The sequence below is a fragment of the Scaptodrosophila lebanonensis genome, unplaced genomic scaffold, assembly GCF_003285725.1.
Source record: "Scaptodrosophila lebanonensis strain 11010-0011.00,11010-0021.00 unplaced genomic scaffold, SlebRS2 tig00000234-arrow-arrow-pilon, whole genome shotgun sequence".
NCBI lineage: Eukaryota > Metazoa > Arthropoda > Insecta > Diptera > Drosophilidae > Scaptodrosophila > Scaptodrosophila lebanonensis.
Genome location: NW_022060623.1, coordinates 133,048 through 205,136, shown reverse-complemented (window position 1 = coordinate 205,136; position 72,089 = coordinate 133,048). Strand labels below are relative to the sequence as shown.

Sequence of the window (72,089 nt, the reverse complement as noted above, 5' to 3'; positions counted from 1 at the left end):
ACATTTTTGGTTGAAATAATAACTAGAACAAAAATCAACTAGACATTATTCAAGTGCAAGAAGTAGTGAGTTTTTTTTCTAATTTTATTTGGGCTATTGCATTTGTAAAAAGACAAATAAAACGTGCTATGTATGTACCCTTTCAATTGACCGCCTTTGCTCGGTAGCGATATGCCGAAGCAGCATAATACATCTATTCCAGAACCATAGGTAGTCCACGCAATTTAATATCTACTAAACTTTTTAATACCTGATCAATGAAAAGGGCTCTCACAGTGGCAATCGGCAGGGTATCCAATCTTAGCTGAATACGCATGATTCCAGAAAGTATACGATAGTATTTCAAAAACTCAAAATGCTCAAAATCTAGACAAAATCAAAAAGCAATCGAAAACAAAACGAGCTAAAACTCCGAAGCCGTGTGATAGCGATGTTATTCTATCTGTTTAGGATTTTACAACTCGAATTTGATTAAGTCAATACACAACAAAATAAACGTCGGCAAGGCATCCGATCGCACTCAAATACCAGGTTCCAGTACGTATATTCTGAAGTATTGAAACGTAATCACAACTCTTAAAGAACATTATGTTGTGCCAGGTAACCCATACCAGTCATATCAGTCATAATGAACTCTATATTGCAAAATACAGCTTCGAAAAATTTGGGAGGAGTTACTATACTACTGCGAATAAATGGACTTCACTTCAATTATGTTCTTAATCCATCGTACCCTTATTTATTCACAAGCAGTAGCAGCCACACATGTTGTGATCTAAATGTATATAACTTTTGTTATTCACACGCGCCCACGTTGGGCGCAAAAATTTATGTAATATACCACTATACTCTATACATGCAAGATGTAGAGGGCTATCTGGTTGTATTAGCCTCCTGTTGGCTGCCATAAGTTTATGTAATAAACTACACCTTGATATAAAACTTATCGGGTCGCCTGGGCTCCCCATAGAGCGCCAACGTCATGTAAATCGAATCTACATTGAGGTATCCTGGCTAGATGTAAAAAAAACCAGATAGCGTGAGCCGACGGTGTCACAGCGGAGGTCGGGACCTTTTGATACCCTAGCTCTTTCGGGGTGGGGTGGGTTTGCTGTGTCCTGAAGACTCTAAGTACATAAATTAGAAAAAAATGTAATAGCAATTCATATGACAATGCAAACATAATAGGTATAATTCATTGGAGAAAACTTATTTAGTATGAGAAAAATAAAATTTAAACCAAGTAGCTATTTATATATATACATAATTCAAAGTAAATAGGCTTAATATTTCATAGTGTCAAAAACAAATTGAAAACAAGAGAGAACGCTACAGTCGAGCAAACCCGACAGTAAAATAGCCTGTACTCTCCACAAAAGGGAAAAATTAAAAAAAAATTAAATTATTAAAAAAATGAATGAATTAATTAATTAAAATTAATTAATTAAATTAGAATACATGTTTATGTTCAGTTTTAACAGCATACATTTACATCACGTACCTATGCGTGTTTATATGCGTGTATGTATGCAGCACAAAGTTGAACCAAAGCAGCAACAACAACAACAGCTGCGGGCAGCGCTGCCGACAGAGGCAGCGCATGAGCAGCGATTTTACTTATGTCTATAACTTTCTTCAGAATTGACCTATCATGAAGAAATTTGGCACACGAACACATTAGTACTAAGGATACTCGAATCAGCAGCAGTTCATGTAATGGCAATTCAAGGAAAAAAAAAACTAAACTAAAAGCTTGTTGAAGTTTAGTGATATTTGGCGCTCTCAAAGACATGTTAGTATAAGAGAAATTATTAGTAGTAGCCGAAATTAAATTGACACTGAAGTCGAGCCATAGCAAAAGCGCAATATATACGCTCATGAAAATATGTCAATTTAACCCTGACTTACAAACAAGATATATAAATATAAACTTACATACAGACTCCAGCGATGAAGGGCCCTCCAGCAATGGTGTTGTTGTTGTTGGGAATAAGTGCTAGATGTAGGTGCACGATATACATATATTTATATACATATATACGGATAGTCATATATGTATATGCATTTCGTTTAAAGGCTTAGATCACTTCATTTTATTTTTATTTTATATTCAGCTTTGACTCACTTAAATACATTACTGGAATGTATTTCGTTGGGTTTATATAGTTAATGCTGACTTTGATTCCCTTTACACATGTCTTTGGAGATTTTGGGTTTTGCCATTATCTTCTGGTTTAAATTGTTTTCTTTTCTTTAGATTTAAACGCTGATCTGGGCAGGGGCCATTAAAAAAATATAACAAAAAAATTTGTACATATGTACTTATATATGTACCGTGGGATGCACTCTTCACACACTTTCTGAACTTTTACATTTTCGGATTTATTGTAATGTTGCTCTGGCCCGGGTATACTCGTCGGCCAGAGTCGGTGCAAAATTCTTTTTGGTCCTCCAGAAATAAAGCCCGCAGTTACCACTCAAATATGATGATTTGTCTTTTATTTCTTAAATATCAAATAGGAGGGTGCGCTTCGATGCACGTTCGTTTCCCTCTCCAACAGAACTAACTCCCAAAACTCTCTTCAACTTACAACTACTTACACCTACTTAGAACTACTCATCGGCATCGTGATGACGCGTTGCGTAGCTGGCAGCTGTGCGTCGTTACACCCCCACTTGTAACGTTGCTCTGGCCCGGGTATACTCATCGGCCAGAGTCGCTGCAAAATTCTGGATAGCGCGGCGACCATGAGAGCAAGCTTTGAGAAATGCTATGAATTCTCGCGCTCTCTCTTCAAGCAGGGGGCTCGGCTTGGAGACCTGCTGGATCTCTTCGAAACGGGCGGCACATCAGCAGAATATCATCATGGAAACGGCGTCTTTGGGGAGGGAAATAATAATGTCTCAGCGGCTCTACAACTTCGCTGCACTTTATGCCGAATAGATAGGCCAACTGCTTCGCATCTAGCCTCGGATGCGCACTGATTATGTTCAGCGCGGAACACTCACGTTGCCATTAGAAGGACCAGCCGCAGTAAAGGTTGGTTCCTTGAAAATGTGGATTTTGGCTGCGGACGTGGATACGGCGTGGCTATAGGCCAGAAGTATGTCGAAAAAAGAGGGTGTTTGAAGCACGGGCAGGCCTTTTATAGTCTGGTTTTAGGGAAATACGTAAAGTCGGTTGCGCTTTGTATTCCAACCAAAAGCCAGACTTGTACAACCAAAAGCTTTCGGAGTACTACAGCTGACTGGGGCCTAAAGCTTTGGGACAAATATTAACTCTTTTATCGCAAGTGCCAATTTTGTAGCACCGAACTGCGATAAAAGTAAAAAAATCAATTTTAATACAGGCGATTGTCAATTGAAGAGCAGGAAAAGGTGGACAAGCAGGTTGAGGATTGGCTCAATGAGGGAATAATTCATCAAAGCTTTTCCGAATTCGATCACATTGGTCCAATGGACACAACAAAGAAACAGTATAACCATATATTAGTGGTTGTAGATGCATTTTCCAAGTTTGTTTGGCTATACCCAACAAAAAGTACTGGTGCAGAAGAAGTTGTAGATAAACTGCAAAAGCAATCAGCGGTATTCGGTAATCCAAAGCGAATGATCACAGACAGAGGCACAGCTTTTACTTCAAACGTTTTCAAAGAATATTGTGAGTCAGAAAATATTCAGCATTTATTAATAGCCACAGGTGTACCACGAGGTAATGGACAGGTAGAAAGAATCAATAGAAGTGTCATTACTATGTTGAGTAAGCTATGTGCTGAAAATCCACAAGTCTGGTACAAAAACGTCAATAGAGTCCAGCAGTTTATTAACACATCTCCTCCAAGAAGTACTAAAGTGTCTCCTTTTAAAATATTAACAGGCATAAATATGAGAACAAACAAATAAAAAAGCTGAAGTCGGGTGTCCCGACTTTGAAAAACTCTGTAAATGTGTTTACAATAAATTTAGAAAATAGAAAAAAAAAGAAAAAAAAATTGGATCCATTTTACCTCTCTCGGTATTCGAACTCACGTAAAAGGTGTACAATTGCACATTTACATAGCATTTGCGTCTGTTTGAGTGTATGTATGCCTATTCGCATCTATTCGTGTCAGAGTCCGTCAGTTCGTTACGTTGTCGCTAAAGACCATTTCCGGCAGGCCGCGCTTCCCGATGAACCTTGTAAAGACGTTAAGGACAGTATCAGTGGATAAATTAGCTACCAGTTCGAGGTGAACGGCCTTCGAGGCAAAACAAACGAATATCGCTACGTAATTTGTAACGGGCGGTCTTCCGCGTATGCGATAGCTACCATGGAATGGGCCGCAAAGTTCGAGTCCACAAACCCTGAAAGGTCGACCTTCTCGAAGGCGATCACCTGGCAAATTTCTTATTATTTGCTCAACTAACTTGGGCTTGCATCGAAGGGAGTTATCTGTTCCTTTAGCAGCCCAACTAACATCTTGAATCGCCACAGCTCTTTCCACAGAGTTCTGGCCGCCGTGACGATGGGGCACAAAGGTCCAAGTTGCTCAGACAAACGAGATAATATATTCCGCTTTGTCGGCTTCAACGAATTAAAGCTATCCTCATGCAGATGATAACGAAATACATCATTATGAGGAGCCAGCATGTCGTCAACATAAAAACAATTTTTAATGACATTTAACGCGACATGGTGACATCGAGCATATATATTTGCCAATTCAAAGAACGAGCACACAGCTAAAAATGGCGCTGATGCAGTCCCATATGTGACTGTGTTCAACGTGAACGACTGCAGCTCATGCGAGGCTCTTTCTCGCCAGAGAACGAGCTGACAATTTCTGTCTTTCTCAGACAAGTTTATTTAGCTGTACATCTTGAAGATGTCGGCAGTTATTGCGTTTTTTATTCAAATGTTGAATAACGCACCCTCTGAATAGTCAGCTTAACCATTACGTATTGTTTAATGATAGAGCCGTTGACGTCTCACTAAAAGCGTCAAACACCACACCCAATTTGGTTATGGGACTTTCAGGCCTCAGGACACATTCATTAGGAATATAATAGTGCTGCCCTGGAGGAGGAGATTCAAGGGCTGACATATGCCCAAGATCACTATACTCTCTCATGAAATCGTGGTGCATATCATGGAGAGTTTTATCTTTTGTGAGTTTACGCTCAAGTTGTAGGAACCGCCTTTCAGCAGTTCTGGCACTGTACTGAATTTGTGAAGTGTGCTTCACAGGCCCTTTGTTCAGCTGTATGGCGCACAGCCTTCGACTCATTTGGGCTCCGATCGAGTTCCCAAAAGCGTTGAACTAAGGTGTCGAGAGAACAATCATTAACTTGAGCGTTAACGTTAACGCTGAATTGTTGAGGAGGTATTTGCCCTGTATGTCTTCCAGCAACAACCTATCCTAGCAATGTCTTCTGCAACAATGGAAGACAAGAATTGAGCTCGCTTTGCCCAACGCATAATAACTTGTAAAAAAGTTCAGCGCCTAGGAGAATATCAACCTTGGCTGGCTTATAGAATTCTGGGTCAACCAACTCAAGGTTTACGGGTATTTTCCAATTCGTTGTGGGCACAAAGTTACCAGGCTGACAAGTAGATATGGATTTAAGAACCCAAAAATCAGTGCCAAAGCTGTGAGAATTCAAACGAGATTGAATATTAGCGCACACCTTGTGCCTACTACCAGTAGTGGTTCCACCTGCCATTACAATACTCACAGCTGTGTCTTTACGCTTTAATCGAAGGAGCTGCGTAAGGTTCTCAGTCATGAGGTTCAGCCGCCATCAAGTAACACAAGAGCAGGATGGTAATGGCCGAATCTATCTTTAATTTTTATACCCTGTACCCAAAGGGTACAAGGGTATATTAGTTTTGTGCGAGTGCACATGGAACACACAGAAGGAGGCTTGGTAGACCCCACAAAGTATATATATTCTTGATCAGCATGACAAGCTGAGTCGATATAGCCATGTCCGTCTGTCCGTCTGTCTGTCTGTATGAACGCAATGATCTCCGAAAGTATAAGAGCTAGATTAACTTGGATTAACTTGGCTAGACAAACTTGGTATACAGATTCTCCTGAGCCCGAGAAAGGACAAGTTTGTTCATTTTTTCAGATCCACCCCACCACTCCCCCCTATTACCGATTTTCTATAACTCCCGTAATTCTTGCAATTTTAAACAATTAAAATTTGGTAGTCACATTAGGTTAGTAATTATATATCCGTATACCAAGTTTAATTATGATAGAATGATCGGAAAGAAAGTTATAGCCATATAACCAGGCCCAATGCACACATACATACATATGTACAAGTACACAAACACGCATAAGGCACGATTCTGATGGAAATTTAAATGTATGTATGCATGCATGGAATATTTTATATTTAATTAGTTAATATTTAGTTAATTAATTAAATTAATTTAGTTAATTAATTAAATTAAATTTAATAATTAATTTAATTACTTTTTTGTCGGGTGGTACAGGGTATTTAAGAATTGAGCCTGCTCGACTTTAGCATTCCTTTCATGTTACCACTGCTGTGGGAAGAATTCTGGAGGTGCGACTGCGTGTGGATCGGGTGAATTTGGCACAGCTACAGAGTATCTGTGCAACAACGAATGGTGTGGTTTTGAACACCCCCGACACTTGGAAGCTTCGCAGCTGGAAACTATATGACCCACATTCAAACAATTGAGGCACATTTTTTGAGTCTTAGCAAACTCAAATCGCTGCATAACAGATATAGAACCGAAGGAAGGGCAAGAATAAATATTGTGATCCGCAGAACTACAATATGTGCACTTCGAAATCGGTTTTGAAGGCTTTGAAGGACCCTTTTTGCAAGAAAACGAAGCTTTACTATTTCTTGCAGGTTCTATTCGCGGTTTATTTGGAACCCGAGTTGTCACTTCAGCCGCTAAATATTGGTAACGCCTGTTTAACTGCTTAGCGCAGTCATCCCAAGAAGGCAACTTGTCATAGTCGAGCTGTTCCTCAAAACGAGATTTGGTTACATGATCAACTTTGGCCATAACCATATGTATGTCGAAAAATATCAAACATTTGTTGTCGTACAACTGCAGTAACTGCAGTCCGTTAACTGAAACGGTTTCACAACTCCTAGAGCCTCACCTGACAAGAACGACACCAAATGATTAAACTTCTCGACGTTGGTCAACGAAGGATCGTCATGAACTAGGCTTTCAAATAGCCACATAAAATTCTTTAATTCGGCATGCTTTCCACTGAATGTAGGCAGCCGCATTTTGGGTAACTGGGACCGTTGACTGGCCATCATAGAACAGTCATGAGAAGTCTGACTTTCAACTTTTTGTTTCGTTGCCTTCACATACAACGCCTTAGTTGAAATGCACAAATCCTCAAGTGGGCCTCTACTATCGTTACTTGGATTGAGACTATCCAAATCTGCCTGAAGCGCCATTGCTTTCTCTATGTAACCTTCCAACAGCTCGAGACGCACTCGAGTTCTGTTTGTTCAAACGAAATTGTCTTTAACTGAAATGCCGTTTTCATACGAGCAATATCAGCGCTAACCTTATCAAATTTCTGCAAGCATTGTACTAGTTTAGAACTAGAACTACTTGTTGCTTTTCAGATTCCGACATGGTAGAGTATAACCAAAATAAACTCTAAACAAGTTGCAAATCAAAGAAAATGAACACCGATCTTTCCTAACAGCCCAATTGAAATGCACACAGATTACGTACACACGCTCTCCATATAGTATGCACGCAAGCAAAGTAGCAGTCTAAGCGACCGCACAAACAATAACGAAATCTGCAAGCAATCTCAGCTGTACTCAGAAAATAGGCGCCGGGTAGCGGGGGGAAGTTTGTTGGCCCAGCGACAAGTGTAGCCGAAAAAAGGCGCGCACAAAAGAGAGAGCGACAAAATTCTTTTGCTACGCTAGCGGCGTAAGAAACAACAAAGCTATGTTTGTATGTATGCAGCTGATGCAACAAATCTTTACCAAACAAGTAAAAAAGCTAAAGTCGGGTGTCCCGACTTTGAAATACTCTGTACATATGTTTATAATAATTATAGAAAATAAAAAAAATTAAGAAAATAAAAAAAATATTCAATGATCGATTTTACCTTTCTCGGTATTCGAACTCACGTAAAGGGTGTATAATTGCACATTTACATAGCAATTGCGTCTGTGTGAGTGTATGTATGCCTATGCGCATCTATTCGTGTCTGTGTAAGCATTTTCGCAGTCAACCAAACAGCAACATCAACAACAGCCGCGGGCACCGCTTGGGCAGCGCTTGAGCAGCGCTGCAGCAGCAAATATATTTATGGCTATAACTTCTTGGTAAATCAGTCTATAGTGAAACGTGGCATACGGACACATAATTACTAACTGGGGGTATTGCAAAATTTTAGTTCGAAATTCCAAGAATTACGGGAGTTAGAGAAAATCGAATTTGCGTGGGAGAGGGGGGAGGGAGGGAAATTCCAAAATATACATTTTCTGCGTATTCACACAAGGCACCTTGGACTAAAATTTGGTGTTCCTAGGTCTTATGGTCTCCGATATATAGGCGATTATACGAATGGAAAATCGGGAAAACCCCCATAGTGGGGAATGGTGGGGGGGGGGGGGGGGGGGAAATCAAAAAAATAAAACAAACTCGTATAGAATACACACATAAGGCATCTTTGTGCAAAATTTGGTGTCTCTTTCTCTTATAGTCTCTGAGATCCAGGTGTTCATACGGGCGGACAGACGGACAGACAGACAGACAGGGCTAGATCGACTCGTCTCGTCATGCTGATCAAGAATATATATACTTTGTGGGGTCTGCCACGCCTCCTCCTGCCTGTTACATTTTTCAGCTCCCGCAAACCTAATATACTTCCGTACATTTCATGTACAGAGTATAAAAACCAACACAATAGAAACACAATAACTTTAAAATATTTGTTTTTTATGTTAAAAATCAGCTTAGTTGCCCTTTTTTAATTGTTGTGGCTTGTTTTGCCTCGAGGTTTTGTTAGTAGTTATGTATGTTTATGAGGGTGTATAATTTGTTAATTTATGCAAGGTGTGGTGTATGTGCGTATGTATATGTATGTATATAATATTATCATGCAGTGGCGAGTATGTATGTATGATTATGTATTTGTGTGTGTAATGTGGTTGCACAAATAATTTAAGTGCCAAAAATTGAGTCCGCATAAGCATACACGTACTATATATACACACAAGTACTATATGTATGTACGTATGTGAATAGGTTTTGAACACCTTTCGCTTGCAGAAACTTCTTAGAGCTTTATGCTCAATTGTTGGCACAGAATACCTGTAAGCTCTCACAGGAGTCCACTGAAACTTCCCTGGATTCCGAGCGACGATCACCCATTAGCCAAGCCAAACGACAGTACCACAAGTAGGACAGATAGCAGCTCCACAGTCCAAACGAGCAGTTGTAGTTGATGGTATCCAGAACACCAACGCACCAAGCTCCAAATATAAACAATAGAGAACGCTACAGTCGAGCAAGCCCGACAGTGTAATACCCTGTAACCAGGTAAACTTCCGTCACTGAGTTATATGCGCCCATAGCAGCAGCAAAAAGAGGAAGAAGAAGAGCGAACTTGTTCCTGCAGTTTGGTGGGGTTGTACTGTAGAGAATTTGTTTCGCTAGTAACTTTTCTCAGAATTGACCGAATTGGATACAATTTTAAACAACAGTAGTAATTATATATAAATTATGTGTGCAAAGTTTGGTTGAGGTAGCATTTGAAATGTGGACGCTATTGACGAAATTCTGTAGCGGGGGAAGGGGGGGAAAATTAAAAAAAAAAAATAAACTCGTCCTTACTCGGACCTAGGAGATTCTGGATGCCAACTTTGGTTATTCTAGCTTTTATAGTTTCTGAGATCCTCGCGTTCATCCCGACGGACAGACGGACAGACGGACGGACGGACAGACGGACGGACATGTCTAGATCGATTTCTCTCGTCATGCTGATTCAGAATATATATACTTTAAGGGGTCGGAGATGCTTCCTTCTGTATGTTACATACTTTGCACAAACCTAATATACCCTTTTTACCCTACGGGTACAGGGTATAAAAAATGTAGCAGGATGGTAACCAATCGACACCAGCCTCAATCAAACGAGTAGTTATCACACGACCGCGCACAAAAACCAAGCCACAAAGACCGCAAACGAACGAGAAAATAATCTTAAGAAAACCGAGGTCCCTGCTCGGGCGCCAATGAAAAATCGCTAGCTTTTTAGCGATTGCAACAAACAATATTTAAGTAGTTATAGTATTAATTGAAGACACGCGGAAATCTTTCGATTATTAATATGGCTTTAATGGCTTGGAGAATGTACAGACGATGTTAAACGTGCGGGTATTACTTAGCAAATGATTTTGCCTGCTGCCGCTAAAAGTCAGCGGACCAGCATAAGAAAAGGAATGCACAAAGAGAGCGCATAGTTTCATAGTATATATATATATATATATATATATATATATATATATATATATATATATATATATATATATATATATATATATATATATATATTTGCTGCTGCAGCGCTGCTCAAGCGCTGCCCGCTGCTGTTGATGTTGCTGTTTGGTTGACTGCGCACATGTTTACACAGACACGAATAGATGCGTAGTTTTTATACATCTGCTTAAATATTTATACACTTGCACACTACACATTATCCATATAGTTGTACATATATATTCCGAATCTACCAATAACCATAGTTCCACACATGCTTACATACAAATATACATATTAAAAATAAATTAAAAATCGGTGGCATTTGTTTCCTTTGGAGTCACATTGCATATTTCAGCGGCTCCAGCTGTCTCGTCATAGGGTTAAGTGCATATATATTTTGTGGCTGCGCTTTCCCTTCAACTTTAGTCAAACGAAGATTGGATTCTTTATTTTTCTCTGGCTGGCTTCTGGCTTCTGGCTTTCATCGCAATATTTCAGCGCATCCTGAGGAGTTATTAACAATTTAATAAGGATTTATTCTATTGAACTGCCGCCGTCTAATTGTCGCCGTTGCTGCCATTATTATTATTGCTGTTACCTCGTAATTGTTCAGCGTATCCAGCTGTATTATCGGAATTTACTAAGAGCCAAACCATACTTCCAGGTGCTTTTTGTTACGAGCCATTCGGTTCGTAAGCCACATTGGGACACACAGCGAAGCCGAACTACATATATAGATTCTGCCGCCTCCTCCTCTTTTCTTTGGTCATGTCCTGTTTTATATTGCCAACAAGCAAGGCGCAGTCCTAAACGCCACTTGTTGCTTTCGGCGCGCATCCGTCCGTGTCCATCCGAAACGCCTATAGCGCGCCCACTTCTACTTCTTGCTTGTCAGGCCTGTGTGGAAACTCAAAATGCCGAGCGACAATGAGAAGGACTCATTGGAAGTTCCCGTTGTAACGAGAACTAGTCCAGCTACACGTTCAGCTGTTCATATCGCGGCTCAGAAAATCCAAATGGCATTAGAGAACTTTATTTCCGTTAGCGATAGCCTGTGCCAATTCGAGGCGCTTTAAGCCTCCTCACCCGCCTCAAATCCGCTTGTCATGCTAAAGACTCGTTTAGACCAAGTCAAGGTACTTTGGGAAAGGGTTGAGCAAGAACAGCGGTTGTGTTCCAGGGCTCTAACCCAGTTAGAGGCCGGTGTTCCTGACAAGCAGGCGATGCAATCTATATACGAAAATTGCTATCACGTCTACGAGCGGTGTGTTTGTCTGGCGCCAATGGCTGTCCTGGCTGGAGCGCATTCAAGGTAGGACACGCTGGCGTCGATTGGGGAACTCCAAAAGGCTTTTGAAGCTGCCGGTTTTCCGCTACGGAAATGGACAGCGAACGAGAAGGGGCTTTTGCGGAGTCTCCCGGCAGAGCACCTGTTACGGGCCGACTTTTTGGACCTGGAAGAAACCAGCTTGACAAAAACACTGAACATTCGCTGGAAGGCCACCACCGACGATTTCCTCTTCGTAGTGAATGGCATGGAGAAGGAGGTCCTTTTTACGAAGCGCAAAGTCCTGTCGCAAATTTCAAAATCTTACAGTCAAAAATATTCATGCAGGAGATTTGGTTAAGCGGAATCGGATGGGACGATCCGCTCCCCTCTGAACTCCTGCAACGGTGGTACGAGTTTCTACAGAGCTACCCAGAGCTTGACCAGATCCGGATTCCGAGATGGGTAGATTTCCGGGTAGATTACGCGGGCCCGTTTGAAATTAAAAATTATACGGGCCGCGCCTGCCTCATCACGAAGGGCTACGTGTGTTTCAGCACGAAGACTATCCACTTAGAAGCAACTTCCGACTTGACCACCGAGAAGTTTCTGGCGGCTTTCGCGCGCTTCGTCGCCCGGCGGCGGTGTCCCCAACAAATTCATTCTGACAATGGGACAACATTCGTTGGAGCAGCAAAAGCGTTGGAGCGCTATTTTCTGGAAGCAACCCGGGCGCGGATAGTCGGATCCTACGGCCACCAAATAGTGTCATGGCGTTTTATCCCGCCAGGCGCACCCCATATGGGCGGTTTATTGGAAGCTGGCGTCAAAAGTTTCAAGGCGCTTTTTTACAAGGCCGCCTCAAACTTCAAGTACACATTTGAAGAGCTCTCCACGCTCCTGTGCAATCGCGCCCATGTCAGAAGATGCCACAGACATCCAGGCGCTAACGCCAGGCCACTTTCTCACCGGCGGGCCTCTTCTCTCCATTGCTGAGCCGGAAATAACGTAGAGTGCGCCATCCATTATTAATCGATGGCAGCGCCTTAAAGCGCTCAATCAGCAGCTGTGCCTCCGCTGGAAGGAGGAGTACCTGAAGGAATTGCAGAAGCGCCACAAATGGCAGCAGCCACAGGAGGACCTCAAACCGGGCGCCATGGTCATCGTCAAGGAGGACAATATCCCTGCAAATGAATGGCGCCTTGGTAGGATTCAAGGGGCGCACCCAGGTCCGGATTGCAAGGTCCGGGTTGTCGACGTCCGAACTGCGCGCGGCGTCATCCAACGACCCGTCGCCAAACTCGTCCTACTCCCTATGCTCTCCTAAATCCCACTAACACACTGCTTGCCACTTTCCTTCCCGTTTCTGACAAAGCACTCACAAGTTCTTTATTTCCATAGGATCTCAACATGCCATCTCATCGCCTAGTCCGTTCCTCTGCCACTCGTTAGCCACGGGGACTGAACTCCTACCGGTGCAGGATGTGTCGTGGTGTGCACGCCCTAAAGAAGTGCCCGCGGTTCCTGAACCTGCCTCCCGTCAAACGTGAGCGTGCAGTAGGCATTAACCAGTACTGCTCGAACTGCCTCGCCCACGAGCACGCGGGGCCGCGCACCACACTTTGCTGCACATTGGCTCGTCGCCGCGCCAACCTCCGAGCCGCAATGCAGCACCTCCTCCAGCGTCACCATACACCAGCTCGCCGTCGCCTCCACGTGCTTTGACTTACTCCAGCTCGCCGTCGCCTCCCCGCGCTTTGGCTTACTCTAGCTCGCCATCACCTCTACGCGCTTTGGCTTACTCCATCTCGCCGTCGCCTCCACGCGCCCAACCTTATGGGGCACCAGTGTCCTGCCCACCGCCACGGTTTTTACGACGAGCAGGAGTAATCGATTGGAAGTGAAGGCTCTGCTCAACGCCTGCTCCCCGACCAGCACCATCTGCCGATCACTCATACGGGCACTCGGCTGGACGTCATTCTCCTCGGACGGGACCGAGGTGTGCCGTGCTGAGATCGAATCCAGAGCATCCAGCTAGCGTCATGACGTAGCGCTAGCAGCCGTGACGGACCTTGCACATCGCACTCCCCAGCGGCGCATCACAGAGCCAGTGGATGGCCAATACGGCAATGTGCGCCTGGCGGACGAACGCTGGCACACCCCAAGCACGGTATCCATCGTGCTCGGGGCAGAGATCTACCAATAGATCCTCTTGCCGGGCGTTCTGCCGGCAAGCCGCGGAGTCCCCGCAGCTTTCCAGACCCAGCTGGGCTGGGTCCTCGGTGTCGCTCTACCCTAGGAGGCACTAATTTGCATCCTGCAGGGGGGGGGGGGGGGGGGAGGATGTTGACCTGGCAGCACTGCTAGTAGCCTGCATGTCAGGCTGGCAACGTTTGCTAGCAACATTCGCTAGCAACATCTGCTAGCACAGCGCGGCTGACGTCAGCGCCCTCTCTCTCCCACACGCTAGTTAAGGACCAGAGCACTGTAACTAGGTTAAGTCAGTCGAAATTGTCTTTATATGAAGCGAATACATACGTGCAGAAGAGCACTTTGACAAGTGAAAATCCCGCCATTTTTGTTCTTTTTCTGGAGTTTGGATTATTTTATCCCCGACGCCCCCCGACTTTTACATGGTCCTTCGAGCCAGATACTGCTGACGCACCTCCATCCATACTCATCGTCGGTTTGTGCCAGCCATCCGTTCGCCCCAGCTTGTTCCTGGCGTTGGACTCCTATAAGGGAAAACAGCTAAGTAAAAAGTTACTTTTGGCTCGGTACTTACGCCATATTGGTTTTTTCTGTCGGTCTGTCCGCCGACTTCCAAAAACGGAATCCGCATCCCGCTTTCCGTCCCTGATCCAAGGGCCCCATTCGTATACGGCTGATACCGCGCCGGTCAGCTCAACCAAAAATACATAAAGTGCAGGAATTAGCAGTATATACAAAATCTGTCCGTTCGCGATTGCATACCGGCATACTTGGACCGTGTTCATTCATATGTGCAACAAGTGTCCAGTGAAAAACACAACTGGACTTGCCGCCCTAACACACTATCACTGCACAATCACCGTCACTTACAACAAACGTATTTCTTAATGCTTGCATATTCCACCTTCGACAAACGTATTTGTTTTGATGCTTGCATATTCCACGAACATACATATTTCCTAAAGCTTGCAGATTCCACAAACATACATATTTGTTAATGCTTGCATGTCCCACAAACCACAAATATATTTTCTAAGCGCTTGCATGTTTCCGCGCACAATAAATATACGTTTTTATACATCTGCTTAAATATTTATACACTTGCACACTACACATTATCCATATACTTGTACATATATATTCCGAATCTACCCAATAACCATAGTTCCACACATGCTTACATACAAATATACATATTAAATCCATATTAAACATACATTTACAATCATATGTTCATATTTACAATTACACATTTTTACTAACACAATTCCTGTAACACGACACGGTCGGTCCGCGACTCCCACCAACTTACCCGTATTACGGTTAGCACTCCGTTCCACTCGTGCCATATCCAGCGCCAGCGCCAGCGTGCGCTTACCGGCGAATATTCTATCGTTTAGCATAAAATTCTTATTTGCACAATTCGTCAACAAGTGATGCGCACTTGTTGGGAACCGTTTATCGGAATATCGAAAATTTGGAGTGTGACCGAATATTAGTCACGGTCACGAATAACAAATAATTTACATTAATTTCGATAATTAAGGGAAAACCGATTGCTACTGGCAGCAGTGATTTTGTCACAACAAAGATTTAATAAAATTAAAAATAAATTAAATATCGGTGGCGTTTGTTTCCTTTGGAGTCACATTGCATATTTCAGCGGCTCCACCTGTCTCGTCATAGGGTTAAGTGCATATATATTTTGTGGCTGCGCTTTCCCTTCAACTTTAAACTAGTGGAGAAGCGAAGGCTATCGTTTCGAGGTCGCCACTAACTAATAGCGGTTTCGCTACTGCGTGAAAGGACCTGACTGACCGTTTTGAAAACAAACGGCTCCTCGTCAATAGTCAATTAAAGGTCCTTGCCAACATACAACCAATTTCGTCAGAGTGTGGCGCCTCCATTAAGGAATTTCAGATCACCATTCAAGGTTGCTTAACAGCTGTGGAAAACGCGAAGATAAGTACCGAAAATTGGGTGACAACATGTTTAGCGAACAAATTCTGAGTAATTACCATAGCCAAACACCGTTAAGCAAATACAATGATATGAGTGACATCGTCATAGTAAACGAAAAAGACACAAACAAAAATGATCAAAGCAACGATAGTAAGACCAGGGATGACAAAGAAAATAAGTTTTCCAACACAGAAACACCGAAACGAGATAATACGGAAACTACAACAAGCAACAACAAAAATAACATTGAAAAAGCGAAATCTGAAAAAGAGGATTTAATGCTAAGGGAGATAGAGGTATTGAAACGAGAACTACAAGCCACAATGCGCGAAAACGAAATATTACAATTATTGATCAACAACAGTGCAGTTCCAGCATCCTGCAAAAGCATTCCAAACTACAATCTACGTACTCAAGCCCGTATGCAACGTTTTAAAAATACAACGGAACTACTTGATGTTTTCAAAAGCATACAATTGAAACCAGATTATACACACAAGATGGATAACAAGCAGAATATCGAGCCTTCAGCCAACGCAAATAGTCGTCAAATGGTCGTCAAATGCTTCAACTGTAACTCCAAAGGACATATAGCCCCTGAATGTCGCAAGCCCAAAAGAACACCTGGAGCGTGTTTCGTTTGCAACAAAATGGGCCATATTTCAATAAACTGTAGCAAACGCAACGACTTGGAACTACGAGAAGTATGTAAAACTTATAGAGTACTTATTTATTAACAATACTAATGACATCATGAAACACCCTTTAGAAACACTAATTGACACTGGAAGCCCTGTCAGTTTAATATGTGAGGAGAATGTACCCAAGAAACTTATTGAAGACTATTCTTTTGTTCAAAATTATTACGGAATAAATAAAAGTAAACTTATAATCATTGGAGTAATAAAATGTAAAATCAAATTTGAAGATTTAGAATATAATATAGAACTCTTTGTAGTTCCCAATGAAACAATGCAATATTCAGCTATATTGGGAACTGATTTTCTAGAAAAAGAAGGATTTGTGTTGGAGCACCCTACTTAGCTTCTAAGCCTTTTCTTTGCGCTCTCTATCGCGCCCTTTACTGCGCTCTCTGTGGCGCTCTCTTTGGGCATTCCTTTGCTTATGCCGGCCCGCTGACTTGTAGCGGCAGCAGGCAAATCACTTGTCTTGCAATATCGGCACTGTGAACCTCGCTTGTACAATTTTCCAAGCCATTAAAACCAATATTACTAATCGAAAGATTTCCGCGTGTCTTCAATTAATACTATAACTACTTAAATATTGTTTGTTGCAATCGCTAAAAAGCTAGCGATTTTTCATTTGAACCCGAGCAGGGACATCGGTTTTCTTAAGATTATTTTCTCGTTTGTTTGCGGGCTTAGTGGCTTGGTTTTTGTGCGCGGTCGTGTGAAAACTTTTCGTTTGTTTGAGGCTGGTGTCGATTGGATACCATCCTGCTACATTTATTTGGATTTGGAGCTTGGTACCTTGGTGTTCTGGATAAAATCAACTACAGCTGCTCGTTTGGATTGTGGAGCTGCTGTCTGCCCTACTTGTGGTACCATCGTTTGGCTTGGCTAATGGGTGATCGTCGCTCGGAATCCAGGGAAGTTTCAGTGGACTCCTGTGAGAGCTTACAGGTATTCTGTGCCAACAATTGAGCATAAAGCTCTAAGAAGTTTAATTGCTGCAAATTTGTGCAAGCGAAAGGTGTTTAAAACCTATTCACATACGTACATACATATGTATATATAGTACGTGTATGCTCATGCGGACTCAATTTTTAACACTTAAATTATTTTGTGCAACCACTTTACATGCACAAATACATAATCATACATACATATGCATGTACATACATACTCGCCAATAACCACATATTATATGCATACATACGTCATACCTTGCACAATTTAACACATTATACACCTTCATAAACATAATTATTAACAAAACCTCGAGGCAAAACAAACAACAGTAATTAAAAAAGGGCTATTAAGCTGATTTTTAACATAAAAAACAAATATTTTGAAGTTATTTTGGTTCTATTGTGTTGGTTTTTTGGTAAAGATTTGTTGCATCAGCTGCATACATACAAACATAGCTTTTGTTGTTGCTTGCGCCTTTTTTGTCGCTCTCTCCTTTGTGCGCACCCTTTTTCGGCTACACTTGTCGCTGGGCCAACGAACTTCCCCCCGCTACCCGTTTGGATTAGCGTTGCCTACAAGCGTGCTTGCGGTAATCGACGCCTATTTTCTGAGTACAGCTGAGACTGCTTGCAGATTTCGTTGTTGTTTGTGCGGTCGCTTGGACTGCTACTTTGCTTGCGTGCATACTGTATTGAGTGCGTGTGTACGTAATCTGCGTGCATTTCAGTTTGTCCCTTGCTGTTTTAGCGCGTTGTTATTTGCGAGGGCTGTTAGGAAAGTTCGGCTTTCATTTTCTTTGATTCGCAACTTGTTTAGAGTTTATTTTGGTTATACTCTACCATGTCGGAATCTGAAAAGCAACAAGTAGTAGCTAAATCTAGTTCTAAACTAGTACAATGCTTGCAGAAATTTGATAAGGTTAGCGCTGATATTGCTCGTATGAAAACGGCATTTCAGTTAAAGACAATTTCGTTTGAACAAACAGAACTCGAGTGCCGTCTCGAGCTGTTGGAAGGTTACATAGAGAAAGCAATGGCGCTTCAGGCAGATTTGGATAGTCTCAATCCAAGTAACGAAAGTAGAGGGCCACTTGAGGATTTGTGCATTTCAACGAAACAAAATGCGGCTGCCTACATTCAGTGGAAAGCATGCCGAATTTAAGAATTTTATGTGGCTATTTGAAAGCCTAGTTCATGACGATCCTTCGTTGACCAACGTCGAGAAGTTTAATCATTTGGTGTCGTGCTTGTCAGGTGAGGCTCTAGGAGTTGTGAAACCGTTTCAGTTAACGGACTGCAATTACTCGAAAGCCATTGCTAGCCTCAAGTCTGTGTACGACAACAAATGTTTGATATTCTTCGACACTATCTCGCAATTGTTTGACATCTCAAGTATGACCAAACCTAATGCGTCTAGTTTGCGGTCCATCATTGACACTGTTTCTGCCATTTATGCGTCTTTAGCTTCGTTGGGAAGTGAAAACGACATTTCGAATGCAATGATCATACATATGGTTATGGCCAAAGTTGATCATGTAACCAAATCTCGTTTTGAGGAACAGCTCGACTATGACAAGTTGCCTTCTTGGGATGACTGCGCTAAGCAGTTAAACAGGCGTTACCAATATTTAGCGGCTGAAGTGACAACTCGGGTTCCAAATAAACCGCGAATAGAACCTGCAAGAAATAGTAAAGCTTCGTTTTCTTGCAAAAAGGGTCCTTCAAAGCCTTCAAAATCGATTTCGAAGTGCACATATTGTAGTTCTGCGGATCACAATATTTATTCTTGCCCTTCCTTCGGTTCTATATCTGTTATTCACGAATTTGAGTTTGCTAAGACTCAAAAAATGTGCCTCAATTGTTTGAATGTGGGTCATATAGTTTCCAGCTGCGAAGCTTCCAAGTCGGGTGTGTTCAAAACCACACCATTCGTTGTTGCACAGATACTCTGTAGCTGTGCCAAATTCACCCGATCCACACGCAGTCGCACCTCCAGAAGCGTACTTAGGTCACGTTTTAAGTGCCGATCAAGTAATTCTTGCCACAGCAGTCGTAAAAATTAAAGATAGATTCGGCCATTACCATCCTGCTCGTGTGTTACTTGATGGCGGCTCACAGTTGAACCTCATGACTGAGAACCTTGCGCAGCGCCTTCGATTAAAGCGTAAAGACACAGCTGTGAGTATTGTAATGGCAGGTGGAACCACTACTGGTAGTAGGCACAAGGTGTGCGCTGATATTCAATCTCGTTTGAATTCTCACAGCTTTGGCACTGATTTTTGGGTTCTTAAATCCATATCTACTTGTCAGCCTGGTAACTTTGTGCCCACATCGAATTGTAAAATACCCGCAAACCTTGAGTTGGCTGACCCAGAATTCCATAAGCCAGCCAAGGTTGATATTCTCCTAGGCGCTGAACTTTTTTACAAGTTATTACGCGTTGGGCAAATTGAGCTCAATTCTTGTCTTCCATTGTTGCAGAAGACATTGCTGGGATGGGTTGTTGCTGGTAGATATACAGGGCAAATACCTCCTCCACAACTCAGCGTTAACGTTGTCGCTCAAGTTAGTGATTGTTCTCTCGACACCTTAGTTCAACGCTTTTGGGAACTCGATCGGAGCCCAAATGAGTCGAAGGCTGTGCGCCAGACAGCTGAACAAAGGGCCCGTGAAGCTCACTTCACCAAATCAGTACAGCGCCTGTCTACAGAACGTTTTCAATTCGAACTTCCGTTCAAATCCGATCCCGCTGTACTAGGGCTTTCCTTTCAAACTGCTGAAAGACGATTTTTGCAACTTGAGCGCAAACTCGCAAGAGACAAAACTCTCCATGACATGTACCATGACTTCATGAGAGTGTATCGTGATCTTGGGCATATGTCTGCTCTTGAATCTCCTCCTCCAGGACAGCACTACTATATTCCTAATCAATGTGTCCTGAGGCCTGAAAGTCCCATAACCAAATTGGGTGTGGTGTTTGACGCTTCTAGTAAAACGTCAACGGCCCTATCATTAAATGACACTTTAATGGCTGGGCTGACTATTCAGAGGGTGCGTTGTTCAACATTTGTAAATTTTCGGTTGAATAAATACGCAATTACTGCTGACGTCTCCAAGATATACAGGCAAATAAACGTGTCTGAAAAAGACAAAAATTACCAGCTTATTCTCTGGCGAGGAAGCGCCTCTCATGAGCTGCAGTCCTTTAAGATGAACACTGTAACATACGGGACTGCATCAGCGCCATTTTTAGCTGTGTGCTCGTTGTTTGAATTGGCAAATATTTATGCTCGATGTCACCATGTCGCGTTAAATGTCATTAAAAAGTGTTTTTATGTTGACGACATGCTGGCTCCTCATAATGATGTATTTCGTTATCATCTGCATGAGGATAGCTTTACTTCGTTGAAGCCGACAAAGCGGAATATATTATCTCGTTTGTCTGAGCAACTTGGACCTTTGTGCCCCATCGTCACGGCGGCCAGAACTCTGTGGAAAGAGCTGTGGCGATTCAAGATGTTAGTTGGGCTGCTAAAGGAACAGATAACTCCCTTCGATGCAAGCCCAAGTTAGTTGAGCAAATAATAAGAAATTTGCCAGGTGATCGCCTTCGAGAAGGTCGACCTTTCAGGGTTTGTGGACTCGAACTTTGCGGCCCATTCCATGGTAGCTATCGCATACGCGGAAGACCGCCCGTTACAAATTACGTAGCGATATTCGTTTGTTTTGCCTCGAAGGTCGTTCACCTCGAACTGGTAGCTAATTTATCCACTGATACTGTCCTTAACGTCTTTACAAGGTTCATCGGGAAGCGCGGCCTGCCGGAAATGGTCTTCAGCGACAACGTGACGAACTTCGCGGGAACAAGCGGCTTGCTGAGGGACATGCCGTCGGCTTTCGAGCGGAGAAAGGACGCCCTGACGGACTATGCGGCAGAGCGACGAATCGATTGGTGGTTCATTCTTCCCCGAGGATTGTTGGAGGCAGCGGCGCTGCTAGGCGACCAGTCCACGATGTTGGCGGTGCTCCGTGTGGATTTGAAAGACCGGGAGTCCTTCAAAGGGGCCGGAATGTTGGAGCACCCTACTTAGCTTCTAAGCCTTTTCTTTGCGCTCTCTATCGCGCCCTTTACTGCGCTCTCTGTGGCGCTCTCTATGTTCTAATGTTAAATATTGTTTGTTGCAATCGCTAAAAAGCTAGCGATTTTTCATTGGGATTGCGGCTTAGTCTTTTTCTGCGCCACCAGACTCCCACAGCAGACCCTTTCTTTATGGGAACAGTCCGTTAAAGACAAGACTGAGATTCCTCCCTGGTCCGATATGAACCAATTCCTGTCAGATCGCTATCGAACTCTCAAAGCGATAAGTGATGTGCGATCGAGCACCAGCGTCCGCGTGCCAAAGTCAGCTCAAAAGGAGCCGGCTGCGAGGAGAGTCAACTCGTTTGAGGCAAAGGTCAGAGTAAAGACGCAGACCTGCAACCTCTGTTCCAGAGAAAACCACCCAATTCGTCTGTGCCCGCGTTTCCTCGCAATGACGGTCAAGGAGCGTTCCGGTGTGATTAAGAAGCAAAAGCTGTGCCTGAACTGCTTCGCCAGAGGGCACCGGCTGAAAGACTGCACGAGTCAGTATTCGTGCTCCACGTGTAAGGGACGCCATCACACGTTATTGCACCGCGGTGCCCCAACTCCACTCGTGCCTCCCACATCAGCTCCTCAGTCGTCACTCCACGATATACAGTCCACTCCTCCTAATGTACAGACATACTTTTCCTCGCACACCCAAGGCGTGCTTTTAAGCACAGCCATAGTCAACATTCGTCACGTGGGCACTATTTACACAGCGCGTGCTCTGATTGATTCAGGTTACGCAGCAGGCTCCAGCTGCCTTTCAAGAGAACTCGTGCTCAGGTTTCCGGGCTCAATAGAACGGTCTCAGGCCATACCACCAAAGTATGCGCCTTCAAGTTGGTCTCGCCCACTCAGCCGATGGTCGAGATAGAGACATCGGCTTTTTCGTGCTCGTTCCCTCAAGAGGCACTGAGAAATCTGCCAGATTTGCCATTGGCGGACCCCACGTTCTACATCAGTTCACCGGTAGACATGCTTATAGGGGCTGATATATTTCCGGCTATATTTTTGGCTGGATCCAAGTCCAATATATGTGGCTCCCTATGCGCTCAGGAGATCGTGTTCGGCTGGATCCTGACTGGTCCGGTGGCAGCCGCTGAACAAACTTCCATCTCATCGTTTGCGACCCGTGTGACTGTGGATAATGAGCCAGCGATTGAGCACCAAGTTTTGGGAGGTGGAGGATGTCCCAGCCAGCCGGTCCAAGGCAGAAGATCTGGTGTGCGAACAGCTGTTCCAGAGCACGACCAGGAGACAGGCGGATGGAAGATGCGTAGTCTCGCTTCCTTTCAAGGACCCGCAAAACATCGAATTGGGCCATTCGATGTCGATCGCGTTGGCGCAGCTGTTGAGGAACGAGGCGCGTTTACAGCGGAATGCGCCATTGAAGGCGCAATATGACGCGGTCATTAATGAGTACCTGGATTTGGGCCACATGCACCAAGTCCCTCCGCCCACGAGCCGCTACAATTATTATCTCCCTCACCCCGCAGTCATCAATCCAGACAGCAGCACGACAAAGCTCCGCGTGGTGTTTAATGCTTCCAGTCCCTCATCTAATGGGAAAAGTTTAAACGATGTCCTACATCCTGGACCGGTCCTTCAATCTGACCTGATCCTGCAGGTACTGAAGTGGCGGTTCTTTCGTTATGTGTTCAGTAGCGACATCACCAAAATGTATCGGCAAATACGAGTCGATCCTGAACACACTCCGTTTCAAAGAATCCTGTTTCGCAATCCAGACGGGGATTTGTGCGATTACGAATTAGGCACAGTCACCTTTGGGGTAAACTGTGCGCCTTTCCTGGCCATCCGAGTCCTTTAGCAGCTCGCAGAAGACTCACACTGGGTACTGCGCGAACCCATTAGCCAGCCAAATCGTGAAGGAGTTCATGTACGTGGACGATGTCCTGGCTGGAGGCAGGACACGCTGGCGTCGATTGGGGAACTCCAAAAGGCTTTTGAAGCTGCCGGTTTTCCGCTACGGAAATGGACAGCGAACGAGAAGGGGCTTTTGCGGAGTCTCCCGGCAGAGCACCTGTTACGGGCCGACTTTTTGGACCTGGAAGAAACCAGCTTGACAAAAACACTGAACATTCGCTGGAAGGCCACCACCGACGATTTCCTCTTCGTAGTGAATGGCATGGAGAAGGAGGTCCTTTTTACGAAGCGCAAAGTCCTGTCGCAAATTTCAAAATCTTACAGTCAAAAATATTCATGCAGGAGATTTGGTTAAGCGGAATCGGATGGGACGATCCGCTCCCCTCTGAACTCCTGCAACGGTGGTACGAGTTTCTACAGAGCTACCCAGAGCTTGACCAGATCCGGATTCCGAGATGGGTAGATTTCCGGGTAGATTACGCGGGCCCGTTTGAAATTAAAAATTATACGGGCCGCGCCTGCCTCATCACGAAGGGCTACGTGTGTTTCAGCACGAAGACTATCCACTTAGAAGCAACTTCCGACTTGACCACCGAGAAGTTTCTGGCGGCTTTCGCGCGCTTCGTCGCCCGGCGGCGGTGTCCCCAACAAATTCATTCTGACAATGGGACAACATTCGTTGGAGCAGCAAAAGCGTTGGAGCGCTATTTTCTGGAAGCAACCCGGGCGCGGATAGTCGGATCCTACGGCCACCAAATAGTGTCATGGCGTTTTATCCCGCCAGGCGCACCCCATATGGGCGGTTTATTGGAAGCTGGCGTCAAAAGTTTCAAGGCGCTTTTTTACAAGGCCGCCTCAAACTTCAAGTACACATTTGAAGAGCTCTCCACGCTCCTGTGCAATCGCGCCCATGTCAGAAGATGCCACAGACATCCAGGCGCTAACGCCAGGCCACTTTCTCACCGGCGGGCCTCTTCTCTCCATTGCTGAGCCGGAAATAACGCAGAGTGCGCCATCCATTATTAATCGATGGCAGCGCCTTAAAGCGCTCAATCAGCAGCTGTGCCTCCGCTGGAAGGAGGAGTACCTGAAGGAATTGCAGAAGCGCCACAAATGGCAGCAGCCACAGGAGGACCTCAAACCGGGCGCCATGGTCATCGTCAAGGAGGACAATATCCCTGCAAATGAATGGCGCCTTGGTAGGATTCAAGGGGCGCACCCAGGTCCGGATTGCAAGGTCCGGGTTGTCGACGTCCGAACTGCGCGCGGCGTCATCCAACGACCCGTCGCCAAACTCGTCCTACTCCCTATGCTCTCCTAAATCCCACTAACACACTGCTTGCCACTTTCCTTCCCGTTTCTGACAAAGCACTCACAAGTTCTTTATTTCCATAGGATCTCAACATGCCATCTCATCGCCTAGTCCGTTCCTCTGCCACTCGTTAGCCACGGGGACTGAACTCCTACCGGTGCAGGATGTGTCGTGGTGTGCACGCCCTAAAGAAGTGCCCGCGGTTCCTGAACCTGCCTCCCGTCAAACGTGAGCGTGCAGTAGGCATTAACCAGTACTGCTCGAACTGCCTCGCCCACGAGCACGCGGGGCCGCGCACCACACTTTGCTGCACATTGGCTCGTCGCCGCGCCAACCTCCGAGCCGCAATGCAGCACCTCCTCCAGCGTCACCATACACCAGCTCGCCGTCGCCTCCACGTGCTTTGACTTACTCCAGCTCGCCGTCGCCTCCCCGCGCTTTGGCTTACTCTAGCTCGCCATCACCTCTACGCGCTTTGGCTTACTCCATCTCGCCGTCGCCTCCACGCGCCCAACCTTATGGGGCACCAGTGTCCTGCCCACCGCCACGGTTTTTACGACGAGCAGGAGTAATCGATTGGAAGTGAAGGCTCTGCTCAACGCCTGCTCCCCGACCAGCACCATCTGCCGATCACTCATACGGGCACTCGGCTGGACGTCATTCTCCTCGGACGGGACCGAGGTGTGCCGTGCTGAGATCGAATCCAGAGCATCCAGCTAGCGTCATGACGTAGCGCTAGCAGCCGTGACGGACCTTGCACATCGCACTCCCCAGCGGCGCATCACAGAGCCAGTGGATGGCCAATACGGCAATGTGCGCCTGGCGGACGAACGCTGGCACCCCCCAAGCACGGTATCCATCGTGCTCGGGGCAGAGATCTACCAATAGATCCTCTTGCCGGGCGTTCTGCCGGCAAGCCACGGAGTCCCCGCAGCTTTCCAGACCCAGCTGGGCTGGGTCCTCGGTGTCGCTCTACCCTAGGAGGCACTAATTTGCATCCTGCAGGGGGGGGGGGGAGGATGTTGACCTGGCCGCACTGCTAGTAGCCTGCATGTCAGGCTGGCAACGTTTGCTAGCAACATTCGCTAGCAACATCTGCTAGCACAGCGCGGCTGACGTCAGCGCCCTCTCTCTCCCACACGCTAGTTAAGGACCAGAGCACTGTAACTAGGTTAAGTCAGTCGAAATTGTCTTTATATGAAGCGAATACATACGTGCAGAAAAGCACTTTGACAAGTGAAAATCCCGCCATTTTTGTTCTTTTTCTGGAGTTTGGATTATTTTATCCCCGACGCCCCCCGACTTTTACATGACTATTTAGAATACCGTTAAAGTGGAATACGAGTTTTAAAAGTGTAAGATCAGTTTTATACTCTGTACATGAAATGTACAGAAGTATATTAGATTTGCGGGAGCTGAAAAATGTAACAGGCAGAAGGAGGCGTGGCAGACCCCACAAAGTATATATATTCTTGATCAGCGTGACAAGACGAGTCGATCTAGCCCTGTCTGTCGGTCTGTCCGTCCGTATGAACACCTGGATCTCAGAGACTATAAGAGAAAAAGACACCAAATTTTCCACAAAGATGCCTTATGTGTGTATTCTATACGAGTTTGTTTTATTTTTTTGATTCCCCCCCCCCCCACTTCCCCACTATGGGGGTTTTCCCGATTTTCCATTCGTATAATCGCCCATATATCGGAGACTATAAGACCTAGGAACAGCAAATTTTAGTCCCAGATGTATATTTTGGAATTTCGAACTAAAATTTTGGAAGTACCCCCAGTTGGTTATTATGTGTCCGTATGCCAAGTTTCACTGTGATAGATCGATTTAACGAGAAGTTATAGCTATAAATATATTTGCTGCTGCAGCGCTGCTCAAGCGCTGCCCGCGGCTGTTGTTGATGCTGGTGCTTTGGTTGACTGCATACATGTTTACGCAGACACGAATAGATGCGAATAGGCATACATACACTCACACAGACGCAATTGCTATGTAAATGTGCAGTTATACACCCTTTACGTGAGTTCGAATACCGACAGAGGTAAAATCGATCAAATTTTTTTTTTATTTTCTTAATTTTTTTTATTTTCTATAATTATTGTAAACATATGTACAGAGTATTTCAAATTCGGGACACCCGACTTTAGCTTTTTTACTTGTTAATCATCGAGTATGAGATTTTGTCGTGTCCAGGAGTGAAACCTTTTAATGAGTTTAACGCTGACTGCAATTTAAAAATGATATATTTTATTCAATTTGTAATGCTGATTTTGATGGAGTATGATTAGGGAAAATCTGTTGGGAAACTCACTATACCCGGTTAGCATAGGCTATTGTAAATATATGTGGAGCCCCATCAAATACTAGAATTGAGGGGGCCCTATTATAAACACTTGCAGTTATTTTATTAAAGCTTTTTTACAGGTCAGAACTCTAACTTAGCTCGTAGCTGCGCTGCCAGAAACGCCGCATTATATATTAGCTTATATACTCAGCGCTGTAAGCAGCGAGAGCGCGAGAGGGTATGTTATGAGCACTTGAAGTGGCTGACACTAGTTGCACTGATGCTGCACTTATGTCGCCCAATGCATGCGCGATCATATTACTTGCATCCGAATTATGCTTGGCTTTTTGAATTTATTTATTCACTGCAACAAAGCGTTACAGTGTGTGTTCTTAAGAGAGCACTGCGTACAGTGTTACTCCTTATGTGGGCACACTATACTATATTATATTTAAAAATGCTAATAACGTACCTCAATGTGTAAAAAATTACCTAAAAAATTCCTGAACAGGATGCTGTTAGTTTTGAATAATCCTCGAAACATTGTGTCACTTTAAACATTATTCAGTGTGGTTTACGACATAAATTATCTCGAGGTAAGTACAAGCTGATTATAAGTATACAAAAAGTTTAATGAATAAGTAGTTCTTATAATTATAAGATTAAAAAATTTTTTAACTACATTTTTATTTAGGTAATCCAGTTAAATAGTAATGCAAATAATTTAGTAAAAAGGCAGTTTTTTTTTCATCATGCCCAAATGCTCAAAAGAAAATGATCGCAAATCGTTGAACACCGTGACTTATATCGAAGACACAATCTTTACCCATAGGAATTATTAATTTCACTAAGCCCTTCTGGACTGCAGCCACATGAATTTAAGTTCAAAATAAGAATTCCCACTATGCTATTGAAAAATTAAAACCATGCGATTATGTGCAATGGGATGAGGATGCTTATTTAGGAAGGTCAATTTAATTGTAGCGACCATTATCACCGGTCCAGAAGCTGGTCAACTGGCTCATATACCGAGGATACCGATGATCCCAACTGACATTCACATTGAAACTGCTTCAATTTCCGGCAAAAACATCTTTCGCGTTAACTATTAACAAGTCTCAAAGCCAAACGTTCGAATGTGTTGGAATCGACCTACGAAAGGTATTTTTTACTCATGGTATATGTTTGGTCATCCGGCCAAAAACAGCCAAAACCAGCAGCACATCATAGTTAATAAGTAACGTAAATAACTCAATGCAAAGTGCTCGTTCTCTTGTCACTTGCTTTGCATAGCAAGCCGAGCACTTAACGTTTCCTTTTGTTGCTTGCCATAAATTTGCATAGGCTGCTGCGCAGCCGCCACATATGTACTAGTTATTGTCGCTAACTCTGCAAGTTAAGTTCGTTTTTCGTTATCGCATCTGGTACGGAGAAGCTTAGCTTTCCGTCTACCAGCATAAACTTTGTAAATCTCGGCGATCGCTACCTATGCAAAATAAACATTTGTGCACCTCTTTTAAATTGAACAATTTCGTTTTCGCTTATTTTGCAATTATTTCGCCAACATAATTTCGCATATTTGGAATCATAAAAAAGCTTATGATTATACATTTTGGTGACCCCGACGTGATTAATAATTCCACAAAACCTTGCTTAATCGCGTTACAAAACAAAAGCGTACATAATTGAGTTCATTGTACACAAAAAATATTCAAGTACATAAGTGCAAAAGTATAAGTTCATAGTGCCTACTGTACCGCCAATAAGCAGCCGTGTCAAGCGACGTTTTTGAGGGCAACGAACATCAGCAGATAAAACAGTTATTCGCGCGCGTCATTTATCTCTGCTATTTTCGGTTTTCGGTTCTCTCTCGCGTTCATAATGTCTGAGAGCGACGGTCAAATGCGCGCCTTCCAAGCTGTCGCATCAGCTGCTGCTGACGTAGCTGATGCAGCGACGCAGTGCAGGCTACGAGCAATAGTGTTGAGTTTTATAAGCGCAAGGCGCAATCATTATATGCGTGGGCGCTTTCTATTCAAAATAAAATAAATGATTGTGAAATTGACAATATTTCAGAAAGTGAGCTGCGAAAACGTGTGGAAATGCTGCAAAGTATTCAGGCCTCTTTTAATGTGGTGCATGACAAATTAGAGGAGCTGGACTTTGACGAGATTGGCAGCAGTTTGCGCTGCAACTTTGCTGAGCTGGTGGTCTGCTTGGAGGGCCGCCTGCTAAATGCAATACAAAGGATGCAATCTGGCGCGCCGCCGTGTTCGACGCTTCGGCAAGATGATCAGTCTACCATTGTGATAAATCGGTCTCGTTTGCCTGAGCTTAAGTTGCCTACATTCAGTGGCGGATATACTGAATATGCAGATTTCGCTTCGATGTTCACATCAGTGATCGCCAAGGATCCAGATCTCTCCGATGTGGAAAAGTTGCAGCATTTGAGGTCAAGTTTAAGAGGATCTGCGTTGGACACGATTCGTGCGCTTGAGATAAGTGGTGCAAATTATTCAGTGGCGTTAGACCTACTCGATAAGCGGTTTAACAATAAGCGTCTTATTTTCCAGGCACACATCTCCGAGATTTTGGGCATTAAAAAGGCTGAAACTACAAGCAAGCTGCGAGAGTTGTCCGACAAAGTCAACGCAAATATGCGTGCACTGTTGAGTTTGGGCAATATGCAAGATGTAGCTGGCAGCATCGTCGTTCAGACAATTTTGGGCAAGGTGGATGCTGCGACGCAGGCAAAGTGGGAGGAAGCCGTCCCATTAAACGTTATACCGTCATGGGAGCAATTTGCGACGTTCTTGGATAGCAGGTGCCAAAAATTGGAAAACATCGAGCATGCAATGGCATCATATTCGTCGAATTATCAGGTGGGAAAGAATAAAAACACTAACACCAAACGCTCGTTTGTCGCCACTAACCCATCCGCAAATGGTTGTCTGTTTTGTGACAATAATGCACACGAAATATACAGTTGCCCACTTTTTGGTAATTTGTCGCCTGTACTTCGTTTAAAGGAAGCGAAACGCCTCTCTCTGTGTATAAATTGTCTTAGAAAGGGACACAGAATGAGAACTTGCAATTCTGGATCGTGCAGAACCTGTGGTGCCAAACATCACAGTTTATTGCATTTTAATAATTCAGCTGCCGTAAATTTGATGCCTGAGCAATCGTCCGCTTCTGACTTACACTCGCGGCCGTCTTCATTGTTACTGCCACGTAGCGCTCTCGCAGCTGTTTCGCCATCATCGCTTGCTTCATTGCCTGCCCAAAATCTCGGCTCAGATGTTGTGCTCTTGGCCACTGCTGTCATCAGCATTCAAAATCGCGCCGGGACTTGGGTACCCTGCCGTGCACTGCTCGATTCCGGATCACAGTTGCACATTATAACTTCGCGATTCGCTCACCGGCTCCAACTTCGAAAGACCAAGTCGTCGGCCTCTGTGTCTGGTCTTGGTGACGTCAGTTTCAAGTCTGATGGTTGCACTGTGCACTTATGCTTGCAATCATTGGTCACTGACTATTCCGCAAATATTACTGCTTTGGTCGCTCCTTCCATTACTGAGAACCAACCAAATTTCACGGTTGACATATCTCATTGGGATATACCAAGCAATGTCCGCTTAGCTGATCCGGCGTTCTTCAAGCCACAGCAAATTGATATGCTTATCGGTGCCAATTTATTCTACGAGTTGTTGTGCGTAGGTCAGATTAAACTGGCTGATGGCCTGCCACTTCTGCAAAAGACTCGTTTGGGCTGGATAGTTACTGGAGGTGGCTCGCAGCGTCAGAAATCTGCTTTGGTTGCATCCAAGTCTCCGTCTACACAGGATTGCAATACACGAATCGAGCAGATGGTTCGCTCTTTTTGGGAACTCGAAAGTGGTGTCGATCCGGCTGTAAAACTTACAAAAGAAGAGTTCGACTGCGAGGAGCATTTCAAGGCTAATTACAGGCGCCTGCGTACTGGCGAGTATTCCGTCCGATTGCCTGTAAAGCTCAGCACAGATCTGCTTGGCGATTCCTATACGCAAGCCTATCGTCGGTTCATAAACTTGGAGCGAAAGTTAGAACGCAATCCACTTCTCAAAGCACAGTACTCTGCATTCATTAAGGAGTATTTAGAGTTGGGTCATATGTCGCTTGTATCGCCAGTTTCGCTAAATTTGTGCAAGTATTTCCTTCCGCACCATTGCGTTCTGAAGGAGGACAGCACAACGACAAAGGTGAGAGTCGTGTTTGACGGTTCCGCATCCACATCCTCTGGTCATTCTTTAAATGACATCCTAATGGCTGGTCCTTCCATTCAGTCAAAGCTCGCAAACACGCTTGTTCGATTTCGCACGTTTCCTATCGCTGTAACAGGAGACATCTGCAAGATGTACCGCTGCGTGCGAGTATCAAATCCGGATAGCTATTTTCAATGCATTCTATGGCGTGACTCGCCTCAAAAGCCTATTCAAGTTTTCCGTCTTGATACCGTCACTTACGGTACAAAGGCTGCCTCGTTTCTCTCCGTTCGCACTATGCATCAGCTGGCTGAAGATGAGCATGAGCTATTTCCTATTGGCTCCGATATCTTGCGCCGCGATTTTTATGTTGATGATTTAATCACTGGTGGTGCTTCTACAAACGAAGTCATAGAAATTATGAGACAAACCACAGGGATACTTGCCAAGGCTAATTTCAAGCTAAGGAAGTGGTGCTCCAGCAATCCTGATGTGCTCAAACAAGTTCCGGAAGAAGACAAAGAAACTCTAGTTAAGTTTGATGATGGCAGCGACATAACAAAAACTCTAGGACTGTCGTAGGATCCTGCGACGGATTTATTCATTTTCACGTTTCTGCCAGCATTGACATCTGGTCGAATTTGCAAGCGCACTGTTTTGTCAACTATTGCCAGATTTTATGATCCGCTTGGCCTTATTGGACCAGTAATCGCAAAGGCTAAAATATTCCTGCAGGCGCTTTGGAGAGAAAAGCTTGATTGGGATGAAAGCCTTTCAGCATCTTTGACAACATCTTGGCATAATCTTATTGCAGATTTTGAGCGCACAAAGCAGCTGAAATTTCCAAGGCTTGCACTTTCTGCTGGTGTTTCCATTGAAGTGCATGGTTTTAGTGATGCCAGCATAGATGCCTATGGAGCTTGCGTCTACATCATTTCGACCACGCAAGGCCAATCTCGTGCGGAGCTGCTGTGTTCCAGATCTCGTGTGGCGCCGCTCAAATCGTTGACCGTGCCCCGACTAGAGTTGTGCGGAGCCGTTTTGCTGGCACAACTCATAAACGAAATATCTCGTATGGAGTTATTCGACTGCAAGTTTTATTGTTGGTCTGATTCTGCAGTAGCGCTATCTTGGATTCGCAGCGAGCCATCCAGGTTTCAAATTTTCGTTTCCAATCGCATCGCAACTATTCAAGAGTTGACCTCTGGCATGGAATGGCGATATATTCCAACCGATTTGAATCCTGCGGACATACTTTCACGTGGAGCTTTGCCCAGCGAATTAGTCCAGTCCAACTTGTGGCTACATGGTCCCGCATTTCTGACGAAAGATAAATCTTCTTGGCCAGAGTCTTGCAATTCCGTCTCGTCGCTTCCTGAGCAGCGCTCTAAAGTGTTTGTAAGCACCACACTGTGCGAAGACATTGCACAGCAATGCAAATATGTTAACACATTTGGAAAGCTGCAGCGCGTGTTTGCATATGTATACAAGTTCCTGCACCGTGCACGAATTCCTGGGCTATCGGTGGACTGCATCCGTCATGGTACACTGCTGTTGATGCGCTCAATTCAAATGTCTACGCTTCGGGACGAATACAAGGCCTTGCAGGCCGGACACACTTTGAAATCGTCTAGCTCCTGTCTTTCTTTATCTCCGTTTCTCGACAGCTCGGGATTGATGCGCGTTGGTGGCCGTCTAAGTAACTCTGCGCTCGACTTTGAAGCCCAGCATCCAATTGTACTTCCAAGGCGTCATCCAGTCACGCGTTCAGTCATTATGCACTACCATGTCCGTAATCTGCATTCTGGACCTCGTGCGTTGCTGGCCTCAATTCGGTTGCAGTATTGGCCAATTGGCGGTCGGAAAACAGTGTGCAGCGTAGTCAGCAAATGCACCATTTGTTTTCGAGCCAAGCCTCGTCTTGTGGAGCATGTTATGGCTGACCTGCCAAAGGATCGAGTTGATGCTTCACATACCTTTATGGTCACTGGTGTGGATTTTTGTGGGCCGTTTTTCTACAAAAGCGAGGTCCGCAATAAGGCACCAATAAAATGCTATATTTGCATTTTCATTTGCTTCGCCACCAAAGCTGTGCATTTGGAGTTGGTGAAGGATTTAACCACCGGAGCATTCTTAAATGCACTTAAACGCTTTATTTTGACGCGCTGTCGACCTACGAGGATCTGGTCTGACAACGCTACAAATTTCGTTGGCGCACGGAACGAGATGGCTGAGCTAAAGCGTCTTTTTGAATCCAGCGAGCACCTGCAGGCTGTGCAAGAATTTTGCCTTGCTGACTGTATTGATTGGCGTTTCATTCCGCCGCGCTCGCCTCACTTTGGTGGTCTATGGGAAGCGGCTGTAAAGACTGCCAAGCAGCATTTCTACAGATCCGTTGGACTATCGCTGCTCGAATTTGATGAACTGCGCACGCTTGTATGCCATATCGGGGCAATTATTAATTCTCGCCCATTGTTATCCCTTTCAGAACATCCAGCAGATCTCGATGTCTTGACTCCAGCTCATTTTCTTGGTGCTGCTGCTCCGCTGTCAACGTACGTTGAGCCTGATCTGACGAAGCTCAATTTCAATCGGCTGGATCGATGGCAGCGCGTGACGTACTACCAGCAGATATTTTGGGCTCGCTGGCGTGAAGAATACTTGACGCTTCTTCAACAGCGCTCAAAATGGCGAGTGTCGCAGCCTGGACTCTCCATTGATGATGTCGTTCTGGTCAAGGACGAGAATTTGCCGCCCCTCAAATGGCCATTAGCAAGGGTGGTCAGCCTCATCAGCGGCGCAGATGGCGTGTCGAGAGTTGCAGAATTAAGGACTTCCACTGGAACCATTCGGCGAGCCGTTCGCAAATTATGCCCGCTGCCGAAACAAGATGTTGTTGAAGACCCTGGTTCTTCAACAGGGGGAGTATGTTTGGTCATCCGGCCAAAAACAGCCAAAACCAGCAGCACATCATAGTTAATAAGTAACGTAAATAACTCAATGCAAAGTGCTCGTTCTCTTGTCACTTGCTTTGCATAGCAAGCCGAGCACTTAACGTTTCCTTTTGTTGCTTGCCATAAATTTGCATAGGCTGCTGCGCAGCCGCCACATATGTACTAGTTATTGTCGCTAACTCTGCAAGTTAAGTTCGTTTTTCGTTATCGCATCTGGTACGGAGAAGCTTAGCTTTCCGTCTACCAGCATAAACTTTGTAAATCTCGGCGATCGCTACCTATGCAAAATAAACATTTGTGCACCTCTTTTAAATTGAACAATTTCGTTTTCGCTTATTTTGCAATTATTTCGCCAACATAATTTCGCATATTTGGAATCATAAAAAAGCTTATGATTATACAGTATATTTTTTCATTGAATATTTATAGATCTAAGACTCCATATTTTGTTATTTTCTTATTATTCTAATATTGCACATTGTTATGTTACGCTAAGACTAAACAGGAACACATGAAGTTAAATATTTAGTTATAATTAGTATATTGCAAGAAAAATGCAAGAAAAACGAGGTTAGAAGGGCGAGCAAAAATGTAAGCTCGCTCTCTTCTCCAGTGACCACAGCAGCGAATAGACGTGTGAGTATCAGCCGCAAAGCCTTACACGATCAAATAAAATCCATGTAAGTCCCCCATTTCCATTAAGGCCATTAACAGGCAGATATAACGCTAAGGTGTTATAAATCACGAAATCGGCAGAGCCAGATTGGTGACGTCTTGTAATTGCAGTGTCGTTAACCACAATTGCAAGACGGCGGCAGTTTGGTAGATGCGTCGAACTTTCGTTCATCGGGCATCAACCAGTGAACGCAAATTCTACGTGTCGCTGCCAATAGTCCCCTACAGCGTGCATCGAGCCCTTTTGGTCGCAAGGTCCCGCAACTTACAAATTTTCTTGTAAGGGATCCTGGACAGCTGAGCATTACCTCAGCTGGAAAAATAACTTCTTTACAATTTAATGATAAATATACGCGTTTTCTAGTGTATTTTCAACCCATTGATATTTTTCCAACATGATTTTCATAGTCAAATGGGGTAGAAATGTCAGCCAATCTACGAGTACTCAGTGTCCTCATCGTCGTCTTCCTCCACGCGCCTTACCATCTTCCGACTCTTCACAGCTTGGTTAATCCAATCGCGGATGGCATCTGTAGTCTGCAGACCCTCCATGCGGTTAAGCACCTTTCCATTTTGCATGACCAGCAGGGATGGAACCGCACCTACTTTGTAGTACAAGGCCAGTTCGCTGTGCTCATCGATATCCACTTTGGCCAAACAGATCTCGCCGCCCTTCTCTCCCACAATATTTTCGAGCCGTGGGGCTAGCAGTTTGCAGGGCGCGCACCACCTAAAACAAATAGTGACCAAAAATGAATCGATTAACATCATCGGAATTGTCCACTTACCCGGCATGGAAGTCCACAATAACGGGCTTCTCGCTGTGCTTCACACGCATTTCAAAATCTTGGGCTGTGTCTACGTCAAAGATGGCACACATATTAACTGAGCGAACGTAGTGACGTACTCCCATTATAGAACGCATTGGCTTGATAAAACAAAACAATTTGGAACAATCGCGCAGTAGAGACATGTTGTTGCAAAAAGAACAAGATAGAACGCTACAGTCGAGCAAGCCCGACAGTAAAATAGCCTGTACTCTCCACAAAAAAAGAAAAATTAAAAAAAAAAAAATTAAATTATTAAAAAAAATTAATGAATTAATTAATTAAATTAAATTAGAATATATGTTTATGTTTAGTTTTAACAGCATACATTTACATCACGTACCTATGCGTGTTTATATGCGTGTATGTATGCAGCACAAAGTTGAACCAAAGCAGCAACAACAACAACAGCTGCGGGCAGCGATGCCGACAGAGGCAGCGCATGAGCAGCGATTTTACTTATGGCTATAACTTTCTTCAGAATTGACCTATCATGATGAAATTTGGCACACGGACACATTAGTACTAACTGGATGTACCTACCAAAATTGATTTCAAAATTCCGAGAATTACGGAAGTTATAAGAAAAAACACGAATTGCGGGGGAGTGGGGGGGTGCATCGAAAAAAAACTCAAACTCGTACTTTCTCGGTCTTAGGAGAATATGGAAACCAAGTTTGGTTATTCTAGCTCTTATACTTTCTGAGATCCTTGCGTTCATACGGACAGACGGACAGACGGACAGACGGACAGACAGACGGACAGACGGACGGACGGACAAGGCTATATCGACTCGGCTTCTCATCCTGATCAAGAATATATATACTTTGTGGGGTCTGCCACGCCTCCTTCTGTGTGTTACATACATGCGCACAAAACTAGTATAGCCTTTCACCCTTTGGGTACAGGCTATAAAAATGTGGAAAATTTTGTATGTACATCCAAAAAAGGTAAAAATATGTTTTGTGTTTTAATTTGTGTAACACAGTTGTGTTTCCTGAAAACTAACGAAAGTTACTGAAGTAATAAGAATCTTTTAAAATTGAAGCATAAAATTCAGGACATGCTCCGTTACAGCATCTGTTCACAAAAGTGAACAAGAGCTCAGAAATGAGCATAGGGTACAAGAGCAGCAGGTAGGCTTACAAAAACTCGGCCTAACAAGAGAGAATGCAGTACAGTACAGTCAAGTACCCAGTACCCAGGTAAACTTCCGACACTGAGGTATATGCGCCTCTAGCAGAAGCAAAAGGAAGAAGAAGAGCGAACTTGATGCTGCAGCTTGTGGGTGTAGAACCGTTCATACAGACGGACTGACGGACATGTCCAGATCGAAGTCTCTCGTCATCCTAATATACCCTTTTTACTCTACAGGTACAGGGTATACGTTTTCTTAGAATTGACCGATGAAGATGAAATTTAAAACAACAATATAATTTTATATAGATTATGCGTGAAAAGTTTGGTTAATTTAGCTTTCGGAATGTAGATATTATTGACAAAATAAACTTGTCCTTACAATTTTAACGTCAGGAAATTTGGATTGTTGCAGAGTGAACTTTTCTTTCAATTTCTTATAATCTGATAAATAATGCCTTAGATTCCAATTCAATTATAGGAACTACTGTTAATTCTGCTAATGCATCATCACACATTCCAGGCAGTGCACCTAAACTTTTCAATGGATAAAATAACAGCTAGACATTCTCGTTCTGTAACGCTATAATTGCGTTGTGTACGACTTTTTTTGATTTTTTTGACATAAATGCAGTTGCACAGCGCCTATTCCGAAGTTACTAGCATCACAGTGAAGATAAAAATTCTTGCCGAAATCTAGATTTTGCAACACAGGAGCCGTAAAGTCAAAATGGTTTTCACGTATTTCATGACAAACTTCTTATTTGACAACATTTCAGTGATGGGGCATGTCAAGTCTGCATAATTTGCTTGTTATTTCGAAGTGGTGGCCAATTTAAAATACACTCAATGCCACCGCTGCCAATAACGTAACCTAAGTATTTAACAATATTCACACAAAATTGACTTTTTTCAATATTTAGTGTTAAATTTGCATTACGCAATTGTTCTGCAAGACGAAGCAACACTGAAAGCTGGGAAGAAAAGTCTTCAGAAATAATACAAACGTTATCTAAGTAACCAAAAAACACAATGGAGAAGATCAGGGGGAATGATATCATCCATTAGACGACACATTGCAGACGGCGCATTGCAAAGGCCATATGGCATCACTTTGAATTGGTATAAAGGCCTACCAGAAACAGTGAATTCTATTAATGGCCTTAAATCGTCAGTTTATTTTTTCATCATGCCTAAATGCCCAAAGGAAAATGATCGCAACTTTCTCGAAATAGTTCTCAGGCGAGGGATTCAAAAAGATGTCATAATGGAGAATCTTCTACAAAAAGATTATCTTCTTGCAAGCCAGAGAGAATCGCAATCGCGTTCAAGAGTGTCGATTATCGACTCGCAGCGCTTGCTGAACAAAATTTAAGAACCTAGAGTATGGAACGTTTGTAGATACTTGAAGATCAAAATATTAGGAGTTTACAAGCTCGCGCTAAAGAGAAACGAAACAGAATTCAACGGCTAGAATTCGTAATCCCAAATCGTTGAACACCGTGACTTATATCGAGGACACAATATTTACCCATAGGAATTATTAATTTCACTAAGCCCTTCTGGACTGCAGCCACATGAATTTAAGTTCAAAATAAGAATTCCAACAATGCTATTGAAAAATTAAAACCATGCGATTATGTGCAATGGGATGAGGCTGCTTATTTAGGAAGGACAATTTAATTGTAGCGACCATTATCATCGGTCCAGAAGCTGGTCAACTGGCTCATATACCGAGGATACCGATGATCCCAACTGACAATCACATTGAAACTGCTTCAATTTCCGGCAAAAACATCTTTCGCGTTAACTATTAACAAGTCTCAAAGCCAAACGTTCGAATTTGTTGGAATCGACCTACGAAAGGTATTTTTTACTCATGGCCAACTCTATGTTGGCTTATCGCGGGTCGATGATCCTGAAAATCAATTTATTTTGCTGCCATAAAATAATATTACATCAAATATCATATATAGGGAAGCTCTAACTAATGATAAACAAAAAAAAATCAATAATATACTAATATTCAAACTATGTTTATGATTTTATTATTTTTTAGTACTCATATCACCAATAAGGGTGTATGTTATATGCAATGGCTTTAGGCCAATCTCAATTCTACCATTTCTTACGAAAGCACTTGAACACCTGATGTCGAAACAAATTAATAAATGTTGGAAAAATCACTCTTGAGCTACAAACAATCGGGCTTTGGAAATGATAGACATTGTGTTAAATCATAAATTAAATTCACTGAAGATATTCGAAAGGAAACGGACCACAGTATGGTAACTTTCTTATCAAAAAAATAAAACTAACTTTTACAGCGTACTCACATAAGGCACATTTGTACAAAATTTGGTGTCTCTAGCTCTTATAGCCTTTGAGATCCAGGTGTTCTTACGCACGGTCGGACGGACGGACAGACAGACAGACAGCCAGACAGCCAGATAGAAGTAGATCGACTCGTCTTGTCATGCTGATCAAGTCTATATTTACTTTGTGAGGTCTGTCACGCCTTCTTCTGCCCGTAACATTTTTCAGCTCGCGCAAATCTAATATACTTATGGACACTCCAAAGTGCAAATAGTGAAAGCCGCGGTTGCGATTTTCATATATACATGTTTTAATTAACAAACAAGGCCTGACATTAAACGTCCACTCCTGAACGCCTCCAGACTCCGACTAACCTAAAACTAAACCCAAACCACGTTTCTTACTTACAGTACTATAGAATTCAGTACATATCAACAACAACTACATGCACGCCTTATGGGTCTACAGCCATCCCGCATGTAATGACGCCCTGCGTGTCGCAGCATTTGTCTGTATGAAGAAGAAATTCCGATAGTATGTTTTTGATAGAAAAACAGCATATGCAAAACAGCATATGCAAACATTGTGATGTAAATTAAATCCACAAGACCATTACACAGCAGACCATTACAATTGCCAGTGTTTCTATTACTTTGCAGTCATTGGCATAATTCACATATCAAATTTGTTATTCTGGGAACACAAACACATAAACCAAAGTTTAGACTTAATCACACATATTTGTGTAGAAATTTCTGTATGCTCCGTATTACTGTTTGTTTTTGTTTACTTTTTCATTTGTCCACGATCTTTCAACAAAGGCCACGACCAGCTTTTGTTTTCTATTAGCAACAACCTCATCTAATCATTGTTACTAGCCTAAGTTTCTATTATAATGCACAGATGAATATTGCACATTGTATTACTAGCCTAAGTTTCTATTGCACACTTGAATATTGCACATTGTTTTACTAGCCTTAAGTTTTCATTGAATATTTATAGATCTAAGACTCCATATTTTGTTATTTTCTTATTATTCTAATATTGCACATTGTTATATTACGCTAAGACTAAACAGGAACACATGAAGTTAAATATTTAGTTATAATTAGTATATTGCAAGAAAAACGAGGTTAGAAGGGCGAGCAAAAATGTAAGCTAGCTCTCTTCTCCAGTGACCACAGCAGCGAATAGACGTGTGAGTATCAGCCGCAAAGCCTTACACGATCAAATAAAATCCATGTAAGTCCATGCAGATATAACGCTAAGGTGTTATAAACGTGACGTCTTGTAATTGCAGTGTCGTTAACCACAATTGCAAGACGGCGGCAGTTTGGTAGATGCGTCGAACTTTCGTTCATCGGGCATCAACCAGTGAACGCAAATTCTACGTGTCGCTGCCAATAGTCCCCTACAGCGTGCATCGAGCCCTTTTGGTCGCAAGGTCTCGCAACTTACAAATTTTCTTGTAAGGGATCCTGGACAGCTGAGCATTACCTCAGCTGGAAAAATAACTTCTTTACAATTTAATGATAAATATACGCGTTTTCTAGTGTATTTTCAACCCATTGATATTTTTCCAACATGATTTTCATAGTCAAATGTGGTAGAAATGTCAGCCAATCTACGAGTACTCAGTGTCCTCATCGTCGTCTTCCTCCACGCGCCTTATCTTCTTCCGACTCTTCACAGCTTGGTTAATCCAATCGCGGATGGCATCTGTAGTCTGCAGACCCTCCATGCGGTTAAGCACCTTTCCATTTTGCATGACCAGCAGGGATGGAACCGCACCTACTTTGTAGTACAAGGCCAGTTCGCTGTGCTCATCGATATCCACTTTGGCCAAACAGATCTCGCCGCCCTTCTCTCCCACAATATTTTCGAGCCGTGGGGCTAGCAGTTTGCAGGGCGCGCACCACCTAAAACAAATAGTGACCAAAAATGAATCGATTAACATCATCGGAATTGGGCACTTACCCGGCATGGAAGTCCACAATAACGGGCTTCTCGCTGCGCTTCACACGCATTTCAAAATCTTGGGCTGTGTCTACGTCAAAGATGGCACACATATTAACTGAGCGAACGTAGTGACGTACTCCCATTATAGAACGCATCGGCTTGATAAAACAAAACAATTTGGAACAATCGCGCAGTAGAGACATGTGGTTGCAAAAAGAAAAATGTGGAAAATTTTGTATGTACATCCAAAAAAGGTAAAAATATGTTTTGTGTTTTAATTTGTGTAATACAGTTGTTACAGCATCTGTTCACAAAAGTGAACAAGAGCTCAGAAATGAGCATAGGGTACAAGAGCAGCAGGTAGGCTTACAAAAACTCGGCCTAACAAGAGAGAATGCAGTACAGTACAGTCAAGGTAAACTTCCGACACTGTGGTATATGCGCCTCTAGCAGAAGCAAAAGGAAGAAGAAGAGCGAACTTGATGCTGCAGCTTGTGGGTGTAGTACCGTTCATACAGACGGACTGACGGACATGTCCAGATCGAAGTCTCTCGTCATCCTAATATACCCTTTTTACTCTACAGGTACAGGGTATACGTTTTCTTAGAATTGACCGATGAAGATGAAATTTAAAACAACAATATAATTTTATATAGATTATGCGTGAAAAGTTGGTTAATTTAGCTTTCGGAAATGTAGATATTATTGACAAAATAAACTTGTCCTTACAATTTTAACGTCAGGAAATTTGGATTGTTGCAGAGTGAACTTTTCTTTCAATTTCTTATAATCTGATAAATAATGCCTTAGATTCCAATTCAATTATAGGAACTACTGTTAATTCTGCTAATGCATCATCACACATTCCAGGCAGTGCACCTAAACTTTTCAATGGATAAAATAACAGCTAGACATTCTCGTTCTGTAACGCTATAATTGCGTTGTGTACGACTTTTTTTGATTTTTTTGACATAAATGCAGTTGCACAGCGCCTATTCCGAAGTTACTAGCATCACAGTGAAGATAAAAATTCTTGCCGAAATCTAGATTTTGCAACACAGGAGCCGTAAAGTCAAAATGGTTTTCACGTATTTCATGACAAACTTCTTATTTGACAACATTTCAGTGATGGGGCATGTCAAGTCTGCATAATTTGCTTGTTATTTCGAAGTGGTGGCCAATTTAAAATACACTCAATGCCACCGCTGCCAATAACGTAACCTAAGTATTTAACAATATTCACACAAAATTGACTTTTTTCAATATTTAGTGTTAAATTTGCATTACGCAATTGTTCTGCAAGACGAAGCAACACTGAAAGCTGGGAAGAAAAGTCTTCAGAAATAATACAAACGTTATCTAAGTAACCAAAAAACACAATGGAGAAGATCAGGGGGAATGATATCATCCATTAGACGACACATTGCAGACGGCGCATTGCAAAGGCCATATGGCATCACTTTGAATTGGTATAAAGGCCTACCAGAAACAGTGAATTCTATTAATGGCCTTAAATCGTCAGTTTATTTTTTCATCATGCCTAAATGCCCAAAGGAAAATGATCGCAACTTTCTCGAAATAGTTCTCAGGCGAGGGATTCAAAAAGATGTCATAATGGAGAATCTTCTACAAAAAGATTATCTTCTTGCAAGCCAGAGAGAATCGCAATCGCGTTCAAGAGTGTCGATTATCGACTCGCAGCGCTTGCTGAACAAAATTTAAGAACCTAGAGTATGGAACGTTTGTAGATACTTGAAGATCAAAATATTAGGAGTTTACAAGCTCGCGCTAAAGAGAAACGAAACAGAATTCAACGGCTAGAATTCGTAATCCCAAATCGTTGAACACCGTGACTTATATCGAGGACACAATATTTACCCATAGGAATTATTAATTTCACTAAGCCCTTCTGGACTGCAGCCACATGAATTTAAGTTCAAAATAAGAATTCCAACAATGCTATTGAAAAATTAAAACCATGCGATTATGTGCAATGGGATGAGGCTGCTTATTTAGGAAGGACAATTTAATTGTAGCGACCATTATCATCGGTCCAGAAGCTGGTCAACTGGCTCATATACCGAGGATACCGATGATCCCAACTGACAATCACATTGAAACTGCTTCAATTTCCGGCAAAAACATCTTTCGCGTTAACTATTAACAAGTCTCAAAGCCAAACGTTCGAATTTGTTGGAATCGACCTACGAAAGGTATTTTTTACTCATGGCCAACTCTATGTTGGCTTATCGCGGGTTGATGATCCTGAAAATCAATTTATTTTGCTGCCATAAAATAATATTACATCAAATATCATATATAGGGAAGCTCTAACTAATGATGAACAAAAAAAAATCAATAATATACTAATATTCAAACTATGTTTATGATTTTATTATTTTTTAGTAACTCATATCACCAATAAGGGTGTATGTTATATGCAATGGCTTTAGGCCAATCTCAATTCTACCATTTCTTACGAAAGCACTTGAACACCTGATGTCGAAACAAATTAATAAATGTTGGAAAAATCACTCTTGAGCTACAAACAATCGGGCTTTAGAAATGATAGACATTGTGTTAAATCATAAATTAAATTCACTGAAGATATTCGAAAGGAAACGGACCACAGTATGGTAACTTTCTTATCAAAAAAATAAAACTAACTTTTACAGCGTACTCACATAAGGCACATTTGTACAAAATTTGGTGTCTCTAGCTCTTATAGCCTTTGAGATCCAGGTGTTCTTACGCACGGTCGGACGGACGGACAGACAGACAGACAGCCAGACAGCCAGATAGAAGTAGATCGACTCGTCTTGTCATGCTGATCAAGTCTATATTTACTTTGTGAGGTCTGTCACGCCTTCTTCTGCCCGTAACATTTTTCAGCTCGCGCAAACCTAATATACTTATGGACACTCCAAAGTGCAAATAGTGAAAGCCGCGGTTGCGATTTTCATATATACATGTTTTAATTAACAAACAAGGCCTGACATTAAACGTCCACTCCTGAACGCCTCCAGACTCCGACTAACCTAAAACTAAACCCAAACCACGTTTCTTACTTACAGTACTATAGAATTCAGTACATATCAACAACAACTACATGCACGCCTTATGGGTCTACAGCCATCCCGCATGTAATGACGCCCTGCGTGTCGCAGCATTTGTCTGTATGAAGAAGAAATTCCGATAGTATGTTTTTGATAGAAAAACAGCATATGCAAAACAGCATATGCAAACATTGTGATGTAAATTAAATCCACAAGACCATTACACAGCAGACCATTACAATTGCCAGTGTTTCTATTACTTTGCAGTCATTGGCATAATTCACATATCAAAAATGTTATTCTGGGAACACAAACACATAAACCAAAGTTTAGACTTAATCACACATATTTGTGTAGAAATTTCTGTATGCTCCGTATTACTGTTTGTTTTTGTTTACTTTTTCATTTGTCCACGATCTTTCAACAAAGGCCACGACCAGCTTTTGTTTTCTATTAGCAACAACCTCATCTAATCATTGTTACTAGCCTAAGTTTCTATTATAATGCACAGATGAATATTGCACATTGTATTACTAGCCTAAGTTTCTATTGCACACTTGAATATTGCACATTGTTTTACTAGCCTTAAGTTTTCATTGAATATTTATAGATCTAAGACTCCATATTTTGTTATTTTCTTATTATTCTAATATTACACATTGTTATATTACGCTAAGACTAAACAGGAACACATGAAGTTAAATATTTAGTTATAATTAGTATATTGCAAGAAAAACGAGGTTAGAAGGGCGAGCAAAAATGTAAGCTAGCTCTCTTCTCCAGTGACCACAGCAGCGAATAGACGTGTGAGTATCAGCCGCAAAGCCTTACACGATCAAATAAAATCCATGTAAGTCCCCCATTTCCATTAAGGCCATTAACAGGCAGATATAACGCTAAGGTGTTATAAACCACGAAATCGGCAGAGCCAGATTGGTGACGTCTTGTAATTGCAGTGTCGTTAACCACAATTGCAAGACGGCGGCAGTTTGGTAGATGCGTCGAACTTTCGTTCATCGGGCATCAACCAGTGAACGCAAATTCTACGTGTCGCTGCCAATAGTCCCCTACAGCGTGCATCGAGCCCTTTTGGTCGCAAGGTCTCGCAACTTACAAATGTTCTTGTAAGGGATCCTGGACAGCTGAGCATTACCTCAGCTGGAAAAATAACTTCTTTACAATTTAATGATAAATATACGCGTTTTCTAGTGTATTTTCAACCCATTGATATTTTTCCAACATGATTTTCATAGTCAAATGTGGTAGAAATGTCAGCCAATCTACGAGTACTCAGTGTCCTCATCGTCGTCTTCCTCCACGCGCCTTATCTTCTTCCGACTCTTCACAGCTTGGTTAATCCAATCGCGGATGGCATCTGTAGTCTGCAGACCCTCCATGCGGTTAAGCACCTTTCCATTTTGCATGACCAGCAGGGATGGAACCGCACCTACTTTGTAGTACAAGGCCAGTTCGCTGTGCTCATCGATATCCACTTTGGCCAAACAGATCTCGCCGCCCTTCTCTCCCACAATATTTTCGAGCCGTGGGGCTAGCAGTTTGCAGGGCGCGCACCACCTAAAACAAATAGTGACCAAAAATGAATCGATTAACATCATCGGAATTGGGCACTTACCCGGCATGGAAGTCCACAATAACGGGCTTCTCGCTGCGCTTCACACGCATTTCAAAATCTTGGGCTGTGTCTACGTCAAAGATGGCACACATATTAACTGAGCGAACGTAGTGACGTACTCCCATTATAGAACGCATCGGCTTGATAAAACAAAACAATTTGGAACAATCGCGCAGTAGAGACATGTTGTTGCAAAAAGAAAAATGTGGAAAATTTTGTATGTACATCCAAAAAAGGTAAAAATATGTTTTGTGTTTTAATTTGTGTAACACAGTTGTGTTTCCTGAAAACTAACGAAAGTTTCTGAAGTAATAAGAATCTTTTAAAATTGAAGCATAAAATTCAGGACATGCTCCGTTACAGCATCTGTTCACAAAAGTGAACAAGAGCTCAGAAATGAGCATAGGGTACAAGAGCAGCAGGTAGGCTTACAAAAACTCGGCCTAACAAGAGAGAATGCAGTACAGTACAGTCAAGTACCCAGTACCCAGGTAAACTTCCGACACTGAGGTATATGCGCCTCTAGCAGAAGCAAAAGGAAGAAGAGCGAACTTGATGCTGCAGCTTGTGGGTGTAGTACCGTTCATACAGACGGACTGACGGACATGTCCAGATCGAAGTCTCTCATCATCCTAATATACCCTTTTTACTCTACAGGTACAGGGTATACGTTTTCTTAGAATTGACCGATGAAGATGAAATTTAAAACAACAATATAATTTTATATAGATTATGCGTGGTTAATTTAGCTTTCGAAATGTAGATATTATTGACAAAATAAACTTGTCCTTACAATTTTAACGTCAGGAAATTTGGATTGTTGCAGAGTGAACTTTTCTTTCAATTTCTTATAATCTGATAAATAATGCCTTAGATTCCAATTCAATTATAGGAACTACTGTTAATTCTGCTAATGCATCATCACACATTCCAGGCAGTGCACCTAAACTTTTCAATGGATAAAATAACAGCTAGACATTCTCGTTCTGTAACGCTATAATTGCGTTGTGTACGACTTTTTTTGATTTTTTTGACATAAATGCAGTTGCACAGCGCCTATTCCGAAGTTACTAGCATCACAGTGAAGATAAAAATTCTTGCCGAAATCTAGATTTTGCAACACAGGAGCCGTAAAGTCAAAATGGTTTTCACGTATTTCATGACAAACTTCTTATTTGACAACATTTCAGTGATGGGGCATGTCAAGTCTGCATAATTTGCTTGTTATTTCGAAGTGGTGGCCAATTTAAAATACACTCAATGCCACCGCTGCCAATAACGTAACCTAAGTATTTAACAATATTCACACAAAATTGACTTTTTTCAATATTTAGTGTTAAATTTGCATTACGCAATTGTTCTGCAAGACGAAGCAACACTGAAAGCTGGGAAGAAAAGTCTTCAGAAATAATACAAACGTTATCTAAGTAACCAAAAACACAATGGAGAAGATCAGGGGGAATGATATCATCCATTAGACGACACATTGCAGACGGCGCATTGCAAAGGCCATATGGCATCACTTTGAATTGGTATAAAGGCCTACCAGAAACAGTGAATTCTATTAATGGCCTTAAATCGTCAGTTTATTTTTTCATCATGCCTAAATGCCCAAAGGAAAATGATCGCAACTTTCTCGAAATAGTTCTCAGGCGAGGGATTCAAAAAGATGTCATAATGGAGAATCTTCTACAAAAAGATTATCTTCTTGCAAGCCAGAGAGAATCGCAATCGCGTTCAAGAGTGTCGATTATCGACTCGCAGCGCTTGCTGAACAAAATTTAAGAACCTAGAGTATGGAACGTTTGTAGATACTTGAAGATCAAAATATTAGGAGTTTACAAGCTCGCGCTAAAGAGAAACGAAACAGAATTCAACGGCTAGAATTCGTAATCCCAAATCGTTGAACACCGTGACTTATATCGAGGACACAATATTTACCCATAGGAATTATTAATTTCACTAAGCCCTTCTGGACTGCAGCCACATGAATTTAAGTTCAAAATAAGAATTCCAACAATGCTATTGAAAAATTAAAACCATGCGATTATGTGCAATGGGATGAGGCTGCTTATTTAGGAAGGACAATTTAATTGTAGCGACCATTATCATCGGTCCAGAAGCTGGTCAACTGGCTCATATACCGAGGATACCGATGATCCCAACTGACAATCACATTGAAACTGCTTCAATTTCCGGCAAAAACATCTTTCGCGTTAACTATTAACAAGTCTCAAAGCCAAACGTGTAACGTTGTTACTCTGCCGCGGGTATGCTCGCCGGCCAGAGTATGCTGAAATAAATTAGGCACCCCAAAGTGCCGAGGTGTCCAACAAATAAAAAGAGGGCGGTATGCCAAAACTTTTCCACGTGTCTTTTTTATGACGTTGCTTTAATTCCAAATAATACAGAGCGCTTCAGTGCGCGTTGGGCAGAAGCCAAAAGAGAACTAACTCACTGAACTTAAAATTACTTGCCTTCATGGCTTCTTAATCTTTACAAACATACTCATTATCTTACAACTACTCGTAATGACGCGCGGCTGCCCGCTACGCAACGCGTCATTACACGTCCCCCCTTCCTGAGCGGGGCACGTTCCTCCTTCCTGAGCGGAACACGATCCGGTTGAGGGGGGTGGCTGCCAACGCCACCATCGGAAGCCTTCCTTCTTCGGCCATCCGCCGCAAGCCATGCGCCTCCGCCGGTGAAAACTTCGCCCAAGCAAGGAGCTTTGTGGAGCCGCCGCACCTCTCCTGCAGCTCCTGCAGGCATCTGGCGTATGTCAGACGCGCCTCCACGTCTCGTATGGCCCCTTCCACCCGCTGCTGCTCCTCGCGCCGCTCGCGTTTTCGCTGCTCCCGACGCCGCAGCCTCTCATCGCGCTGCTGCTCCTCCAGCCGCGCCTGTTGTGCCCGTTGGCGTTGCTCTCGCTGCTGCACCTCCAGCCGCGCCTGCTGTATCCGTTGGCGTCGCTCTCTCACTCGACGGCCCCCGCGGTGCCCACGGCGGCGACGTCGGTTGCCTGCCGGCGTCGGTGAGCTTGCTCGGGCGGGCGCCCGGAACTGGCAGTTCCGCGGGTCCCGGTCGAATGCCATCTGTTTTTGCAGTCTGTGCCACTCTTCCAGGTCCTCGTAGCCCCTTTCCGCGTCCATGTTTCGTCGTTTTTTCCCTTTTGAGTTTATATTGTTTTCTTCAATTTTTCCTTTCGACGCGCCGGTCTCCTCGTGTAATCTTGTTGTGACAGCTGTTTAGTTAGCGCTGCCACCTCTCGCGGTTTGCCAGTGCTACCCATGCCCGGCGGTCTATCGTCGGTGTTACCACTCGCAGCGATAGTGGTCGGTTCTGCCACTTATCGCATCTCCACGATAACTCGTTATCGACGGCCACCTGTCGCTCTGGCAACTCGACATCACCGCGCACATGTTTATGTTGTGCTTGGCTTCCGGTCCTGGGCTATTTTTCTGCGTTGTGCCCAACCTCCTTTTCGTCGTGTTTGTCCAGCTGCCCGCCCGGTCCTTGTCCGTCCGCGGTGCCCCTGGCATATTTTGCGCGGTCTGGGTATCTCGACTGGTGTGGTAATGTATGTCGCTTCACCAGGCCTGAAACGTAACAACAAGTTTTGTCTAATTATGTCTTAGGCTTACATGGGTGTCCTCTTCGGCCAGAACGGCCACTTTGCCGCTCCCGCTTGAGTGGACGCCAGTTGCATTGCTGTTGTTGCTGTTGGTGTGGCCAATAGGGCCCTGGCTGCTGTAACTGCTGTCGTGGCTGTCGTGCAGCTGTTGCGACCGCGGCTGCTGTCGTCGTCTTCGTTGACATGGCCGATTTAGTGGCCCGGACTGCCGCTGTGGCTGCGGAGATTGGTGTTGCGGCTGCTGTTGTGGTCGCTGATCAATGGACTGCTGTGGCTGCTGTGAAGCTGTCGGTGGCGTGGTCCTGGTGACCATACTAACGCTGCCTCTGTCGTCGCTGCCTTCGTCGGCTTCGCTGTCTTCTGCATTCACCGCTTTTAGATCCCGCACATGCGCCGGTCTACCTCTGCCGACCGCCACTGGTCGCACACGCACTATGACTGGGGATATAAACGCTCGCACCGTGAATGGTCCATCGAAGCGAGGCGCCAGCTTGGCCGCAAACTGCTCAGCTGCGTTGGACAGGTGATGTTGTCGCACGAGAACCTCGCCGCCCAGTTTGGGTCGCCACTCGCGTCTCCGCAGATTGTACTGGCGTGCCTGATCCTCGCTGGCCACCCCTTGGTTTCTTCTTGCTATGCGGGCAACAAACTGTAGCAGCATCGCGTGTGTTTCTGGGCTACCTGGTGCTGCCTCAGGGGCGTCAGGATCCCTGCCGTACAGTGTGTGTGGATGCCGTGGTTCTCTCCCAAATAGGATGAAAGCCGGTGAGTAGCCCGTTGCATCCGAAATTGCTGTATTAATGGCCAATTGTGCTTCCGGCAGTTGTTCGTCCCACGTGTTGTGCTGCCTGTCCGCCAGCTGAGCAATCAATGTTTTGACCGTTCTATTGGTCCGCTCAGTGGGATTCTCCTGAAATGTGTATGGTGCCGTCAGTTGTTGCTGTATGCCTGCCTCGGCGAGGAACTGCTTCAGCGCGCGGCTCGTAAACTGGGCTCCATTGTCTGTAATGAGCTTTCTTGGTGTGCCAAACCGTACCAGAATCCGCTCTCGCAAGGCCAGCTTCACTGCCGCTGCCGTCGCCTTGCGGATGGGGACCAGTTCTGCCCATTTACTGAACTTATCGACCAGGACCAGTAGATACGCGTTGCCCCCACAAAATCGGCGCAGACGACGTCCCACGCTGCCTCCGCTGGTTTGAAGTGCATCTTGCCTGCCGTCAGCTGTTGCTGGGCTTTATAGCGTTGGCACAACAGACACTGGTGCACATACTTCGCTACGTCGCGATACAGACCAGGCCAGTGGTATCGGTCTGCAACGCGTGCACAGGTTCGGCGTACTCCCATATGGCCCGCCGTTGCGTAGAGGCGCGGCCACGCATAGCCTCCATGGTGACACCTCATCTTCTCCTAGCACGTGAGCGATGCGGCGGTACAGCCTGTCGTTCTGTATGGCGTAATCTGGGTACTTGCTGGGACTCTCCAACACCGCTGCCATCAGCCGCTGTAACCATTTACAAGTTGGTGCTGCCTCTGACTCCACGAGTGCACGGCCGATCACCTCGCGTCGTTATCGTGACAGTGCGTCGGCCTCCACATTCAAGGCTCCTTTTCGGTACTGGACATCGAAGGTGTACTGCTGCAGCTCCAAAGCCTAGCGTGCGATGCGGCCGGTGGGGCTCTCAATCGAGTTGAGCCAACGCAACGCCAAGTGATCGGTCACGATAGTGAAATGGTAGCCTTCCAAATAGTGTCGCAGTTTTCGAAATCCCCAAACAATTGCGAGGCACTCCTTCTCCGTGGCGCTGTAGTTGACCTCCGCTTTCTTCAGCTTCCTACTGGCGTAGGAAATCACGTGTTCGTGGCCGTCTATGTCTTGCGTCGCTGGCGTCCGTCTGTAGGCAGAAGCGTCGAGTGAAATCGGGGCACGCCAATACCAGAGCTTCCATCAGCTGCCTCTGGATACACTCGAATGCTCTCTGCTGCTGCATTCCCCAACTCCACTTGTGGCCTTTCTTCAGCAGTTCGGTGAGGGGCCCAACCGTTGTGGCGAAATTCGGTACGAAGCGTCGATACCACGAGGCCATTCCAATGTACTGCCGCAATTGTTTCAGATTTGATGGCGGCTTCAGCTCGTGGATAGCTGCTACCTTCTCCGGATCCGTTTGGATGCCCGCCTCCGTCACTAGATGCCCCAGGTACCTAATGGATTTACGAAAGAATTCGTACTTATCTCGATTTATTCGCAGATTGGCCGCCCGCAGTCGCCGGAACACCTCGCGCAAGTTTCTCAAGTGTTCCTCGAACGTCCTGCCTACCACCACTATGTCGTCGAGGTATGCAAACGCGTGCGGTGCCATGTCCGGGCCGATGACGCTGTCCAACGCCCTCTGGAATGTTGCGGGCGCAGAATGCAGGCCGAACGGCATCACACGCCACTGGAACAGCCCGCGTCCTGGCACCGTGAACGCTGTATATCGCTGGCTTTCGCGCTCCATCGGAATCTGCCAGTACCCATTCCGCAAATCGATGCTACTTATGTATTTGGCCTGGCGATGCTGCTCCAAAATGTGCTGGATCCGCGGAATTGGGTACGCATCTGGTTCTGAGCGTTCGTTCAGCTGTCGGTAGTCGATGCACATCCTCCAGGCGCCTGTCTTCTTGCGCACCAACACGATGGGTGCGCTGTAGGCACTGTCGGATTGCTCGATGCAGCCCTTTGCCAGCAATTCGTCGACTTCTTGATTGATCACTGCCTGCATGGCCGGATTCCGGGGGTAGTACCGCTGTTTGATGGGACGCTCGTCTTTCATCCGGATTGTGTGCACCGCCGCCGACGAGACTCCTGTGATGCTCTCAAAGCTTGCCAGTTCCCCCTCGATGAACCTGGCGGCCGTCTGGGTCTGCTGCTCCGTTAGGTGGGCGGCTATAGTGAGCCCCGCCTATTCGCTTGTCACCAAGGCTGCATGTCGGGCTCTGCGATTTCGCCTCCGCCGTCTGCGTGGCCGTGGATCGTTCGTTCGCAATTCTACAGTTTGGCCGCCCACAGTCACCGCCCCGTTGGCCATTTGAACATAATCCAGTCCCAATGTGAGCTCATCTATGCATCCGTCGCCTTCGTTTCTTCACGGACCGTCTTCTGTGTCCCGTCAGCCATGGACACAGTCACGCTCACGGACCGTACATTTCCTCCGTCTGGCGCCCGCAGGCGTTGCGCCAGCCTCGGACTCGCGAAGCTGCGGTGCCCCGGTGTCCACGACCGCCTCTACCAGTACACCATCACAGTCTACTGGTAGCGCGGCCGCTACCCTGCGTGTCGTTGTTAATTGGAATTTGCCTGCGTGGGCTCGCCGACTGTTGATGTGGGACGAGCCCCTCTGGCGTTTCCCGTCGCGCGTCGGCAGCATTCGTTCGCACGCACCCCCATCTTACCACAGTCCCAACAGTAGAGCTGTTGAGCGTTTGGGCACGCGTCCATACTGTGCCCTGCCATCCCGCAACGTCTGCAGATGGGTGGGCGACGATGCGTGTCCGCTGGGCCAACCGCCACCGGCTGTGGGATCGGCGTAGTGTGTGTGGCGTTCGTCTCATCATTGCTGGCCGCCTGTGACCGTGCTAAGATTGCTTGGTGCACGCCCTGTGCCGCCTGTACGTACCCATCGAGTGAGCTCACTTCTTCGCCTGCCAGGCGGAGATTGGCGCGTATTTCTGGTAGCCCGTTGGCGTGGACAAGTCTCAGCTGCTCCTCTGCTACTCGATAGGGCACTCTGATGCGCCCTGGACCCGGCTGTATGCTTCCCGCCGGCGCTCTTCTATGTGTGGACCCGCTGGATATTCTTTTAGTAGGTCTTGGCGGAACTCGGCCCACCGTTGTACCAAATTGCGCCTTGACCACTACCACTCCTTCGCCTCGCCAACCAGGACTTCCGGTAACACGGTCACCAACTCATCTAATCGCACGTTCCTCATCTCTGCCTTATCTTCCAGATCCCGGAGGAACATTCTTGGGTCCCCGCTGCCGTCAAATCGGACGCCCCACTGGGCTACCTGTGTCGACAGTGCGGCTCGTCTGTCTCGTTCGGCTGATGTTGGCGCATGTGGTTCTGCCACCGCCTGCGCGCTTGCGAGCGGTGACGCTGGAGTCGGTGCTGTTGAGTCATCTTCGTCAGGCGCATTGGAAGCGCAGACCTGGTCGACAGTTTCTGGAAACCATCCTCCATAGCCTGGGCCAACCGGTGGGTGTACTGAGCCAACGCAACTGTCACCGAATCGGCAATCGCTTGTGTCAGGTCCGCCGTTGAGAGCACTGGAGCCACTGTTGGCGTCGCTGAGGCTGCCGTGGGCTCGGTTGTGGTAGCTCCCGGCGAGGCCGCGACCGCTACCGAAATGGTCGGCACTGTCGCAGGAGTTAGCGGTGTCGTGTTTGCCTCTGTCACGACGAGCAGCCCCTCCGGTACGTCGTCTTGTTTCGGGATTCCCAGCCGTCCGCCGGGCACCGGGCTCAACTGACCTGCCGCCGCGGTACGCGACGACATGTTCTCGTAATATGCCGCTAGTTCTTCCAGGCGGGGTCGGTACTCTTCTTGGGCCGACTTCACGAACGTTGCCAGCCGCACCCGCAACGCCTCCACGGCTCCTCGATGTCGAACTCGCGCAGCACCGTGCTGAGCTCTTCCTTCCGCAGCACACGTATCCAGCTCGTTCGTAGCATCGTAGGTCCACGCTCTCTTCCCTACTTGGTCGGATCTAACCTCAAACTTCTTTGGGGTCCCTGCTCGGGCGCCACTTGTAACGTTGTTACTCTGCCGCGGGTATGCTCGCCGGCCAGAGTATGCTGAAATAAATTAGGCACCCCAAAGTGCCGAGGTGTCCAACGAATAAAAGAGGGCGGTATGCCAAAACTTCTCCAAGTGTTTTATATTATTCAAAATAACAAAACTGCCCGCGCTTCAGTGCGTGTTGGGCGAGACCAAAGAACAGACTAACTAAAACGAACTTAAAATTACTTGCCTTCATGGCTTCTTAGTCTTTACCAAATACTCATTCTTACGACTACTCGAAATGACGCGCGGCTGCCCGCTATGCAACGCGTCATTACAAACGTTCGAATTTGTTGGAATCGACCTACGAAAGGTATTTTTTACTCATGGCCAACTCTATGTTGGCTTATCGCGGGTCGGTGATCCTAAAAATCAACTTATTTTGCTGCCATAAAATAATATTACATCAAATATCGTATATAGGGAAGCTCTAACTAATGATGAACAAAAAAAAATCAATAAAATACTAAACTATGTGAAAATTTATATGATTTTATATAAATTATTAGAAACAAAGAAAAATGGGACGCTTGCTACCTTCTTTAATATCGAAAATTACGAAACTAACTTAACAATTCGGCTTACATGCTAAACTAAGCCTAAGGCGGCGAAAAAAGGGCTCGAGGCGACGTCCGCAAACGGCCGCTCTCGCGCTCTCTTTTCGCCCTAAACTAAAATTCAAATAATTCTCTTAAACTATCTTAATCTAAAGCAGCATCTGCGCCAACACCGGCCCCCTTGGAGGGACATCGTCCTTCAACGGGCAATGGCGCCAGCCGATGAATAGCCCTCCGTAGATTGCCACTACTCGTGGCGACGTCGGCCACCCGCACCTTACCGTCTGTCCCGGCGTGAGTTGTGGTGACCCTGCCAAGTACCCACTTTTGTGGCGGCACGTTGTCTTCGGCCACCACGACGAGTTGTCCCACGACGACGTTGGGTTCCTCCTGGAACCACTTCGCTCGCACCTGGAGGCTCGAAATGTACTCCCGGGACCATCGCTGCCAAAACCTGTGCTTGGGACACGAGGCATTGCGCCATCGCCTTAAGCAGGTTTGGCTGTCGATGTCCGGGAGCGGTGGAACTGGAGTCCCCAGAAGAGGCCGTCCGATTAGAAAGTGGCCCGGGGTTAGCGCCTCGCCGTCGCTGGGGTCCGTGCTGAGTGGTCCCAGTGGCCGAGAGTTCAGCACGGCCTCGACGCTCGCCAGGAGTGTTCCGAGCTCTTCTGCGGTCAGGAGCGCATTGCCCACCGTCCGTAGGAACAGGTGCTTTGCAGACTTGACACCTGCCTCCCATAGACCGCCGAAGTGAGGCGCTCTGGGTGGTATGTACGCAAACTCGCATCCTTTTCTTAATGCGAATTCGCGTACGCCTTCCGCCTCCTTCTCCTGCAGCTTCCTGTCGGCTCCCACGAAGTTCGTCGCGTTGTCGCAGTAAACTTTGCGAGGGACGCCTCTCCTGCCGACGAACCTTTCAAAAGCCAAGAGAAAAGCATCAGTGGTTAGATCTGACACAAGCTCTAAGTGAACCGCTTTCGAGGCAAAACAAACGAAAAGAGCCACGTACGACTTTTACGGTGGCTTGCCACGGATGCGGAGCGTTGTGCTTATAGGGCCACAAAAATCAACACCACATACTTCGAACGGGTGGAACGGCTGGAGCCTGTCTGCCGGAAGATTTTCCATTACTTGGGAGGCCAACCGGGGCTTCCATTTGAAGCAGAGGATGCACGAACGTACTGTTCGGCGACACACTTCCTGAGCGTTAACCAGCCAAACTCGCTCACGAAGCAGGCTCACCAGCGATCTAGGGCGAGCATGGCAATTTGACACATGCAAATAAGGTACGTACGATCTTATGAATTGCGACTTTTTAGAAAGCAACAACGGAAACTTGGCTTCATACGGGATAGGAGCATTTAATAATCTTTCCCCCACTCTCAGCAAGGAAAACAAGAAACCGTCTTCTCTAAACTCATGTAGAAATGGACTCAGACGCTGTAAGTTAGCGTTTAGTGTTCTCTTTTTTCGAACCTTGTCGATTTCGTCACCGAACTCATTGTTCTGGATGACTTGAACAATTTTGTTGAATACCAAATTGAGTTCGCTTGGCTTGGCTATAGGATCAAAGGGCTTCGAGACCTTTCTGCACCTTTGTATAAATCGAAAAACCCAAACGAACACCCTCAGCAATTTTGAATGTGACGAATAGCTTTCGATAACTTCGAGAATATAATTGGCTTGCCGATCTGCGAGTAAAACTACAGCAGACTTACGAATTTCTAGGGCAGCTGAATTTTTAGGCGGCTCGAAGTGAGCATTCACATGCCAATTTTCTTCCGATTCCATGAGGAAGGGTGGCCCTGTAAACCAAATGGAGCTACGCAACTCGTCTACATTACATCCTCTGGACACGATGTCTGCTGGGTTGGATTTCTTTGGGACATGTCGCCACGTTGCATTCTCGGACCACTCTTGGATTTGAGAAACCCTGTTTGAAACGAAAACTGACCATGCCGACGGATGCGACTTGATCCAGTAGAGCGTTATTTCCGAGTCAGTCCACATAACTATCTTTTCTATTGGAGAATTAAGCAACGGGCGGACTTGATGAAAAAGATCTGCGAGAAGGTGAGCTGCACACAGCTCAAGACGAGGCAAAGTTTTCGTCTTGAGTGGAGCTACTTTGGATTTTGACGTCAAAAGTGACACTTTCCAACCATTCGCAGTCGAAACACGAACATAAATACAGGCGCCATAAGCTCGCATTGAGGCATCGGCGAACGCATGTATTTGAATGGGTGACTGCGTATCTGTATGGACGAATCTAGGGACTTGAATACCGCTGAGGTTCAACAAATTCTGCTTAAATGAGTCCCAAACTGTAGGAAGATTCTCAGGGATGGATTCGTCCCAATCTAGTTTTTGTAGCCACAAATCTTGCAGCGTCATTTTTGCTTTGGTGATCAGCGGGCAAAGAAGGCCCAGAGGATCGAAAAGCCTGGCAGTCACCGATAATATGTTCCGTTTTGTCGAGCGGAGATCTAGAAAGGAATTTTCCAACTGGAACTGAAATACATCTTCCTTCAGCAACCACATAACGCCGAGCGTTTTGGTTGGGTCTGAGTCGACTGTGGCTACTGGAATAACTGTGCTATCAAATGCGGACAGTTCCGAGCAGTTCGAAAACCACTTTGCCAATTCGAAGCCTGCACTTTGAAGAACGTGCGACACTTCTGCTCGAAGCTTTTTTAGCTGTTCAACGCTTTCAGCACCAGTTAACATATCGTCGACATAAAAGTCGCTCCGAATAACTTCAGCAGCAGTTGGATGTGAGGAACAGACCATTTCACTCAGCCATGTTAAACACCGCACCGCCAAGAACGGAGCTGGCGAAGTGCCATACGTTACAGTGTTTAACCTGAAGATTTTCAAAGACTCAGACGGATCTCTTCGCCACACTATGAGCTGATAGTTTCTATCTGCTTCGTGCACCATCACCTGACGGTACATTTTTTATACCCTGTACCCAAAGGGTGAAAGGGTATACTAGTTTTGTGGGAATGTATGTAACAGGCAGAAGGAGGCGTGGCGGACCCCACAAAGTATATATATTCTTGATCAGGATGAGAAGCCGAGTGGATATAGCCTTGTCCGTCCGTCCGTCTGTCCGTATGTCCGTCTGTCTGTCCGTATGAACGCAAGGATCTCAGAAAGTATAAGAGCTAGAATAACCAAACTTGGTTTCCATATTCTCCTAAGACCGAGAAAGTACGAGTTTGAGTTTTTTTTTCGATGCACCCCCCCAACTCCCCCTCAATTCATGTTTTTGTCCATAACTTCCATAATTTTTAGATTTTTGAAATTGGCATATACCTCCAGTTGGTGATTATGAGTTCGTATGCCAAGTTTCATTATGATAAGCCGATTTTAAAGGAAGTTATAGCCATAAATACAATCTCCTGTTGTTGTTGCTGCTGCTTTGGTACAGCCTTGCATGCACATACACATGTATGTATGTATGTATGTATGTATGTAAGTAGCCACGCATAGAAATGGATGTAAATACGCAATTATATGCACATGTTTATGTTGCATGCACGATGAAAAAATAAATATAATTATATTTACACAAAAGCAACTCTGTATACATACACATGCGTAACCACCATATGTACATATGTATGTACTAATGTACATACGTATTTACAAATTACAAAATAATTGTTATTATCGATCAAATGTCATAGTGCGGCGCAACAGCTGATTACGCCGCAGCAAAAGACACAAAATTGAAAAGAGCAATACAAACACCCACGTGTGTACACTCTTCACATTGATTTAATATTGTATAATTGTGGCTACACTTAATTTGCCAGAGTAGAAGATTATTCTCTAAAAAACTTAAATAAAACAATTTCTTCCAATGAACTTAAACCAAGTCTGAATTTATTTAAATTGAATTGTTCGCTAATATTGATATATATAATTGCAGAGTATGAATGCTTCCCCAAAGGTTTGTTGTTATTTTGTTGTGGTTGCCACGTGGTCACTTTGATATTGTTAGCTGTGTCGAAGTGTTGCCAGTTCTTAACCATCCAAACAGAAGCTACATCAGCAATTGAAAAAAGCTTAAAATAGTTAAATGAATTGGGTCAGGTCTAAGTTAATATTAGTACTTATAAGTATTACGGCCAAAAACACAGCGTTCCTTATGTTGGGATATTTTTGCTTAGGAATGTATATTTTATAGGCATATATTTTTGTAAAATCTGTGTCGCAGTAGCCATTAGACATCACCAGAGCTAGCGGGAAATGAGCTAAACTGGCAACACTGACTACAGATGGCACGCGACAAGTGAGAGAATAATTGATAGAGAGAGGGAGTAGGTCAGTTGCATTGAACTTTTTCATGCAAGCGCATCTTCATCTCGTGTCGATTTTGATTTTTGGCGTCGAATTTTTTATAATTGCATTTAGATATTCCGAATTAGTTAATATTTGTTTTATATCATATTTCATTAAGCCGATTACTCATAATAAGGCTTATATTTGTTGCCAAGTGATTCGTTTGAAAAAGGCACATATTTTGGCGCGAACTTGTGGCGCGAACTTGTGGCGCGAACTTGTGGCGCAAACTTGTGGCGCGTTGTAATACTGTGCTGTTTTTTTTACACATTTTACGGCATCATAATTTTACGGAAACGTAACCCCACGGGAGTGATTTTATAGTGTGTCTTTTAGGTAGACGGTAGCATCAACATCCTCTTGCTGAAGCTGACACCCCTCCCCTTTTCCCTTTGATGTCGTCGGAGTAAGTACGCTCCAATTGTATTTGCAACTAGCGGGGAAATTAATCAAGTGTGTGTCGACATTCATTGTATTTGTTGTTAGTGAAATCGTTTTATTGCCAACGCACGTGTTAGTGCAATAGTTTGTTTGTCTGCTAGTGTCTGTTTACTGTCTGTCTGTTTACTGTTTACTGTGCACATCTATGTTACACACGTACAAATTTACTCAAACAGTTTCAGTATTCTTTTTTTTTTTGTCTAATTTTGTCCAATTAGCCCATGTCCAGTTAGACCGTCATATAGGATTTTTGTAGGAAATAGAACAACTTCCCAATTTTTAATAAGTCTTTTTAAAGACTGCTTACTATTTAAATTATAATTGTTAGATTAGTTATACGCTCTATATTTATATACTAAATTCTTATTTCATTAAATTATCATTTTAAGTTATTGTATTTATTGTTTATAATATAAATATTTTAATATAAATATATTATATAAATATAATATAAATATTAAAATACAAATATAAAATAAATATATTATATAAATATAATATAATTATTATAATATTTACACGTATTTGTTTTTTCTACATTATAATACATAAATTATAAATATTTTATTTAATTATGCCTCGCGTCAAGAGGAAATCTGCGTTAAGTAGAACACAGAGGCAAAGAGAGAGAAACCAGCTAAATAGGTCAAATTTAGAATATAGGCAGACCGAAAATGATGTTAATGCAGAATCCCAAAGAGCCCGTAGGATAAATCCGCTGTATAGGGAAGCCGAGCGTCTTCAGAATAATCAACAACATACAGCTCGGCGAAATAATGCAGAAGTCAGAGAACAAGAGCAGGCAGTTGACACAGTGCGTCGTGCAAATCGTAGACAGGACCCAGAAGTCAGAGAACAAGAGCAGGCAGTTGATAATGTGCGTCGTGCAAATCGCAGACAGGACGCAGTAGTCAGGCGGCAGGAGCAAATAGGTAATACTGCACGACGTAGATCTCGTAGACAGGACTCAGAAGTCAGAGAACAAGAGCAGGCAGTTGATAATGTGCGTCGTGCAAATCGTAGACAGGACGCAGTAATCTGGCGGCAGGAGCAAATAGGTAAGACTGCACGACGTAGATCTCGTAGACAGGACTCAGAAGTCAGAGAACAAGAGCAGGCGATTGACACTCTACGTCGTGCAAGTCGTAGACAGGACTCTGTAGTCAGAGAAAGGGAGCAAGTAGATAACACTGCACACCGCAGATTTCATAGACAGAACTCAGAAGTTAGGGAAAGGGAAAGAGATAACGCACGCATACGACGGTCCCACGCTAGAGCAGACCCAGTTCGTAGAATTATAGAGCAGGCGCGCAACACACTTGCAAGACGAAATTTACGTTTGCAAATTAGACAAGAGGGCCTTGTAGCCAATAGAAACTTAGCGCAAAGAGTTAGTCAGCACAGAAGAATTGAAGAAAATAGAATAGCAGTGAACCGGCAAAATGCATCTCGAAATAGGCAAGAGCGAATGAATACTGAACAGAATGTCCAAATAGCCTCTTTAGCATCTCTCATTCGCGTGTTTAATAGGACAGTTAAGCAAGGTCCAGATCAACTTTGCCTCTGCTGTAAGGGCTTGTGGTTTCCAAAAAAAGTCCAAAAATTAAGCCGCCATACCATTGAAAGCAACAACAGTTTTAGTTCGGAAATATTATTTCTCTCCAGTCAATTTCCATCTTCTGACGACACTTATACTTTTTGCAGAACATGCACAGTTTCTATTAAAGGTCGTAGAAAACCTTTAAATTCTATAACAAACAATTTAGACTTTCCAGCGCTTCCCGAATGTCTTAAAAGCTTGACGGCATTAGAAGAAAGATTAATTTCGCCCCGCCTTCCATTTATGATAATAAAGTCTCTAGGGTATGAACGCCAAACAGGGCTAAAAGGAGCTATAGTTAATGTCCCTATTCCTGTTGCAAACATAGTTTTTTCTCTTCCGAGAGCTTTTAATGAAGCCGAGGTTGTTCAGCTCCACCTCAAACGCAAAATGGAATATAGGCATTCTTTCATGGTGGAAACCATTCGATCATCAAAAGTTTATGCAGCAATAAGCTTTTTGATTAACACTGAGGTTTACAGAAAACATGTAGTTAGCATTAATGAAGAATGGATGGCTTCTTTTAATTCGGATGTGGTTCCATTTGTTGCATCACCACTTGATAGCGAACTAGTTCAGGAGTTAGCAAGCACCCGGTCAGAGAAACGCGACCAGGCTGAATATCTAGAAGAGGAGGAATTAAATCCAGGTGGACAAGTTACATTGCTAGATAATATTCCTGTAGAAAACATTGATATTGGTAGGGTAATTATAGCACCTGGTGAAGGTCAAAGGCCTTTGAATCTTGTTACAGATTCCCATTCTAAGGAGTTGGCTTTTCCGACTATTTATGCAGGTAGCGAAAGAAAAAGCTCTAGAAGCTTAACGCATATAGTGCGATCAGAACTTAGGAATATAGATAGAAGAGCCTGTAGGCCAGATAGTTTATTTCATGACTATAAGTCATTAGAAATGATTAATATTAGAAATAATATTTCTACTTGCTTACGTAAGCATAGCGCCATTCAAGGCATAACAGCTGCAAATGCCCTTAATGAGGACCATATAGACAATATAGTTCGCCACGATGATGGCTATAGAGTTTTGAAAGGTATTCGTTCGTCTCCAGCCCATTGGGAAGATGAGAAGAAAAAGGTACTGGCCATGATACGACAATTCGGCCTTCCTACCTTTTTCATAACTTTGTCGGCTGCTGAGACTAGGTGGCCCGAACTGTTAGTTATTCTTTCTAAAGTAGTAGATAATAATGTTATTTCAGAAGAGACAGCATAGGGTTACATTTTAATGAAACGGCGCGATTGATAAGAACAGATCCGGTCACTTGTGCTAGATATTTTGATTTTCGTTTTAGAGAGGTATTAAAATTGATGAGGAAAAATGGGGGTATATTCGGTAGTCATTATGTTACTAAGTTTTACTGGAGAGTTGAGTTTCAACACAGAGGTTCACCGCACATACATGGTATGTTTTGGCTTGAAAATGCCCCAAAATTAGATTTAAATGATGACACTTCAATTCCTCCAGTCATCGATTTTATTGATCAGTATATTACCACAGAAGTAAATGATCAAGCCATTAGTCCGTTCATAGGATACCAAAACCATAAGCATAGTAATTCGTGTAGACGTAAAGTAAGAGAACAACTTATTTGTAGTTTTGGTATACCTTACCCTCCTATGCCTAGAACAGAAATATTAGTTCCTTTGCCTGAAGATTTCCCCAATATTTCAATTCATAAGGCCAATTTTGAACAAATTAAAGAAGTATTAAATGCTGTTATCGATTCGGAAACTGTCAATCATCTTGATATATTTGACAATTTTCTATCACACATTCATGTGACATTTGAGGATTACAAATACGCGCTTAGATCGAACCTTAAAAAGCCCCATATTTTTCTAAAAAGATCTTTTAAAGCGCGTATGACTAATGCTTACAACAAGCACCTTCTCTCTCTTCAAAGGGCTAATATGGATATTCAGTTCATACTAGACCCGTATGCTTGTTGTAGCTACATTATTAATTACATTAATAAATCTCAAAGGGGCATCTCAAATTTAATGAGAGAAGCTATAGAAGAAGTACATAGGGGCAATTTTACAATAAAGCAAAAGCTACAGCACTTAGGTCATAAATTTATTTCGGGTACAGAAATATCCGCCCAGGAAGCCGTATATTGTTGTCTGGGCATGCAATTATCAGCAAGCAGCAACGCTGCAAAATATATAAATACAGGCTTACCAAAAAATAGAGTTAGAATGCTTAAATCTAAACAGCAATTACGCAATCTTCCATCTGATTCAACAGATATATTCATTCTTGGTCCATTGGACCATTATGTTCAACGCCCCAATGACCTTATTAGTTTGTGCTTAGCAGAATTCATAGCTTTTTATACCTACCATAAAATTGAACCAAAACGAACGCCTAATGACTCCGTTTATGCTCTCATTAATGAAAGTGGGTTTGTTAAGAAAAGGATGAAACCTCAGGTTATAAGATATAGGCAGTTTAATTTAAACGCTGATAGGGAGAATTACTTTAGGGAAATGGCAATGCTCTATTTGCCATGGAGAAATGAACAGGTAGAGCTTATAGATAGAAATTGTGAAGAGTTGTGTAGAGATAATCAAGAATTGATAGATAATAATCGTAAACAGTTTAATGTTATTAATGATCAGGAGCTACAGGATGCACTCAGGAGTGCAAATGAAGATAATTTAATAGAAATCATTGAGGAAGCTAACTTAGAAGAAAATCAGGCTGTGATAGACGATCAATTTAGAGTTTTAGGCTTGCCTGAAATAAATTCTCAACTAAATGTATTAAATTTAGAAACAAATAACGAAAATTCAGATTTGTCCGATAATAATAATATCCGAATTATAAAACTTCCTTCTTTGATTTCTTCCGAAAATTTATTAAATATTATTAAATCCCTTAATTTAAAGCAGAAAGTTTACTTTAACCACGTCATGCACAATATGAGAACAAAATCAGTTTTTCTGGAGATTGTTGGGGGTGGTGCTGGCGTTGGTAAAAGTCGTCTAATTACAGTTATTTTTCAAGCCCTTTCAATGTACTTTAACAAAAAGCCAGGTTGCAATCCGACTTCTACTAAAATTCTTCTGTGTGCACCTACGGGAAAGGCTGCCTTTGGCATCAGCGGTTCCACATTGCACTCAATGTTTTCTCTTCCGATTAATCAGTCCGGTTCCAACTTAAGACCATTAAGTTCCGACTTAGTAAATACTTTACATTCGAGATTAATTGATCTCAAGTTACTCATAATTGACGAAATTTCTATGGTAGGTGCCAAGAAGTTTGCTCATTTAGACTCACGACTTAAACAAATTTTCAAAAGTCCAACAATATTTGGGGGAATTTCCGTCATTGTTTTCGGGGACTTGAGACAGTTGCGTCCGGTAGGGGATAATTGGATATTCGATTCCAATCCGTCCGATGCTTATAGTGTATTAACTACACCTTTGTGGGATAATTTCAAATTCTTCGAGCTAACAGAAATTATGCGCCAAATAGGAGATCAATCTTTTGCCATAGCATTAAATAACATGGCATCTGGGAAAATGACCCCTGTTGACATTGCATTAATTCGCACACGGATTGTCGAAAATGCAAATGTACCTATAGATGCCATACATCTTTTTAGTACAAACGCGGCCACTGACTTTTTTAACACATCTAAGCTCAACTCAATTCCCACTGTTCAACATATTTCCTATTCCGACGATTTTATCAAAGCCACTCATCTAAATAGCGCAAATAGGAGTCGGATTTTAGAATCCATAAAAAGTTTCAATACTTTTGAAACTCAGGGCTTATGCAACTCTCTCATTTTAAAAACTAGTGCTAAATATATGATGACGGTCAATATAGATACTGCAGATGGCCTTGTTAATGGAGCAACAGGCGTTCTTATGCAAGTAGATTTCAATGAATCCAATAGTCCTATTACTTTGTGGATAGACTTTTTGGAGGAAAGTGTAGGTGCACTTGCACGTTCGAAGTGTAGAAATCTTGCACAACCTTCTTGGGCCCCTATTCAGAAAGCTCTTCGAAGCTTTCAATATAAGAAAAACGACAACGTTAATATTGACCGTAGGCAGTTTCCAGTTGTACCTGCAGAAGGTATAACTATTCATAAGAGTCAGGGAGCTACATATAGCAAGGTGGTGGTCCACACATGCGCTCGTATGCAACGTGCATCAATATATGTAGCTTGTAGTAGGGCAACTAGTGCGTCCGGTCTTTTCATAATAGGAGATTTCCATCCTCCATGTCCTCCTCACGCTGAAGATAAAGTGGAAAAGGAATTAAGTAAATTGCGTTCAGCTAAATTGCTCCATACACACTTCGACTATTTAATAAATAGTCCCAATTTTAACATTATTTTCCACAATACACAAAGTCTTCATTGTCACCTTAGCGATGTTCAGTCCGATAAGTTGATGCTCAACGCGTCCGTTCTATGCTTCGTTGAGTCTTCCACATTCTCTAACGAAGTATACGAAATTCCTGGATTTAGCCCAGTCGTACGTTTGGACTGTCCTGTATCCAATACAGTACGACCTAAAAGGGGCATTTTTATTTTTATAAAAAATGAATTGTTAGGAAATGTTAGTCTTCAGCGTAGTTATCGTTATTGTAGTGGCTTAGATGTGTTTGAATATGCCGTTTTTAAGTACATGTCTTTAGGGGTTTTAGTTGTTTATAGAAGTCCCAATTATCTATTTTCTAAATTTAGAACTGAATTTGAAAAAATTTTTACTGACCATCCCTTTTTATGTAGCGATTCTTCAATTGTATTAGGAGATTTTAATTTGTGTTTGCGAGATATGACTTCTGCTAGGGATACCTATAGTTTTTTGCAAAGGACAGGCTTTAGTTCAGTGTTAGATTTGAGTACGTCAACAACCAACTGTGATACACACATTGATTGGGCGTTCTCAAATATTAGTGATAGGATTTAGGATTAGGATTTACCCAACTGTTTATAGCTATCATGATGCGGTATCAGTTAGCGTTAGGGATATTACTTAGTTTTAAATAGGTAGATTATGTGTATATTATGTATATATATTTTGTATTTGTATGTTAAGTATTGAATGAACAATTTTTGCTTAATTTAATTATTTTAATTTTACTAAATTATATTTTTGATTATATTTGATTGGCTTTTTAATATATTTTGTTTTTTATTTATAGTTCCCTTGTGGCAGACCACACAAAATATATATTTAAATTTTTGGGGAATAAGGGGGTGCTGCAATTATAAAATAAATTATATAAATTGGGGCACCTCAAGTCGACTCGTAGGTCCCAAACTTTATGTCAAGGTGACCCTATTGCTCTTGCAGTAGCCTCCACGTGGTATTCCCTGGGTATCGATACTAGCTTTCTAAATCGGTAGCGAATTCGAGCGGCGCATTATATAAGTCATTTTTAACTATCCTGTAGAAAGAAAACTGTTATTCCAAATTATAAACTTACGATTTTTATTTATTTATATTTTTTAATTTTTTTTTTTTTTTTTGTGGGAGTGTGTACAGGGTATTTTACTGTCGGGCTTGCTCGACTGTAGCATTCTCTCTTGTTTAATGTCTGCCGCTAAGGCGAACTTTCGCAAACGAAAACGAAGCAGCGTAGAATAAAGCTCCTCCTGAATTGTTGGACCGACCATTAAGGTATCATTCAACGCAATCTGAGTGGACGTGCGGCAAGAGGCATCGAAAACGACACGCAACTTGGTCGACGTGCTTTGAGGCCGCAGGACACACTGATGCGGAATAAAATAGTGTGGAGTATCTGGAATTTTGTTGTCCGTTGAGGACATGTGACCGAGCGAAACATACTCGTCCATAAATTCCAGATACATGCTTTTCATTTGAGGGTCTTTTGACAACCTCCTTTCAAGCGACAAAAAACGACGTTTCGCAATTTCATACGATGAGCCAAGATTTTTTGGGTCAGATTTAAAAGGTAACCGTACCTGAAATCGACCAGACGACAAGATTTTTGTATTATCAACAAAGTGTTGTTCACAAAGCTGTTGCTCAGGTGAGAGAACTTTCGAATTATTAGGCAAGTCCTCAATGGACCAAAACTTTTGTATCGTTGAGTCTATCGAAAGTAATTGTTCTTCTTGGCAACTTAAATTCACTGCTCCTTCTATACTCGTTGTAGGTTGAGTAGAGCATCTGCCTGACACTATCCAGCCGAGAAGCGTTTTTTGTAATGTGGGAGACTCAGGGCCTTGCTTTATTTGGCCTACCGACAATAAGTCGAAGAATGACTCTGCTCCAATTAACATATCAATTTTTTGCGGTTTATGGAAATGAGGATCGGCCAATTGAATATTTTTGGGGACCCTCCACCCGCTGGTGTTCACCGCTTGATCGGGATGATAACCAGAAATCGATCCCAAGATCCAAAAATCTGCGGAAAACTCGCTACAATTGACACGCGACTTCACCACTGTATGAATTCTTTTCTTGGCACGCGCATTGGTGTCTCCAATGCCGCGCAAGACCATACACGTATCCTCTCGTCTGAGCTGTAGCTTTTGAGCTAGATCCTCAGTCACAAAGTTGACTTGTGACCCAGAATCTAACAATGCTCTTGCTAAAACGAAATCGCCACTTTTCGTTTTAACGCTCACGACTGCTGTTGCAAGAACCACTCTATCCGAAGCAGTCGCATGCATGGCATGCGAAGTGGAAGAGCTATCTTGAAGATGTGGTGGCTGAGAGGGTGGTGGTAACGCAAGATTTGTGCTAGCAGTATAAATATGTAGCAGTGTGTGATGAGAACGTTGGCACACGCTACATTTCTTTGCCTTACACTTCGCTACTGTGTGGCCTCGTCGAAGACAGTTTATGCACAAAGCGCACCTTTAGCGAAGTCAAACCTTTGCTGCACTGACAAGGCAACATATGCCTGGCAATTGCCAATCGAATGGTCAGCTGAATTGCAAAATTGACAAAGGTTATTCTGTTCGTTTTTGGCAGCAACGAACGAATGATTTATCCTGCTAGCATTTTTTACTTTTTGAGTCTAAGTGTTATTGCTCGACTGGCTGCCCTTCGCTTGAGCTTTACTAGATTCTTCAGCAACAATATGCTGGTAGAGTCTGTTAAGAGCAGTCTCACAATCTCGCCATAGTGGGAGCTTTGTGTAGTCGAGCTGCTCTTCCCACTTCTTTTTTGTGGTAGGATCGAATTTGCCCATAACTAAATAAATTAAAATGGCATTAGCGATTTTCTTGTCGTCACCAATTGACAGAAGTGAGTCATAGGTGGCCGACACTGTGTCGATCAGGCTTCTCAAAGCTGACGCAGATGGCTGGGAAATCTTTTGCAGATTGAAAAGTGTCGATATGTTATCGAAAAATATTAGGCAGTCATTATCGTACACCCGCTTTAGACTTTCAATGGCTTTGCTATAATTGTCTTCCGTCACTTGGAAGGCGCGAATTGTGCCTAAAGCGTCACCAGCCAAACATGATATTAAGTGATTGAATTTTTCAATATCATGCAGTGTGTCATCATTGTGAACAAAAGTTTCAAAAAGACTCATGAAATTTTTAAATTCAGAATGCTTGCCGCTAAAAGTTGGAAGAGCGACCGCTGGCAATCGACACCTTGGTTTTTTTGAAGTAGACGGTGCAATACCGTTTGCCGAACTTGAATTGTCGATGCTTTTTCTTCTTAGTTTTTCCAGCTGGCCTTTTAATAAGGATTTGGTCATAATGCAAGTTTCTTCCAACTCTTCACGGTAGTCATCTTCTGTATCTTTTGCTTCAATTTTGCTTTGCAATATATTTGCAGTTTCTATATGAGTTGTTAGAACCTGCATTCTAACTCGATTGGCTCTAACGAAATCGAGCCTTCTTTTAATTGCCGTTGCATACGACATATACTCCTCATACAGTCCTCGCGCTTCCTTTTAACTTCTTCGATCAAGTCCTTACTCATATTGGTTTAAAGTTTTAAACTTTGATCGAACGAAAATTGTCGAGTGACAAACGAGAAATCGAAAATAATATGCTGTTCTCAGCAAGTGTAGGGGAGCGCAACAGATGGTCGTCTAGCAGTGCGAACGAAAACGAGAAGAACTGCAGTTGACTGACCGTCGAAGGCAATACTTTTGGGAGCAGCAGCGAAAGTGGCGACAAACGAAAAGAATAATTATAATACAAATGCCTTGTGTGCGTTAGCAGAACAGCTAATTCTTATGCATGTATTATGCGAAGCGCAGGCAAACAAAAGATGCAGCAGCTTAAGCGCGAATACGACAGCAATATATTAGCTAAGTTATGTATGCGAGTATGTCGGTATATATGTACATATGTAACAACGACAACGGCGAATTTGATGAGAACAACGAGAGCAAGCAACAAACGAAAACTGCCGACGGTTGGATGAGATTGACGTGGGGGGATGCCGTATGTAAAAGTGGCTATGTATGTATGTATGTATAACAAAATAAAACGACAATAAATTGGCACTTTATTAGTACGACATGCGATTTATATTTGTGTCAATTATGCTCAACTATCTACCGTATTATATTATGGTCACGTATGTGCCAAAGGTTGAAAGTTGAAGGCCGAAATAAGCAATTCGCTGGTTAAATTCCACTTTCAAACTGTAGCACAGTACCTGTGAAGTCGACTTTGGCTCAGGAACTTCCCTTTGGTCGACTTGACTCATCCTCCAATAATCCAGTTGACGTGACAGCAACACACACAATCCCCAGTGCAGCAACAACAACACGACCGACGCGGTTCCGCACAAATTAAAGTTTTTAATTAAACAAAACAAGCAAGTCCCTGCTCGGGCGCCAATGAAAATTTATAAGAGTTTATATAAATTATTTAAACAAAGAAAGATGGGACGCTTGCTTTTAATTTTATCTTTAATATCGAAAATGACGAAACGATTGTGCTTCTATTTAGTTCGGTTTTACAACTAACTTCAAATTAGGCTTACATGCTAAACTAAGCCTAAGGCGGCGAAAAAAGGGCTCGAGGCGACGTCCGCAAACGGCCGCTCTCGCGCTCTCTTTTCGCCCTAAACTAAAATTCAAATAATTCTCTTAAACTATCTTAATCTAAAGCAGCATCTGCGCCAATGAAAATTTATATGAGAGAATTTGTTTTGCTAATAACTTTTCTTAGAATTGACCGAATTGAATAAATTGAACAACAGTAGACAATTATATATAAATTATGTGTGCAAAGATTGGTTTAGGTAGCATTTTAAATGTGGACGCTATTGACGAAATTCTGTAGCGGGGGAAGGGGGGGAAAATTAAAAAACAGACGGACAGACGGACGGACGGACGGACATGCCTAGATCGATTTCTCTCGTCATGCTGATTCAGAATATATATACTTTATGGGTTCGGAGATGCTTCCTTCTGCATGTTACATACTTTGCACAAACCTAATATACCCTTTTTACCCTACGGGTACAGGGTATAACAACAACAACTGCAAGTCATTAGCCCGCGCTTCTTCTCTCGTTTTGATCATTTACGCCTGTAAATTTCAAAGGCAAAATGTAAAAAGTTTACAGTTACCGTCGCTAGGCAACGACTGCGTAAGTGATAGTAAAGCAGAAACCGAAAGCGGACCTACGCATATTCTGCTTCGCGTTGCGGGCAGATGTACATATGTACATATGTATGTTTGCATATGATTTGTTCTAATTGATCTCAATAAATTATAAGATGTTATTTAAATTTTCTGTTAATTGCATTCAAACTTCGATGAAAATATTGATTGTATCAACAGATTCAACGGACATGTCTAGATCGATTTCTCTCGTCATGCTGATTCAGAATATATGTACTTTATGGGGTCGGAGATGCTTCCTTCTGCATGTTACATACTTTGCAGAAACCTAATATACCTTTTTTACTCTACGGGTACAGGGTATAAAAAGTATAGAGAAACAAGCATGCATATGTACATACATATGTATGTATTGTAACGTGCACGACAGCATGCGGTCTCGGCAACACCTCTGTCTACTATCGGGGTCCAGCCGTGCTCAGGGCTAATGGGGGGGTTCGTTGGTGCTGCTTACTCCATGGCCGTCACACAAATAAAAATTCGTAGACAGATAAGGAATGAATCCCAAAAAGCCACTTGTATTACCTTGAGATGCGTCTACTTTATGTATTTGAAGAACCAAGATGAAAGTGTTCTTCTTCTATATCCTCCCTACCTGTAGGATCGGAGAAATTATAGGATCCTGAGGTGTGAGATACTTTAGGTGCCCATAGGGAAATTAAATTATATCATGTTTTCTTCAAAAATAACCGCATATAATTCAAGAAAATTCATCTTTAGAAACAATTCATATTGATTAAGATAGGAAGTTTAAGTAAGATAAGGAAAATAAGAAGTGTTTTTACAAAATTACTTATAATTAGGAAGTGATATGTACAAGAATAAAGGTGAATAGTTAAGTATACTAACAAAATGTAAGCCGCATTCAATTATAGGCGTTTTAAGTAAACAAACGTTTTCTAGCAGATTGCTATGCTATTGTTGCACCCAATTTAGGACCTTTTACACTTAATATTTTCGACTGTGCCGTACTTACAACATTCAGAGTCCATCGATGTCAGCAGGCCTATTGACGATGATTGGCTGTTGATACAAATTGGCATATTATGTTTGCAACAATACACTCAT

At 43.4% G+C, this 72,089-nt stretch overlaps 3 protein-coding genes and 1 long non-coding RNA gene across 4 annotated transcripts; 1 reads left to right on the top strand and 3 right to left on the bottom strand.

Moving 5' to 3' along the window:
• Nucleotides 1–35,411: 35,411 nt before the first annotated feature.
• On the bottom strand, nucleotides 35,412–36,144 carry LOC115630049 (thioredoxin, mitochondrial-like). The gene is made up of 2 exons (XM_030526680.1): nucleotides 35,864–36,144; nucleotides 35,412–35,805 (listed from the first exon to the last, which is right to left on the bottom strand). Exons 1-2 carry the CDS (start codon nucleotides 36,046–36,048, stop codon nucleotides 35,511–35,513), a joined length of 480 nt encoding a protein of 159 aa, XP_030382540.1. The 5' UTR covers nucleotides 36,049–36,144; the 3' UTR covers nucleotides 35,412–35,510.
• A 4,736-nt stretch (nucleotides 36,145–40,880) lies between these two features.
• LOC115630042 (thioredoxin, mitochondrial-like) lies at nucleotides 40,881–41,526 on the bottom strand. The gene is made up of 2 exons (XM_030526675.1): nucleotides 41,333–41,526; nucleotides 40,881–41,274 (listed from the first exon to the last, which is right to left on the bottom strand). The coding sequence occupies exons 1-2, from the start codon at nucleotides 41,515–41,517 to the stop codon at nucleotides 40,980–40,982; spliced, it is 480 nt and encodes a 159-aa protein (XP_030382535.1). The 5' UTR covers nucleotides 41,518–41,526; the 3' UTR covers nucleotides 40,881–40,979.
• A 4,025-nt stretch (nucleotides 41,527–45,551) lies between these two features.
• On the bottom strand, nucleotides 45,552–46,299 carry LOC115630043 (thioredoxin, mitochondrial-like). Its single transcript, XM_030526676.1, has 2 exons — nucleotides 46,004–46,299; nucleotides 45,552–45,945 (listed from the first exon to the last, which is right to left on the bottom strand). The coding sequence occupies exons 1-2, from the start codon at nucleotides 46,228–46,230 to the stop codon at nucleotides 45,651–45,653; spliced, it is 522 nt and encodes a 173-aa protein (XP_030382536.1). The 5' UTR covers nucleotides 46,231–46,299; the 3' UTR covers nucleotides 45,552–45,650.
• A 48-nt stretch (nucleotides 46,300–46,347) lies between these two features.
• LOC115630044 lies at nucleotides 46,348–46,785 on the top strand. The gene is made up of 2 exons (XR_003995979.1): nucleotides 46,348–46,494; nucleotides 46,536–46,785. It is a non-coding gene; the product is annotated as an uncharacterized LOC115630044 (long non-coding RNA).
• Nucleotides 46,786–72,089: the final 25,304 nt, after the last annotated feature.

Bases quoted from the DNA above. Each gene is read 5' to 3' on its own strand.
- LOC115630049 (XM_030526680.1), bottom strand. From the start codon at position 36,048: ATGTCTCTACTGCGCGATTGTTCCAAATTGTTTTGTTTTATCAAGCCA. The intron at 35,806-35,863 runs GTAAGTGGACAA...TATTTGTTTTAG, and splicing joins ATTGTGGACTTCCATGCCGG to GTGGTGCGCGCCCTGCAAAC.
- LOC115630042 (XM_030526675.1), bottom strand. From the start codon at position 41,517: ATGTCTCTACTGCGCGATTGTTCCAAATTGTTTTGTTTTATCAAGCCG. The intron at 41,275-41,332 runs GTAAGTGCCCAA...TATTTGTTTTAG, and splicing joins ATTGTGGACTTCCATGCCGG to GTGGTGCGCGCCCTGCAAAC.
- LOC115630043 (XM_030526676.1), bottom strand. From the start codon at position 46,230: ATGTACATACAAAATTTTCCACATTTTTCTTTTTGCAACAACATGTCT. The intron at 45,946-46,003 runs GTAAGTGCCCAA...TATTTGTTTTAG, and splicing joins ATTGTGGACTTCCATGCCGG to GTGGTGCGCGCCCTGCAAAC.